This window comes from Trematomus bernacchii, unplaced genomic scaffold, assembly GCF_902827165.1.
Source record: "Trematomus bernacchii unplaced genomic scaffold, fTreBer1.1, whole genome shotgun sequence".
NCBI lineage: Eukaryota > Metazoa > Chordata > Actinopteri > Perciformes > Nototheniidae > Trematomus > Trematomus bernacchii.
The window spans coordinates 6,862,852-6,916,905 of NW_022987689.1; the positions used below are offsets into that span (position 1 = coordinate 6,862,852).

A 54,054-nucleotide genomic window follows, 5' to 3' on the forward strand; every position below is an offset into this window, starting at 1 on the left:
TTGTAAATCCATTTTGTTTGGCACTGCATTTCAAGCAAAGTTATTACCTGACAGGAAATGGCCGACTGTGGTAGAGAGAGTTGTGAATAAGGTGCTCTGTCTGAGACCACAGGCCAAGCTACAGGGGATTCAGTTTATTGTATTTCCACACAGATAAAGTGCTTCTATGTGAACCACACTGACAGAGTTTTTCAAGCACCAAAAAACAATAGGTCTGAATTAATACTTTATCCGACATCAATGTAGGTATTCTTGAGAATGACACAGGCATATTGTGGACAATTTCATATTTGAAGTGAGGCAACAGTTTAAATATTTAGTTTGGGACTAATTTGACTTGCTGATAGCTTGAACTGAACTTTGTTATACATGTTGTCCCACATCTCTTACACTGGGACAAAGGAACATTTAAAAAAAGACAGCAACCAATGACTCTTGATAGACTTGAAAGATCTGAACCCTTGGATGTCACATGTATAAATTATTTACAAACAGCTTTATGTTTCGGGGTTTCAGACCCCTCATCCTCAGTATAGAGTGACTTGATGGGAAATAGCTCAGGTCATATGAGAAGCATGTGGTATTTGTGTGAGTGTGACCAGTCCGAGATGTAATTCCCCTTGGCTCGTCCCTGTCTGCTTGAACGGGCTGAAATGCAGAGAAGTTGCCAAATGCAACAGTAATGAACGAGGCTGTGATTAGTTATGACACAGCTGCTGATAGAGAGCATGCAGGCTAGACAAAAAAGGACATCCATAATGTATGCATGTTTCAATCAAATGTCCTGTTTCAATCGCTGAGAAGTTGCTCTTGTTATGGATTTGATTAGCATATCTGTAGGTGCTTAAGCACAAGGTGACAAGGAAAGGAAAGTGTGAGCATTAATCATTTCCAAGTGATGCTAAAGCTTTACTTTGATGAGTATGCAAAAATAGACTTAATAGCTCCATTTATCTCATTCTTTCCTCTCATATACAGGTATGATTTGTGCCACTTAGTCTCGTACTTTATTCCATCCAAGCCATCTGACGCATTCATGTCCGACCCACGTCCCACGTCCCACATACTCTAAAACTCAAATGTCATCCTATTCTATCCTAAATGTCAGCGCAAATGAAAGTCCTCCCAAAAGTAAGGCTTCGAGCAAGGAGACTGTCACTTGGCTGCTGTTTAAGACCCACGCTGGTATTAAATTCTTACATACATTTGCAACCATCATTTTTAACATGCCCTGCACCCATTCTGAAGACATCTTATGCAGTCACTGTGCACCCACCGGGATATCTTTTCCATTTTTCAAGGTGGAGCCATCAAACAAAAAAAAGAATTGTCAACGGAGCAGCAAATTATTTCATGACTTTGACGTACAAGATTTCTGGCTTCCAGTTTCAGCAATTGTGGGTGAAATACACAATATGACATTCATATTTTTCTTTCAACTATCTGGTTAAAGTAATGTCAAAGGCATGGTTTGGGATTTTGGAAGTAGGGTTGTATGAAGTACGAATGTCACAATACCAGAAATGCAGTAGTTGATACCAATACCAGTGACATTCCTCTATTCCTTGGCAGAGATTAAAACACAGTGCAGAACTGAGTCCTGCTGCAGGAGTAGAAGAGGTTTGTTGGAATGAACATTGAGTAACATCACCACAGGAGAGGAATCTTAAGAGGTGGATATCCCAGAACCTGAAAACTATAACATTTAGTGGAGAAGTTAGTGAGAAGGTACATTTTTGTCTGCTTAATGGGCAGGTGCACCAAGGCTTCAGCAGAGGAAAAACATGTGCTGTAGGATGTTTACGTGTGTGTAGGTGGGATTGGATCAGTGGTTGGAGTGGTGGGTGTTTTGCTGGACTTGGCCTCCACCAGTCATCATGACATGCCCGACCCCTGACCTGAGGGTTGCAGGCCAGACTTCTCCTTTCCTGCAATGAGCTGTTAACTGACCCCAGGGGCAATCAGTCAGGCTAGAAGAGTGTGTTTCTCTGTGTGTGTTCCTGTGTGTGAGTGTCTTTGAACCTCACTACCCTTTTGATCTGATTTACCCTGACAAGGCAAGAAGACCGAACAATAAAAATGTCTATTTTCTCTCTCTCTCTCCCTCTTTCGTTTGCTCCCTCTCTCTCTCTGCATGCTTCAGGCTGAATTGGGGAGATGATTAAATATAACAAACCAACTAAAGAGATGACATTCCCAAGAGTAATTTTGGAGCCCAAATCCCCATTTTGGATGCTATACTCATTATACTACATCACATTTTGGTGTTGTTTTGTCTCAGAAAGCCGGAGCAATATTACTCATAAGACACAGTAGATGAAAGGTTAAAATGCAAGCATTTCTAAGTTTGCAGCCTGTACTTGTTAGAGTGAGTTTTACAATCCTAATGACCACCAATGGGATGGTTTTGACCTGCTAACCCCATATGAGCCTGAGGAGACCTTTGCAGTCACGACTCTGGAACAACCTGTTGGAGTAAATCAGGCAAGCCAGTTATTTTTTGTTTGGATTGCTCCTAATAATGTCTATAGTTGCTATTATTTGTCTCTTTAAGTTTTGATTTGTGTCTCTTGATTGTCAATATAATTAAGTCACATAGCTAAATGTCTTTTTCTCTGGAAACTATTGATCTTTATTTAACCTTGATGATTTTAAGTTAACACATTTTACTGATGTTCTTTAAGATAATGGCATCTTTGGAAATGGGGTTTAAAAAAGGTTATAGTGCAAAAGCTAGCCAGCTATGCTAAGTGATCATGGTCAATATTTTATCTGCAAAATATCATCATTGTTATAGCATTATCATTGTGAGCAAATTAGCATACTGATGTTAGCAAAAAGCTCAAAGGCTACTTTTCAAAGCCGCTTTAATAAAAACAGCCTCTCCGTGACTCAAATGTAGTTTTGGTACATTGATGGAACACAAACTAGTGCTCTGTCGCGTTGTGCTTTTATTGGATGTGTTGTTTTAAATTCCTAAATTGTAATTTAATAAATCTAACTTATCTATATTTATTTAACAGTTATCTTTATATATATTTCTTGGTTTTGTCTATTGCAAAGTAACTTCATATTTTCCTCTCTTTCAGGCTCAAAATGCTATCATCTCCTTTCCTGTTTTTCCGCCTCTTCAATCTCTGCTCTGTCTCTTCGTTTTTCTTCCTGCCTGGCTGTTTAGAGAGACTCCCTAAACCGCACGCCCGAGAGCACACTGAATTGTGAATCCAAACAGCCGGAGCAGCAGCAGCAGATAGACAGGGACTGAGAAAGGGGGGAGGGGGGTAGTGGGAGATAAAGAGTGAGAGAGAGAGAGCGATGAAAACCATGCTTAGCGAGAGAGAGGCGCTCACATTGAAGCAGGCAACAGCTACAGCAACAGCCCGCTCCTCACCCATCCTCCCTTTCCTCTCTCATAATCCCACATCCACGCCGGGGGAGATGGAGGGCGCCCTGACCCGCTGAGGAGCACTGTTTGAAGGAGAGGGAAATCTCACCCCCCACCCCCTCCTGCGAGTGCCTGGATCATATCTTTGGACAATAACCAACAAGGAGTGAAAGGAGGTGTGTAAGCAAACAAGGCTGCCGGCGGGAAGGAGGGAGTAGGAGAGAAAGAGGAGGATGAGTGACAGGTCTAGTACAGATGCCAGGCTCTGAGAGTGAGGCGGAGACAGACTGAGGAGCGGAGGACCGGCACGTGTGGAGCAGCGTCTGCAACTTGTGGTGCCAAGAGGAGAGGAAAATAGATTTACCTACGCACACAGCTGGACAGATGAGGAGGCATCAGGGACCACGCTTCAGTCCTGGGTATGTACATTAATACTTCACACAGACTTGTTCATTTTCTCAATGGTTGCTGTGTTTTTAGCAATGGAGCACGCAGACACTTGAAACGCAACAGTGCGTGTTTGTAGATCTTCAGGGTTGACGACTACCCACCCTGACAAGTCTCCCTACTTGCCCTCAGTTACTTGCAGCATAGGAAGAAGGATGAGAGATTGTGTGTGTTTGTGTCCCTGGTCATGCTTTCTTACCATATACATCCCGTTCTAACGGTATTGTAAAGCACTGGAGGCATTTCATAAAGGGGTTTCGTAAGCGGTCAGAGTGATGCATGTAAATAAATCTCCACTGGCGAAATGTTGCCATGATTCATGATGCCGGACAAATTTAGCAATACCCTCATCCCAGCACTTGTTTTTTGTGGCTGTAGCATTGCTCATTACATTAACTTTGTGCCTGAGTTATGTGCAGTCATAAATTGTGAAACTAACTTATGTAGCTGCTGAAAAGAGATTGTAGCTAGGACTTATTAGTGCACTCTGATCTGAGACACATATAGCTCTGTTTACCCACGCTACACTGCAGGGCGCCATGTATATGACATGCGTGGCAATGTGTTATGTCATGTTGTGGTAGAGCGCATATGGCTTATAAAGGACTGTTCTTTCTTTCATTCTACCCGCCCAACTCTCTTTCTTCTCCCTCTTCCACCATCTTTCTCCGTTTCCAATTATAGGCTGTCACCTCTCCCCCTTTCCTCCTGATTCTATCTCCTGTTTCGTTCTCTTGCTAAGCAATTACCTTTACCTGACTCTACCCCTCCGGACAGCATGGCTGGCTAGGTTCCTGTCCACCTTTTTGACAGTCAAAGTGAAGGATGGGTGGTGATTTCATGGCCATTTTCTTAAAGTTGCCCAACCTGAGCAAAGAATAGCGTCAACACGTTAGCCACACATATTTGTGCTGCTCTCATTGGTTCAGAAGGGAAAAAAAGCCTGTGGAGGCTCTATGCCTCTAATCAAGCAATCAGTTCATTATTGCCTGGTCCTCATTAACTTGTTTTGGTTTCTAACTTTATCGCTGTCTGCAGTTTTGTCTTTCTGACAACACAACGTAAAAAAGACATACGCAGATAGAGCTGACGGCACATTGCTCCCAGCTAACTTTTGGTGCATGAAAAATAAATACTACCCATACAGCTCAATACTTTCAATACTTTATTGATACATATAGGTTTTTTCTAGCTCTTTCTGTTTATCCGCACTGGCAACAATCACCTCTTGACTACCATTTTACAACTCCTTCAGAGACGCACATATTTACATGAAAACGGGAACACACAAGTATAAACCTTTTAGCACAGCAGTGTGACGGCTTCCTGAAGGAAAGCATCACTGTCCTTTCTGCTGCTAAGCCTGGTAAATTGTGGGAAAAAACTCAGCTGTGTTTAGAGGCTTGAAATAAGGCATTACTGATGAGAACGACAAGAGGATGAGGACATGATTAACAGAAGGGGGAAGATGGGAATAGTGACCAAATCAAATAGGAGAAGATTGAGGCAATAATGGAAGAAAGTGAAGAATGTTGAGGAAATAAAATAGTCCTGACTAAAATATGAGAGAATGTGGGCAAGACATTTTGGCCTCGGTGTTAAGGGTGCGATGTCTTTTTCTTGTGAATGGACACGGCAGACAAGTGTTGGTTTTCAGCCAACCCTGGGGAAAAAAGGTGAAGAAAGACACAGATTGCCAGTGGAAGCGGAGGATGTTCATTTATTCATAAAAGCATTCTGCCTCTTCTCCTGGAAGGAGAATTGCGGCTCATTAGACGTTGGTTGATTTTGTTTTCATGTGGGGAAAGGAACATGAGTTGTTAGACACGCACTGAGATTGTAAACCAACAAAGGTTAGCCAAATTATCTTCATTTGTTTTCGTTGAATAGGAAAACTATGCACATACAATTTATTTGTATGCGTTATCCATTTTTTTTAAATGCACATTTAACTCTGTCCATATATTCGTGTAACAAATTGGAGCTAGCTGGGCAACGACTGAGAAACACAACATTTGATGAGCATGAACGCCTATCTAAAGCTGCCCTAATCAGATGTCTATTTGCATTGTGAAAGGTGTCATTCGCAGTGATGAACATGCAGAAAATGATTCTCATTAGAGCGTTTTAGTGGCTCTCAGGACATTTTAAGCAGGAAAGATCCAAGAAGTGTCTGTGAGCTGACTCCTCGTCACAGACACAGTTAGCTACTAAGCTTGTGAAGTATCAAACAGCTGAAGAGCACAATATTTACCTCATTAGTTGATGAACACCAACAGAGCTAATATAGTTTGCCCTGCATTTGTAATTTGTCCTGAAACATGATTCCAAATAGTGGATCATATTGTTTTATATCTGCTGGATGTATAAATAAATAACTGTTCACCAACATGATAGTAGAGCAATAGCTTGTACTGTTTGTTGATGGAAGGACCACCACATGTTTAAATGGACTGCTTAGTCTCACAAACGGGACATTTTTTATTTGATAGTTTATGTGTGAGGAACATTGTATTATCACTGCAGGTTGTAATGAATGATGGTCACAGCAATGAATATAAGACACAGGTTGCAGAACTCCTTTTAAGGATTTAATGCCTCAGCGGAGCAGGGACTTTGGGGAACATGGTAGTTACTGAAACACAGAAGGTTAGGACTTCAGGGGGAAAACTGAGTGCGATGAGAGGAGAGAAAGAGCTACGGCGGGCCATTTAGTGAGAGGATTTGATTGGGAAGGTGTGTGGGAGTGTTCAAGGAGCTTTGGATCTCAGTGTGTACACGAGTGTGTGCATGTATGATGGTTGACCTTGAGAAATGCACCAAGGGTCTTAACGGTTGTCCTTTGTGGAGGATTGCTGCTATAAGTATACTGAATGGTGATTGAGGTGTGTGAACAGAGAAGGGCACAACGCCCACCGCTATCTACCGGTACACACTCACACAACCTGCATGCCAATACACGCACAATAAAAACAACGGCCTTAATTAAACTGTTGAATTACAGCACAGAGGCTTTCGGTTGCATCAGAGGTCACTCACAAAACTGAATGTAATGGTCTTGCTTCCAATATCATCTAGTCCAACACCATGAGTGTGTACTGAGCTTATTAGGCTTTTAAGATGTCAGCTGAGTGTTGTCACACATGCTCAGTGTGGAATAAAGGGCATGATCTCAGTCAATAACAAACAAGTGGGCTTCTGTCTCTGGGAAAATAGCCAGCAGGTGGGAACCATGATTCCTCTGCAGTCTCACTGCTCTATTACAACCCCCCCGACCGTCTCCCCAACCTCCTCTTCCTCTCATCGTTGCTCTTTATTTTTTTCACTCCCCTCCCTCGCAATAAATTATATTTTCTTGCACCTTCCCTGATTTCCTCGTTCTGCCCTTTCACTTTCCATTTCGCTTACTTTAATTTACTTTCCCTGCTGTATTTTCTCAGACGTGACCCTTGTGCCTTGAGATTCTGTTTCAAGGCAATATTAAGTCTGTCTTTCTTTCTGTCTCTCTTTCTGTCTTTCTTTCTGTCTTTCTTTCTGTCTTTCTTTCTGTCTCTCTTTCTGTCTTTCTTTCTGTCTCTCTTTCTGTCTCTCTGCCATCCTAAGCTTCCCATATTTCCCATCTCGCTCTCGCTCTCTCTCTCAACTGCTTGGTTCTTATGGGAAAAATGTAAGGTCACCGGGGCATCTCTCGCCTCATAATTAATTTGCAAATAAATGCAAAATAGACTCTCAAATGGAAATTGGTGATCAAATTGTTCCTTTCAAATTATAAAAAACCATTGCTTGTTCAGAGATAAATTGCCCTAGCAGGTTTGTCCATCCCATTTTGTTGAAGGAAAAGGGATGGACACTGTGTCTATAGACGGGTACAAATTACATTTGTAAATATTCTTTCAATGACTGTTTACAGTTACACTATGGCTTGTCTCATTCAGCATAAAGCTTCTTACTTTGACACCTCTCTCTGAGCCTGCATAATAACAATTATTTTTCAACCCTAGAACACAGAATAAAAAACGATTTGAGACGAACAGTCTTTTTTCACAACATCACATAACTGCAGCAGTCATTATCATAAAACTACAAATGTAAGAAAATGTGCCAGCTCAGTGAAAAGTCCAGTTTGGTTCTTAAAATGGAAACTAGACAGAGCAGACAATTTGTTGACCTTCAAGCGAAGCAGACACATGTTGATGCTAGCTGGACTCCTCTATGATTCTCTGTTCAATCAGTACAGGTAAAGTTACTGGTTCTCAAGCTGCAGATGATGCGGAATACTACTTTGTAAAATGTTAATATAATATATCATCATCATTTTGTCTATGTGTTTATTTGACCAACTTTTGAGTTTGAATTTCTTCAGACCTTGTGATTTTGACTTCTTCCCAGTGTATGACCAGTTTTGGTTAGGAATTCAGGCACATTCAGAACAGAAGGTTTTTGTTGCTACAAATATAATAATGTATCTCTAAAAAACTAACTTCTCTCCTAAAACATGTGACCTAAATGAGAACTTTATGAGAGTTTTAAAAAAGACCTTTGGCCTCCTAACAATATCTGCAGTCGTGGGTGTTAGCACAGTAGGCTGGATTAAGAATATCAATTGCAAAGGCAGGAGCCTCGAGAGGAGTTGTGTCCGGCAACTGTGTGTGTGGCAAACCTCTCATTACCTGCCCTTCTTGAATTAAAGACTCGTGTTTCTCAGGCCTCATTAAATGTTGATGTGGTTCAGGATGTTTGTGGCTCATCTCACCTGTGCTTTCCCGTCCCTCTGCAGATGTCAATGAGATTGAGGTGAATGTGCACCTGTGTCCATATCTGCCTTCATTAATTGAATGTTAATCCAGGTTAAATAGTATCACCTTATTTCTTAATAATGCATCTCAATAAGGGCCACCCACAGGATGCAGGAGTTTTACTTTCTTTACTTTTCTTTTACTCTGTTTTCCTTTCTGCTGTGTGTACATGTGTGAGCATGTCTTTTTTTAGTACCTTATATGCTGGTTTGGTTTGAATGATGATGGTGTGTATGGGTTTGTGTGTGTGTTTTAACATCGAATGCCATCTGTAGAACAGACCTTTGGGCCAGGGGGGGACGTTATTCATTAGATTTAGCTGCATGACTTCTAGGCAAGAGCACTATCGAAGTGTGTGTTTGCACTCCTAGTCTCCTAACATACATAAGGTCAATCAGTCTCACTTGTATGCTTCACTTTTCTCCTCCTCTTCCTTGTCTTTTTCTCCATAGCAGTCTTTTCGCTGTTTCATCTGTGTTTCTGAGTGGATGAACAGCTTTCTGATCCGTAAGGACTCTGTTAATGAATGCTGTATTGATATTGATTTCTCCTCTGATCCCTCGGTTTGTTCATTCGTAATACAAACCAGGTTTTCGTGCAATGTGGAAAGGAGGGCTTAGCTGATAGCCATGATGGAGTGTTGTGACCCGGTCCTGCAAATTGGATTTTAATGATTCAAGTATCATTTCTTGAACACTGCTCTCTGCTCGAGGCAGAAATTAAAATGTGCTACCCTCTATGAAAGATCGAAGTAAAAAGGTCAGGAAATAAATGTTTTGCCTTTAAAGCTGAAACAGTGATAAAACACCCCAATGGGCATTTTACAGCATTATTAAATAATTAGGGCTGTCAGTCGATTAAAATATTTAATCGCGATTAATCTCATGACGTCCATAGTTAATCGCGATTAATCGCAAATTACATTTTTTATCTGTTCTAAATGTACCATAGAGGAATATTTTTCAAGTTTTTAATACTCTTATCAACATATGAGTGGACAAATATGCTTTATGCAAATGTTTGTTTATCATTGGAACAACACAACAACCTGGAACCTCTCTCTCTCTCTCTCTTCACTCTCTCCCAACCCTGTGTACTTCTTTGCGCTGAGCCAGTTGCTCAAACAGACAAGCCTGTTTACAGTTGTCGGCGAAATGCCGCTCCTCTGTCTTCATACCAGTCAAAGCATGAGACTGAAGTTCCCACTGTGGGTCAAAATAATGCGCTGTGATGTGCAGTCGCCACGTTGGATGCGATCCGAATTATCTAACGCAGCCCCTCGTCCTCCACAATGTTAAGCTGTAGCCACCCATTTAGCTATCGCTGTTGTTGTCCAGGCGTCTCCCCGGCAAACTTTCAAGCGTGGTCTGCCGCAAGCGAGCGGCAGGAGCGGGGTTATCAGCATGTGTGCTTGGCTTGCTGTTTAAAACACCTTTTTTTGTATCCATATATCTTGCTAGAATCTCCCACCATCCAACTGACTAACAACAACAACAACGTCAAGCCTTTGGGCTCTGAAACGACAGGGCGGGCCGAGGACAAATACACATACGTTAATCGCACGTTAAAATAATGAGCTATTAACGCGTTAACTTGACAGCCCTATAAATAATGTGATCTTTTTCAATTACTACTGGGTAGCACTCCACCCAGAGGAGTGATTTTTTTACTAATATTTCCAGAAATATATGTTATAAGTAAGGGATAATGTGCAGCAAGGCATCCGTATACCGATCACTGTCGGTGTTCATTTTTTATATTAAATACACAATACACTTTACATTTTTAAATAATTGCATTGCCTCTGCTAAGAAAATAAATAGTATGTTTAACGTTTTACCAAGGGCTGGAACTACGGTGACAGCAACGCTACTTAAAGCGATGGCAGCACTGATCAAGGTTTTCTGTAAATATCCAAGTCTTCTGACATTTTATTTTCCATTTACCAGTCTTTAAACACTTCCAGAGCCCAAACCGTGTTCCCGTTGGTGTTTTCTTCGTGACCCTAACCCTAACCCTTTTTCAGGGGTGATTTCTTTGACTTCCAGTGCTCTGTCTTTTGACCTTTTACCATCTGCTGTTTTTTTATTATCTTTACTGGGACAGTTTAGCAATCATAAATCCAAAGTTTTGTGCCCTCCACAAATATAAAAAAGAATATTCAAAAAGTATTCCATATTGTTCTCTGATGGAGGAAACTAAACTTTGTTGTCCACAGCTGACGTTAATTTTACTAGATTTATTTCTGCGGATTGATATAACTGCACATAGTCCCTGGATTATCCTTGCTAACGGTCTGTTCTCCTTAATAGCGATCTGTTAGTAAAAATATCCTGGAATATCCACATTAGCCAATCAGATTTGAGTATTCAACTAAGCCATGTAAATGTTTATTATAATTTGTATTCCCTTACTGGTGGAATTTCTCAAATGCAGTGCATGTAAGGGTTCTATTTCTGTCAATTTAATGTGGTTGTTCATTTTCACCACATTAATCTTCCTTCACCCTGCTGTGGGAATAATTAGTTTGGGTGAATGTGTAGATGCACAGATTTTCTGTTATGTCCTTCAGCACTGACCCCCCACTCTACTCACACACACACAGACTCACACACACATACATTTGGCTCTGAGGGAGCACAGATTCAGACATTATTTCTGCGTCACTGCTACACAAACAGGCTTGGAGAAGCCCGGGGACTGTTCACCAATGGTGTGTGTATGCACACACATAGACACGCACTCATTCAGGCAGGCACACATGTGCGTCAGCCTCCCTTCAGGACTTGAGGCATGTGGAAGTCACTTGGGGATGCCAGCACATATGTGTCGCTTTGTCCTTTATAAGTGTCATGTATAATAAAGAGGCCAGTAGTTGAGTAACTGTGTGAATGTATACAGTATCTGCTAAAGGTTAGTCGCCTCTTTAAACTGAAGTCTCTCCTTGCTTGACTTCTTCTCGTGTATACAGCAAACTTACTAACATCATGTGCTTCACTGCGTGGCGCCTCTGTGTGTTCACTAGTTAAATTGGTCCTTGGCTTGTTGCCTTTCAGCAAAGCAGCATTTGAAAGCAAATTCAAGAGAACTTCCTATTTTGTTTAAAACAAAAAAGAAAACAAGTGGAGAAAAGAGGGCTGAATTATTTTTAGATTTTTGTTTTGTTTACTGAAGTAAAGAGAGTTTGGATGGACTTGCGTGACTGACTGTGTGGAGTCCTGTGTCCCCTGACTCGTGTGTTTCAGCTGCTTGTTAAAGTGACTTGTTTGTTTAGAGAGGACAAAAGCCTGTGGCGAGTTACTTATTTTTCTTCTTTTCTTCTTGGTTCTCCTTCTGGTACCTTAGTTCCTCTAACTAACCGTAATAGTCCGATCATAAGACGACCCGTTTTGTCCAACAGCTGTTTTTGGTAAATAGTTGTTCAAGATAAGAAACAGTTTATTTCAGTCCTGTTTGGAAAGTTTCCCCAGGATAATATAATGCTAGGTGAGAAGATAATCCTAATTCTTATAAACCTTTTACCTGTAAAAGGGAAACTTGCAATACTTCCATCAAAGTATAATTTGTTCCGGCACACTCCCGTCAGACTTTTGAAGCAACACAATAATTGTCTCTGGTGTTGGCATTTTTTAGACTGTTTTGTTTTGAGCTCTTTGTAAAAATGTCTGTAATAGACGGTTTGTTATTAATAGATGTGATTGACTTTGTTGAACTTGTCTGGTATTGATTTTTTTTGAGAGCCGGCCAGTGTCACCATCATATATATAGAATATCTGATTTTGTGAATACTTAAATGTCTAGTATTCAGATATGACTCGAAATACTTTCACGTACAGTATTTATCCCAATAAGGTATTTATAAACTTTTGATTTATTCCTCTCCTGCTTGGTTTTCCTCGTAGCCTGTCAGCTTTATTCTCAGTTGATACACTATGCTGTGTCAGCTGCACCTGTGGGTGAGGGATTTTACTGAGCAGCTACTTGAAGGCATTCATCTCCACCTCCACTTTCTTTTACATTTTTAAGTCTTTATTCCTGGATCTCTTGTTTCCCCTCTCTCCACTCACTCTTGTTTCATCCTTGTTTCACACTTTTCTGACCTGGGCCCTCCACTGAACCCCACCTCACCCCCACCCCCCTGCTATTCCTCCTTCCTTTTAAAAATGGAGTCATGAATTTATTATGTGAATCAAAATAGAGCAATGACTCTTTGTCCCCATCTCTGGATGTCATTGGTCTAGAATGAATAATTCAGCCACCGTGGTTGAAGTTAGGATCGGGGGGGGGGGGAAAGGGAATTATTTTGGAGCCGCACCATTCAGGCTATTTTCGAACGGCGAGCTGTCAGCGTCTTTCCTGCAGTGCTCACTCTTTTCTTCTCGCTCTCTATCATTCCTCCCACCAGTTAGCGCGCTATCACATGAAGATAGAACAGATTCTTCTCTGTCTCCTCTGTCCTTGGGAAGGACTGTGTACTAAGCAGATAGGATGGGATTGGCATTGCACAAGTCAGCCTAGCTCGATGTGTGCTGGTTTGTTTTGTGTCTTGGTGTGTGTTTTGTGTGTGTGTGTACATGTCTTGTGTTTATTCTTGGCTGTCACCATAATGTGTTGCTTGATAGGTTTGTGCATCTTCCAGCACCAATCCCGAAGGATGTTTGTCAGTACGTTAAGTGGTGATTATGGATGCTGTTTTCTCCAGATTTCTGCTGAATAGCTTTGATGGCATAACATGCACCAGACAGTTTATTTCATCAGCCTTTTCCCTCAAAGACAGCCATTGATCTCATTACGGAGCGCTTGCTGCCTCACTCTCTTTGACTCGCATTCGATGTTTGCGGTTAAAGAAGTGGAGTGACACTTATTGAATGCCCCAAAAGGAGTTCCACAAGCCCTCAGTTTGCATGATGCTTGACGAAGAGGAAATCACAGGTGAAAGGCTTAAGTGCTTATTGCCTTACATCAGAGGGTCTGTATGGGAAGCAAAAATGGTGCAGCCAGGGAAAGCATGACCCTGCAAGGCTGGAACAGAGGCCACTGAGCGGTCAACCACCTACACATCCATACATGCTATTCACATGGACAAAAGTACATTGTGCGCACATAAGGTCAATCATGCGCTTGGATACACACACATGGATGCAGATGCACACTTGGATGATTATTCTCGGCCTCCTGGGGCATCATTGAAACTTTTCAGCCGTGACCTCGCTAAGAGGGAGAGAGGGAGCGAGATGAGCATTAGAGGGAGCAAAAATGAGAGACAGAGAGTCCTTGAATTTTAACCGGATGCTCCCTGGGGAGAACTCCAATCATCTCTGTGTGTCTTCAATGCCAGAGTCCCACAGCTTTCTTTTTAGTAGCTCAAGCACCCTGACTGCTCTGATATTCTTTCAGGGGAACTCGTCTGCTATCGCTCACTTTTGAGCTGCTTTTCGGGACAAAAAACCTTTGATGAATCAGTGGGAAAGTGTTTCTCTTATCCGGTTCTAGCACTAGATAATGACATTCCTCCTGCGTTAGCCAATTCTTTCAGAGCAGAGGAGGTACCAGAGGATAAATGTCACTATTGGTTATCAGTAATGCGATCACTGTTTCAACTACATTATCCCTATGGTAGTGTGTGGGTTTTTTAAAGGGATATTTTTGCAATTTGAATTTTATTTGTGTAGTTCTAGCTGTCCTTGGCATAAACAGGGGACTTAATGAGGTCAGAGAAGACAGCAACATTGCTATGTTGAAGAAAGGTTGTAAATAAATCAACAAATTGAGGCTTGAGGCTTCACCAGGTATTACAGGACATGTGTGCTTTAACATATACAGTATCAAGGCGTCCGGTGGGCCTTTTCTGAGCCCCAGTAAGTTAAACTCTTCTCCAGAGGCATTATTTGACAATAGCTGTGTAGTGGGAGCTCCAGTAACTTTAGGGATTGGAGCAAACACTCACTATATTTTGAGTTTTCCAATATTCCCTTATACAAGACCAGTGGCGACTGGTCATTAGGGGCAGGTGGGGCACAGCCCCACCTAGTGTCAGCAGAAAGTATTACAAATAATGATTACAAAAAAAGCAAAAAAAAAAAAATATATATATAAAATATATTTTAAGATCATGTTTAATCATCTGATTCGTCTGTACATTGCTGTTTTAGTCTGTGTTCTTCTAATTAGTGTGTCTACAGTCACAGTGTGTGCCTATTGAGCTGTTTAGAGCCATGTGGGACAAAACCTGATCATGCCCCTTCCTCTCGCTGTGAAGTGAACGGTGACTGTAAAAACTTCACTGCGCATGCTCAGAGTATTTTCCTATTTAATGTGTGTGGCAAAAAAATAATGACCAGAGGGGCACGGAGCTGCCATCCCCACCATACGTCATCTCACATCATTCAGAGCTGATTGGCTGTAAGTACGTGTGCCGCGAAAAGTGTGGTGTGTGTGAAGAGGAGACGAGAGAGCTGCAGTGGCGCGTCCTAAAACCAGGAAGTAAGCACAAAAAAGCAATGAGATTTCTCCAGAGGATTTTAGAAAATAGCTCGAAATAAGATCTGTGGGAAACGTACCTGTTAGATAAATGCACGTTTTGTTCAGCCGGATAACATCCACATGTCTACCCTACTTTTATAATTTTTTATCATAAATGTATCGATTAGATTTATGATAGACTTTTGAAACTACAAGAAGATAAGGAGGACTTTTACAAAAAAGTAATAGAAATGTTTGTCCAGAAGGATAGGCAAATGGACTTCATCTTCAAGTCAAGGTAAGACCGCAATTTTATTGAAAATGGGATCTTACTAAGAGAGAACAATTCAATATTTAAATGATAAAATTACATTTTTTGGGTATCCTTTTGTTGAACTGTCTGTTTAAAATTAATCGAAGCATCAGACAAAAAAAGCTTTTGAAAATAATATTATATTTTGGTTTAGGTCAAAATATAATATTTGTAAACCTGAAGAGTCAGTGCCAGTGCCTCACCAGCCATGAACCTCACTGCACGTCACAGCAGAAGCTTATATATAGACATCTAAGTTTTTTGTGCCCCACCACTTTTGTACATATAAAAACGCCACTGTACAAGACACAGATATTGAGATTGAGAGATAATTATTGACCTTGGAAGCAGCAGTTGACAAAGCAATTTCATTGGTAGCTGTTCACATAATTTCGACTGTATGACAAATTCATTCTTGACATTAAATGTTCCCATAGTGCTGGTTTTTAGCAGCTCTTAAGCTTGGTCTGTTGGTTGGTCTTAAAACCCTCCCCACCCTTAGAAGACCACTGTTTTCCCCTAGTGAAATTTGGCATGGAGGTCAAGGGATTGTGAAGGTCTGTTTGTGGGAATGCATTACTTTGTTGTACATGCGCAATGCTCATAATCAATTGCAGCTATTGTGAATTTGCCTGTTTTCATAATTTCTAGCTTTTTCACACACACTTCTTTTTCAGCTGCCCACAGTATATGACCTTTCTAGAGACGTCCTACCGTGTGATCCCACTCCTCCTCTTCCTCCTCCTCCTCCTCCTTCTCCTCCTCCTCCTCCTCCTCCTCCTCCTCCTCCTCCTCACAATGATCTGTTTCTTATCATCACCTGAGCTCTACAGTGTTTACAGAGCCACATGTATGTGTGTATACATACGTGTATACGTGTGTATGTGTATATGGGGGTTTTTGATCCTCCTCTGGTGAGAAGAGCATCCTGGAAATGTGATGATCGCCTGACAGTATGTCCTGTGAAGCACCATCTTCTTACATACACAGAGCTGACGCACGCACACGCGCACACACACACACACACACACACACACACACACACACACACACACACACACACACACACACACCACACACACACACACACACACACACACACACACACACACACACGTGCTCTGTTGGTGTTGAACATCCACAAGCTGAACGGTTTTATCAGTGCTCAGGGATTGTCACCTTTGTTTAGTTAGTACAAAGGATTCAGCTCTCTCCTGCTTTCTTTTATTCTGCATCTACATCCTTGTCACTCCATTTCCCTCCCCACGTCATACATTCCCATTTTTTCCGCCTTCACCTCTATTTTTCTGTGTTTCACACCCCCCTCTTTCTGCCCCTTCATCCCCACATCTGAAACGGTAGCAACGGCTCCCATTGGTTGCGCTGACGGAATCAGAGAAACGGGCAGCCAATACGCTTTCGGGCTAACAGGGTCACCATTATCCATGAAGCACTGCAATTACTCTGCCGTCTACATCCCTGCCATGTATGCATATGTAATGTATTCGCCGTCCTTGTACCTATACTGCACTTCCCTTTACATGAACATCCTTCTTGGCGATATGGTTTATTAACAACAGCTCGACAGAGAGTCATCTTATATGCTGTGGGAATATTTGTCAATGTATTCCATATTATATTTTGTGCATTTTTAGACCAGATGCAATTTTAGAATTTGAAATGTATGCGATTTATGGTAAATTTGCAATCAGTTCATGCATTCAGGTCAAAGCTATGTTCATATTCATTGTAACTGTTCTCCCCCATGTCATTGCGGCACCATGCTGCTCTTCAAAGACTGGGGATGGAAAGCTGTCACACTCTCCCCCTCCCCCTTTATTCTCCAACTCATTTCTTTTCCCGCTGTTTACTTGCCACATCGACAGTTATATATTTGTACCAGTCAGTCAACCAGAATGCATTCAGCTGTGCAAATTACACAAGATTCCCCTTCTTTCTTCTTTGGACAGATGTGGCCTTTTCACTCAGTAAAATGGCGCTGACATCTTGCATGTTACAGACTGAGAATATTTTAAATGCAGAATTTCTCTCAATATGTTATCAAGCAACATCAGGATTTCTGGGCGTCTCTTCTGGCATCTGACTGAGAGTCGGACCTGATTTGCATCATTAGATTCTCTCAACTGTGGAATAGCTTTGACCTTCCTCCATCATTAGTGACAGTGTCCCTCTTATCCCCCGCTTTCACTCCTCTTTCCATCACTTATTACCTTTTCTCAATGTCCATCATCTCCTCCCCTGATGCCCAAATATATCAGTTGCTCACACTGTGGGAATATTATGCAGCTCTGCGCTTATCTATTTCAATCTCCTCCATTCAATTTCTTTTCATCACACTTCTTGTGGTCTTCTTATACGCGGTGGTATATTTAGGGGCGTCAACTGTCTTTGTTTTAAATTCACTGTTTGGCTTTCACCTACCTAACAGTTCGGAGAATTTAATCAATTTCTCTTCTTCTCCGAACCGAAGGAATATAAAAACACACTTATATATACACACACACACACACACACACACTGAGCTGTACAGGGTGAAAAAGGGGCTGTTGCATTTCAGGTGAGGTGTCTCCAGGGAAATGTTTTTACTTAGCAGCAATCGCCTGCTATCATTACAATCTGCGGATCCTCTGTTGACGCTGAAATGAAGACGTGATTTAACTTCTCAATGACCAGCCCTTGGGATAACCCCACCATATTTGTTATCTGGAAAGTCATTAGCCTTTAGAAAGGAAATGACACTAGAAATGAGCTCCCTTCGTGTTTTGTCTGGAGCCCCGTAATCAGAACTGTGATGGCTGGCTTTTAATGGAGAGGATATTCTTCTTTGGCAACAATATGAGACCTCGTTCATCAGCATGACCCGCACAATTCTGCACTGCCATGGACAAATAAGACGAATAAATATTCTGTGAGTATTTAATAAACTTGAGAAAATAACATCAAATAAAGCTCAAGGCGATGACCAAGCTTTTTGGAATCTTGTTTGAGATAATTAATGAGTCATTTCAATCCACACCAGTATTAAGGCCACAGATCCCCAAAGGGAAGACAAATTCTAGGCTCTCCAGTCACTTGTCAGACTGTGTGTCACTCAAAATGATTGCTGTCTGCATGTGTGAATGTTTTTCCCCTAGAAAAGGGTCAGGTTTAATTAAATGATTTCATCTCCCTGCTATTCTTGTCTTTATCTCTAACTTGCCCTCTTGTTAATACTGTAATAATCTCTGACTTGCTGGTTAATTACACCCCAGGATAAACAATTGGCACACTAAATGCATTTCCTGAACACACTTTTAAGAAAGCCATGTAAACACAGGCTTAAACGTGTGTGTGCACAATTTGTGTAGCTTCAGCAGTGAACGTACACAACATAATGACTTGTAAGGCTTCTATCTGTATACCTGCTGGCTGGGGTCCAACCCTCTGATCTGAAGCAAGCTCTTCATTGTTCATGATAAAACATTATGGTGCTCATATTGTAACGTTTCACACAAACTGGAACATGTGCCATTTTAACACATCACAGCCACTCTGATTGGATCAGAACTGAAAACATATCTTTTTAATTAATACATTGTTCAGCGTAAGGAAATGGGCTCTGTAGTTGCTCCAACCTGCTCACTAATGAGGCAAAGTCCCATGATGGATAACAGGATTTGTATCAACTGCCATGCTGCAACTACTGAATGCAGATGAATGTGGTTAAAATATGTAAAACATTCTTTACTTTACTTTCAAGCCACATCACAGACAAATGTTCATCTATTTGTGATGGACAATTACGTATTCTCTCTAACTTTGACCTGCCCAAAGCTTGTCCATGCTGTGCGTGTGTTTGTTCATACGAGTCATAGCTACCTGTGACATAAGGCAGTATATGTTTGGAGCTTTAACAGACCTAAATGTAGTGATAATGTGTGGGTGACTTGTGTTGAGTTATAAACCAATATGTTCCCCTTTTAGCCCTGGCATTTCACCAATGTCTGCTGACTTAGTTGAAATGGAGATTTATGATAACGCCGTAACCCCTGAACCTCCAGATTACATGACTTAATGAAGAGTTGGAGGGGAAAAAGTGATGTCGGATGGTAGAAATCGTGTTTGCGGGTGCCCTAAGAAGGAAACCAATAGACGTAACACCTGAGCAGACACCATGTGGTTGCAGGCAAGGTTATCCATCTAATAAGCTCGATTCCTGGGCCACCCTCTGTTGTTTGTTTACTACACTATATGAATCTGCCTGAGTGTGTGTGTGTGTGAGTGCGTGTGTGTGTTTGTTTGTGTGTATTTCTGTGTCTGTTTTCCCAGTATGTGTAGCCATGTGCTCAGGTTTGAGCCAGAGAAAAGCAGGTCAAAACCCTGCAGGGTGTCAGAATCATCAAAATAGCTACTGCTAATTAAATGTGCCAGTTCTCGAGTAAAACAAAAGGATCCTTGTTGTGATCCCCTAAATGTGAGGGCTGCCTGGTTTGTTTTCAACATTTTACAACCTAAGATGGCCAGAGAAACTATTTACCCCTTCTCAGATTAATTGCCGACACATTTTTTACAGACCTACATGATCCCCTGAGGAAAAATGCTCATGACTTTGGTGTTCCTCTGACCTTTTTTTAGTGCCACCATGAGGTTCACATTTGTCAAACTTAGTGAAATGTATAAACAGCACAAAATGTTCATCTGCCAACAACTAATATTTCCTTCAGCATCCATTGAACTTCATGTTTAGTGATGAACTAAGATGGTAAACAATTGCATGGTAAACATTATACCTGCTAAACTTCATCTTGTTAATGTGTCACATATGTGAATGTTAGCACTTAGCTCAAAACACCACTGTATAGCCTTACAGAGCCGTTAATACAAAGCTTTTTGAATTGATATTACAGTTTTCAATGCAGATGATCCAGGTTTAAATGTTTTTAAAAAGCATGCTGTTAGGACAGGACTATTGTGTGTGTGTGTGTGTGTGTGTGTGTGTGTGTGTGTGTGTGTATATATATATATATAGTATAGTATTATATCAAATACTATTTGATTATATATCTTCATGCATGTATGAATGACTAGGAAAATTACAATATATAGGTCTAAATATTGAATTTATTACGTGTCAAATAATATACATTTTAATTTATGTAAATGCGTGTTTGTTCCATAACGGTCAGTAATGCAAGGTTGCCATAGAAATGCAACAGATGGTACACACAGGGCTATGGATAAAACCATAGGTGTTTGTTCTAGTTTTGATGAGAGCAAACATCGTTTGAAGTGATTCATTGGATGCTGCAGTGTTCTGTTTTTGTTCTTCCTTTTAATCCCACCATCCCTCTGTGTATATTCATCACAACTGTCAAACACAGGACTCTCTTCAGCTGTCAGATTACACCCAGAAGAAACGCATTGACAAAGAAAGAGAGAGAGAGATTGTGTGAAGCTTTACTTGTAGGGTTACAGTTTCTTCTATTTCGGTTGTCGAGGGGATTCCACATAAAGGTTTAAATACCAATGCTGTGAAATCTGAGACACTGAAAACTATCTAGCGCGTGGTTCGTGATGGGAATACTTTCGACCAATTTACATTTTTCAGTTATTACTGTAATCTGACCCACTAGATGGGATCAACTGTAACAGAATAGATGGTCAGGCGTTCTGCGGGGTGGATGGTTTAGAAAATCGTTCACATAATTTCTCTTTACTGGCTCAGTTGCTGTGAACACGGAGAAAATAATTAAAGCGTGGAAAAATGAATATGAAGATACAATCACTTCAGAGGATTGAAACATGCCTACACACAAAAACACACACGCACACTTCATTAATGTCTGTCATGGATTTGATGCTCTGGACTGCACAGTACTGTTGCTCATTATGGCAGAGAGGAAAATACAACGCCAGTTTTGAGTGAGAGCAAAATCTAGCAAGGAACAAAGTCACACGACATCAAAGAAGTAAAGCAAAAATATTTCTCAATGTAAATGTTCACAGTGACACAATTTATACAACATCCTATCTGCTCAAGTAAGATATATACCGCGAGAAAAAACATGTCTAGTTTAAGAAACAAGAGAGTGAAAGAGTCATCAGCACCGAGACATTCAAAACCAATGAGGAAGTTGTTATACTGTCTTATAGTTGATTCATTGTAAAGGATGTTCTCTCCAAAATATCAACTTTGCATTTGTGAATTTTATCATCCATTGCTGTCAGCTTATTACATTTATTTTATTACATTTCTTAGCACAAAAACCTTCATTTTACAGCAAGATAAGCACTTTGTTTATGTTTACATGTACATAGCAATCTAACTCCGGACAGGCTACTAATGCACGGTTCATATTTACATACATTTACATTCAAGTCATGACCCTTTAATAAGTAAACTGGGATTGATAGATAGATGGATAATTTGATAGATTTCAAAGGTCCTGTCCCCCAATGATACAAATCTGTAAATAGATCCTAATTGCACTAAATCTTACTGGTTCTTCGGTACATGGTCTTCTCTTATAAGTTTTGAACACGGTCGGGGGACCTGGTAAGTAGGTATCTGGATTGGATGAGAAGTATATGAGTACAGAAAGGCATGCTTTATATTAGGGTGTCTGTGGGGTCTTAACAAGTATTAAAAGTTGATAAATCAATTTAGTGAAAATTAAGGCTATTAAAAAGTATTAAACGGCATTTTCCAAGGTATTACATTTTGTAGCTTGTTTTCAATAAGTATATCAATTGTCCAAAGAGGTTGTATTCTACAGTCTGCCTGAATGTAATTATTGCGTAGGTGTGTAGTGTGATTCTGTGTAGTTTATTTATGGCATCCCGTTGGATTTGACGTCATCTGAACAGGACATCGTACGCTCACTGCTTGATAGCGCGTGAAGGTCCGTTTACGCCGGTTGTTAAACAACATCGTTATGGGGAAATGCAAGTTTGCGTCCAAATGGTTGGAAGATAAGGAGGAAGGACAATCAATACTGTATATAGTCAATGTGAGGTAAAGTGTGTCGCCAATGTAACCGGTTAACACTCGAAGTGGCGATGAGGTCTTAAAATGTATGGAAAGGGTCTTAAAAAAGGTCTTAAAAGGTATTAAATTTGACTTGAGGATTCCTGCATATACCCGGTATATGATTTAGTCCATGTGACTAATCACTTTGAGTTTGCTCCTGAAGTGAAACTGATACACACCAAAGCTATCGGAAATCTGATCTAGTCTGATTTACCATTCAGACTCCCTGCTGTGCCAGCCACCCCTCACTGAGGTCTAGGTGTTGGTAAAGTTCAAAATGAAACATGTGACACACACACACACACACACACACACACACACACACACACACACACACACACACACACACACACACACAGGAAATCAACCTTTTGGGCTCATCTCCCTTCTATTCAACTTGGTGTTGTCTAGCTTTAGCCCACACAGACGGCTTCTGTCTGAATGCAATAAACATTTATATTGTGTTTTGTGGTAAATACATTTTTTCACCAGTGACATTTAGCTCTGGAATAAAGGTGATGATGATTCAGAGATGAAGTGGGACACGACTATGGCACGTGATTCCAACACAGGTGCCACTGTGCTGCATGAATGTGTTGTTTGTTTAAAAATCTAATGAAAGAACACGGCAGTTATGGAAAGGTATTTCTGTCTCAGAGAGAAAGATCAGCATCACGCGGTTTCTAAGACCCGTTTCATAGTGGAGACGTAATCACCTCTGTTTTCCAGAACTGTGTGCTGCATGCATCGTGTACGTAATTTGATTGATTCGATTGGTACTCATTCAAATTGAAATGAAAGGCTAAAAAACTTTTATAAGATGAAGTTAACGGTTTATACATAAGTGTAGTTGGTCAATTTGTTTGGTCCCAGTCATGGTATTATTCTTTATTTTTGGAGATGTAAGAAAAAAAAGGTCTTACAAGTTTTTTTTATCTTTGTACAGAAAACATTGAAAACACCCTGGTGGCAAAATTGTTCAACATGAATTGTACTTTTAGCAAGAGGAAAGTAAATAGTTCTGGGAGTGTGTGAGGTTTTTGCAGAAGTTATTTGAGGACTGTGAGAGACTCTTTCCCCTTAATGAACACGCAGCACATAGACTTTTATTTGTTGTCTTGTGGGGTTTTATCTAAGCTTGTTTTAGCTTTTGTTTGTGTTGTTGTTCCTCTGTGGCTGTCAGGCGTTGTTGTTGATGCACTGTGCATCCTCTGCTAATGTTCAGTTTCAGTGCAGTTTTTGGCTGACTTTGAAGTTGGATGGGTCTGGAGTTTGGCTTCCTCAGCAAGTGCTCCTTCTCACTAACTAACTCTTGGCATTGGTGGCGTGTCACTTTTCTGTGCTTCTCAAGAAAAATGCAGACATGCTAACATCAGCTCAGAGAAATCACAGACCTGTGAAGTATTTTGGGACCACCTGGTTGGAGGGGAAACTACAGTAGGATGAGTCAGAAAGCATCTCCGGTTTTGTGAAACATCATCCCCTGTACGAGGAGACAGTCAGCTGCAGAGGGGTGATGCTTCCCTAAAGGATGGTGTGTGTGTGTGTGTGTGTGTGTGTGTGTGTGTGTGTGTGTGTGTGTGTGTGTGTGTGTGTGTGTGTGTGTGTGTGTGTGTGTGTGTGTGTGTGTGTGTGTGTGTGTGTGTGTGTGTGTGTGTGTGTGTGTGTGTGTGTGTGTGTGTGTGTGTGTGTGTGTGTGTGTGTGTGTGTGTGTGTGTGTGTGTGTGTGTGTGTGTGTGTGTGTGTGTGTGTGTGTGTGTGTGTGTGTGTGTGTGTGTGTGGTGTGTGTGTGTGTGTGTGTGTGTGGTGTAAGCCTCTTGTGGCAGACTCATGTTCTCAGTGTATGAGAGGATTGGGACTGACATTGTGGATATGTAACCTAGCATCCTCAGCTCAGCAGCCCGTCTACTCAGTGTACACCAACCCGTTCTCAGATGATTGGTTAGGACCCCTTGGCGTCACTTTTTCAACAGACTGGGAAGCCCTGCCTGTCAAACCACGACTCTTCACTACGGTCGCAGTTTTAAACCCATGTTTAACGTTGTAAGTTCAATTAACTACTTAGTTGGGTCAAAGAAAACATTCTGTTTTAGGTTAGAATAAGTTTGTTATGTAATGCTGCGTTCACACCGGACGCGATGCGACTATTCGCTTCGCTCTAATCGCTCCTATCGCATCGCTCTAAACGCTGGAGGTTCACCGCGGCTGCCAGCTGTGTTTATGCTGCGTTCAAACAAGACGCGCTGGCTCGGGAGCTACAACTACAAAAAATGAACATATTTTACCGTGATTAAATTGTAATACACGTTTCTAAATGATGCCGAAGTAACAACATACTGATACCGGTTAGTAACAACCATGAATTAAGGCTTTGACAAGTCTGCAGACAAGACGGCAGGCAAAACATCTTTTAAAATGCTTGTTTTCTGAATGAAGATCGGATCGACCAGGCTAAGCTAACGTTGTCTATGCTCATTCCACACTCATAACAACGGCCTACAGACATAAATAAAGCAGCGACTGTATTCGCCATGACACAGGCAGTCTGTGGTTTGTACTTGTTTAACTTTTGTCCAGTTTCTGAACAGATATGAGGAGCTGTGAGCTCTGTGTGCTAACTGCTAACAGCTAACGGCTGATGTTGTGTGGTTGAACGTCAGTGACGGCAGCTGAGATCCTCACCGCTGATTGGCTTCCGCGAGAACGAGTCACGTGAATTTGACGCTCGAGTTGAAAAAATTGAACTCTCGCGTTTAACGCGGCACCGTTCAATCGCCTCAATCGTGTGATTCGCGCCGCGTCCACCGCTTCATGTGCGCCGTCGGAGCGAATTCGCGTCTGTCCGCGTCTCTGCATTGACTTTACATGTAATCGCGCCGCCCCCAAACAGCGCATCGCGTCCGGTGTGAACGCAGCATAAGTTATGTTGCGTATGTAGGTTAAGCAGTCAAAAAAAACGAAGTATTTGAATATTTGTTTCAGACTGGACACAAACTGCGATCTTGTGGGTGAAAGTCATGCTTTTGTTTGACCCATCCATCCAACTCATACTCCTACATGCAGTTTGTCGCTCTTTATACTAACTCACTTCCACAAGCAGTTGCTCTGAGCGTCTAATATTGCTGTGAACGGGTAGATATACTTTAGTGTTGGTTGAGAGCCAGAGTTGAGAGTTCAGGAGATTGTTCTATAAATGATTGTTTAAATACTAGATTATCCTGTCCAATGAAACTGCAGCAGTCAAGGCAAGGCTTGTTCCTGTTTTGGCTCTATCAGTTTAAGGTCAAAGTAGACATCATGTCAGTGTCATTTAGTTCACACTTGCTGCCCCAGTGACTCAGAGTTCTTACTGGAAGAAGAAGCTGCTACGGTATGATTGCATGGCACAGAGCGCCATCGTCATCATCGCCCCTCATTGCAAACAAAAAAAGACTATAGCACACTGCAGCCCACTGAACTCAGATTGATGAAAAATGCTCAGTTTTCTTTGCAAACACTGGGAGCTGTGGTTTATTGTCCTTGATGTGTAGATGATGTAAACAAGCGACCAAGACTTTGTGAATGTTGACAGTGTGTTTGTATTCTGTTGATTCTTTTGTGTTCTTTCTGTTCTAGTTTTTTATTCATATTTTATCTTGATGTTCCCACCCCAGGTATTGTACGTTTCGTCAATGAGGGCATCCTGCTCTATGAGCGACTACCAAAGGCTTCTATTTTTCCTGCCTAATTATGTAGTGATAAAACATTTTCTTTGTTTCGGGTCTAAGTTTGGGCGTTGTTGTTTTCTTTCTTTTTTTACTGACTTCATTATAATGCAGGCATTCTGAAAACTTTTGGAGACTACAGGGGACAAACTAACTTGATTTCAATGTGCAGACTAAAAAAGGTTATTTCATTTAACCTGCTCAAGTTAATATTGATTGTTAAATAATATGACCAAACAGAAAATTCCAGACTTTAATGAAAACCTTTGAGCTTTTAAGAAATTAACCACAGTTGTCTTTCCTCATAGTGTTCAAATGTTCCTTCTCTTTCCCATTCAGTGCGACTGTGTTAAGAAGCTGCTATTCACAGCTGACTTGGGCTTATAATGGAGTGACTAAGCACAGATTTAATATTGGATTTATAGCTACTTAGCAACGACGAGCATAAACTGTCAGCTTTTCTCTGAAAAGTGAAATCTTGTCAAGTTTGCACCCTGGTTGGTTTGCGACATTAAAATGTAAAAGCTGTCTCTAATAACCTGCTGACTGCTAGATGACAAATCATAAGAAAAAGAGATACCAGGGTTGAGGAAATCTACGCTCTGCTGACTGAATATAAAGGCTCAGTCAACATGGATGACCTATTTACAGTCAGACACACTGCCACACAAATACACACCAGACAAAGACCACAGCCTTATGTTAATACAAAGTTATTTGGGAAGCATCTCAGGGCTAGACATTATAAATGGCCCGCTGGCCCGGAAGCACTATTTAGACACCCCGGGCCAGCATAACGTACTTTCCACTTGCCCACTCGGGCCATTCAAAATATTGCTTTAAAAAAACAAAAAAACAGTAAGACATACAATCACATTGTCCTGTGGTATTGGTATTTTGACAAGCAATTTTGTTACATTTTTTCGTTTAATAACGCTACAACATAGCGTTTCGTGAGGCGGTTGTCATTGTTGGATCAAAAGCAAACAGCTGTTTGCTGCGATCTGGAGTAGAGCGCAGCGCGACTCGAGCAGGCTCCCGTGTGCGGGAGCGCGACTCGAGCAGGCTCCCGTGTGCGGGAGCGCGCTCCTTCACTACAGACTTTCGCGCCACCTAACCATTCGCCAAAATGTTTTTAATACCAGCGATAACCGGCCAAGCGCCTGGCTCAAATAAAAGAAAGTCACCGGAGGAGTTAAAGGAGAGTGACAGGGAGTATGAGAAGAAGAGGGAGAGAAAGTTTCAGCCACACCGGCTTGATCGATGGAGTTGGCTTCAATATGATGATGTAAACAAGGTCTTTTGTCGGCTCTGTACATCAATGCCGACCTATGCTGACAAGTAAGTGAAGAGTAGAACATATAAAGGTATATTCACTATAGGGAAATGTCCCAGCAGTTTAGGATAATGAAGGTTCAACTCTATTACATAGCCATTACATTTCTAACTCCTGATAATGACAGGAAGGCAGAAAGTGTATTATAAAAATAACAATACTCATAGCAGAAATGTCACCCTCCTTTTTTTCTTTTAACAATGACCACAATATAATAATTTTAATAAACCAAATATGAACAATTGAGGAAAACTAGGAAGAACTGATGATTCAAATGTTGTAGTACAAGTAGTAATGTAGTTTGTGCATAAATTACTATTGCAACAAATGTGTTCATTTTCTTCATTATTAGTCGATGTTTTTGGACGAATGCTCTTGGGCCAGTGGTTACAATGGTGGGGCCAGTGATAATGAAATGCTACTGGCCACATTCTACTGGCAACTTAGTGTTTGAATTATGCTATCCTGTGTGTGAAAAGCACCTATGTTTGAAACATCTGGCTATGGTCTTCAGTGTTGTGCCTGTGAATGTGATAATGCATGTGTGATTGCACGGGGATATTTTTCCCCAACATCTGTTCACTAGGTCAGGTCCCTAAAATTAGTTATTTTTAGGGCCTTTTTTCTTTGCCTTTCTCCCTGGACAGCTGGCCAGTGGCAGACAAATATGTCTGGATACTTATTGGATTTGCCACTGGTGGAGACTTAACATCTGGCAAATGTTAATTTACATTTTGTGGAGTAGATTTGGGGACTATGGTGTGATTTCATGTGTGTTGGATGTCCAGATGCAGGAACAAGATGTAAGACAACTCTGAACACTTCTGAAACCGTATAAAGAGACAGGCTGCAGATAAAACCACCTGCTGCAACAATATAACAACCACCATGCCATGGGAGTGAGAGAAAGGTGTGTATTTATTTGTCTGCTGCACACCAGACTCCTCAGGGTCCGTGTGTTTGATGAAGTGTGTGTGTGTTTTAAAGATTCCTGCCCGTCCTTGAGTCCAGCAGTGTGGACCTTGTGTGTCTCCACAATGTCAGCTCACTGATTCATGCTGCGACTCTGCCACTGATCCGTACGATGACTCTCGGGGGGGCGTTGAGACAGGCTGCATCAATCACACTGCCTAAGAGCTGGGCACATGTGCACTGACACACACACAGAAACGACATACACTCCAAATATAAGACACAGCCACTGTTTGTAATCACATAATGTATTTTTCACATTTAGTATGACGGTAAACTGAGTAGAGAGTGTAAGATGTGGATGATGTTCACACAAGAAATGTTCGGAAATATATTAAATTATACAGTATGAGTTATGAGCTTAAATTAATGGCATCCCTCTTGACTGTCCAATAAAAGAGAGGGCAGATGGTTCAAATAATTAACGGCAATTATACTTTTGCAGCCGTTAATAAACCTGGTTGGTCCTATGTGGGAAACAATTCTGATCCTTGGAATTTAGAAAATACTCCTGAAGAATATTGACCTAAAGATAGTGCTGGATGAAAGGTCAGGGGCTTAATGTAGATCCTCAGAAGGCCCTTGGATGTCTGTAAAGAGATATTTAACTCCCTAATGTCTTAATAAAATGATATACCGTATATATAATTCCTCATGGTTGCACTAGAGAAATGGTCAGGTTGTCTCAAAAGCCAGTATGATTCATCATCTTTGTATCATGAATGTGCATAATATTTTGTGCCAAACTAAACAGTAGACATTGAGATATGATACTGAATTTTCAACAATTTGACCTGGTTATTGGAGCTAGAGGAAGAATCAGGGGCTCACCAAAGACAGAGGATTCATCCTTTGAGGAGTAAAGAAGTAAAAGGTGCAAGAATAGCAAATATCATGTCAGTTACAGGCTAACTCATTTGTTTGATTTGGTCATATAAATAGCTAGTTATTTCGGAACATCTGTCCACTTGCTGTGTTTGTTTTTAGCTTCTCTCCTGGGCTTTTCTCCTCTGAGACGCTGTGGTTAGCCGCTCTGTTGTTGTGGTCATGGTAAGTTGCTGCTGGTTGATAGTGCGAGGCTAAGTTGCTGCTGAGAAGTGGGTCAGCAGCCTCTCTCTGCCTGGGTTTGTCACTCGGAGAATATACAAATTGTGCCAGGTTTTAACCAGATTTTTCAGATATGAGATCTGTAAACAGAGGGTTTTCCAGACCTGTCAAAAACATTTGGGACTTATCCACCCCGAGGCTTAGTAGATGAGACACAATCTCCGGGGGTTTTACTGCAGTTTGTGTGTGTGACCATGTGTGAAAATATGTGAGTGTTGTGCGAAGATTTTACGTCTGCCATCATTTAAATTTAGCTTAAATCCCATTTCATCCTGTTTGATCCTATTGATGCCAAAGCATTGAAACAGTCAGATATGATTAGCCGTTCAAGAGGCTGTTTTCCCAAATCCATCTCACTAGAAAGAGACTCGAGGCAAAGCCCGTAGCAAAGGGAGAGAATGGTGACTTTTGGCTGTTTTTAGCTGAGACTCGCCCTCTGATCACTGCCTATTAAACACAAACCAGCCCATATATAATACATCTTTTTGTCTCTGTTTTCCTCCACCATCAGAGTGCATTTAAACATTATTCTCCCTGGTGGTGCTGATGACATATTCACTCTTTTTCCACTTCATCTGAAAACAAACAACTGTGAAGAGTTCAAATTCTGGGGTTTTTGGTGAGCATTTATAGCATGAGAGCAAAAGACTCTGCTCAAGTTTAGAGTATAAAAGTATTAAAGTAGTAGCACTTACTGCTAGATGGACACTGAGCTGTGTTTCAGATCTAATGCCAGGTGCTCTTTGACTGTCTCTAAGTTGAAAACTGTGTGTGGGAGAGATGACAGGTTGCCTAAAGCAATGTTCAAGCACGAGTGATTCATCTCATCTCGGCGCAAGGAGGACCAAAACGATTTTTAATTCATACCCACCAAAATGCCAAGTCCTACGCATACATACATCAACACATAGCAGATCAAACATATAATATGACTTAAGCACACAGTGATTCAAACACCCATTTTGCCTCACGATTTATAGCAGTAGCGTGTGTGGCTTCCAGGCAGAATGTGATTGCTGAGTAGCTGAGTCTGTATTTATGCGTGGTGATAATAAATTCATTGTGTTTGTCAAAATGGAGCAGACGGTCTCAGAGCTGCAAAGAGAGCCGAGGAGATGCAACATGCATGAATTCAGCTGAAGCAAGAAGTTGCCTTGCTGTAGAAACGGCTCCCAGTGTGCCAGTTTCCTAACTGGAAACTATAAATGAATAAGCAAAAACGAATTATCTTAAATATATTACACAGACCCGTGCTCCTGTAATGGGGTGTCATCAGATGTATTTTAGTGCCCTGTCATGGTATTCCTCAATTCTCTTTTGGTATAATATTACATAAACAACAGGAACAGATCATTTACAGCCATGTGGATGTTTATGAGCCAGGGAGATGATCTTCTTCACATCCCCTTTCTCTAGTATGATGTCTCTAATCAATCTCCTCATATCTTTTTTCTATTTCTCCACTCTCTTTTAGGTGTATGGTGCACTGACCCTGCCTGTGACAGGCGAGGAGTCAGAGGACCAGGGCCATGATTGGCTCCCCTGGCCCTGGTGGGCGTGCCTTAGTGCCATGGCCGAGGGTGTGGGGATGGCTCCTGGCTTCTTCTCTGGTTGCCATAATAACCTTGACACTTCCAGGAAGTAGCCAGGCCTGTCCGCCACGGTGCGAGTGTTCGGCTCAGCTGAGGTCGGTGTCGTGTCAGCGGCGGCGGCTCACCAACATCCCAGAAGGCATCCCCACAGAGACACAACTCCTGGACCTCAGCAAGAACCGGCTCCGCTGGGTGCAAGCAGGCGACCTGGCACCGTACCCACGGCTCGAGGAAGTGGACCTCAGCGAGAACCTCATCGCCACATTAGAGCCCAATGCCTTCGCCAGCCTCCCGAGTCTTAAAGTGCTGAAGTTGAGGGGGAACCAGCTGAAGCTAGTTCCCATGGGGGCTTTCGCCAAACTGGGCAATCTGACCAGCTTGGACCTGAGCGAGAACAAGATGGTGATTTTATTGGACTACACCTTCCAAGATCTGAGGAGTCTGAAACATTTGGAGGTGGGAGACAACGACCTGGTTTATATCTCCCACAAGGTAAGCTCTCCAGCAGCTTGTCTGTATCATGACTGTGTTACTAATGAAGAACGGGATATTTGGATGTTGAACTATTCCTTTAACAAATGAAGATAATGTTTATCATGAAATAAATTAAGCTTGAACTTCAGAAATATATTATTTTGTATACACTTAAAATATATGTTGAGCACTTTTCCCAGTACTTACGACAGCATCAGTGTGTTTTGTTTAACATCATAATCAAACACCCACTGCTAGTCATCATGCATATATGTAAAATAAATAAAAATGTTATGTTATTTAAAGGTGGGGTAGGTAATTTTGGAGAAACCAGCTCGAGTGTGCTAGAATTTGAAAATACAACACACACGAACGCGCACATGACCAATGAGGGCACGAGATAAGTTTGTGCACAGATGGAAGGCTGACAGGCAGGTAGGCCATCCAGTTATTTTAGCCGGGCCGGCTAAAATGATTGGTCGTACTTTTTACAGTACTACGGCTTCCACAGATGAAATTTTTTTATGGATTTTTTGTCAAAGCACTTAAGATATTCATTGCTATCGGGATGTTAAGAGCATTCCATGGAATATAACAAAAAGTGTATCTCGAGCCGGTTTCTCAAACTTACCTACCCCACCTTTAACCTTTTATTTTCCTGATTCCTAGGCATTCTCAGGGCTGCTGGGTCTGGAAGATCTCATAATAGAGCGCTGCAACCTGACATCCATATCTGGCCAGACGCTGTCGTACCTGCGCAGCCTGGTTACTCTTCGCCTCCGTCACCTCAGCATCATTGCCCTGGAGGACCAGAACTTCCGCAAGCTGTCCAACCTGCGGGGCCTGGACATCGATCACTGGCCGTACCTGGAGTACATTTCCCCTTTTAGTTTCCAGGGCCTGGACCTCCGCTGGCTCTCCATCACCAATACCAACATCACCTCCGTCCCCTCCGCTTCCTTCAAGAACCAGGTGCACCTCACCCACCTCAACCTGTCCTACAATCCCATCACCACACTGGAGCCCTGGGCCTTCAAGGACCTGCTGAGGCTGAAGGACCTCATCATGGTAAGCACAGGGTTGGTGACAGTGGAGCTCCATGCCTTTGGAGGCCTTCGACAGATCCGGGTCCTCAACTTCTCCTCCAACGACCTGCAGACTTTGGAAGAGGGCTCCTTCCACTCTGTGAACAGTCTGGAGACCCTCAGAGTGGACGGGAACCCCCTGATGTGTGACTGCCGTCTGTTGTGGATCCTGCAAAGACGCAAGACCCTCAACTTTGACGGCAGAGTGCCGGTGTGTGCGGGGCCGGTGGAGGTGCAAGGGGTCAGCCTGAACACCTTCACCGATTCTGCACTCTTCGATCACTTTACATGCCAGAAACCTAAGATTCGCAACCGTAAGATGCAGCAGGTAAAGAAGATGATACACTCGCAAAAATGTATAAATGCCGATGTATTGATAACTAGGGTAACTGTAATTTATTCTACAAGCACAACACGTTTTTTCTGTTATACTGACAGATTTATTGTCGATCTATTCTTCTGTATTTTCATTGGTCTGTACATTCCTTTCCTCCCACTCCCCCAGGTCGTTGCTCGTGAAGGCCAACCTGTGAGCTTTCTGTGTCGAGCTGAAGGAGAACCTGCACCTGCTATTATCTGGATTTCCCCACAGCGCCGGCGGATCACAGCTAAGAATTCAGGGCGCATTACTGTCCTCCCGAGTGGCACCTTAGAGATCCGCTACGCCCAGCTCACTGACAGCGGTACATACATCTGCATCGCCAGTAACGCCGGAGGCAATGACACCTACTTTGCCACACTCACAGTGCGCAGCCACCCGCTAGATGCTGCCTCAGCCTTCTTTCTCAACCGCTCACTGTACGGCGGCGAGTTCTTCAACGACACAAATCTGAACAGCACGCGTGTTTTCCTCAAGTTCACGTTGGACCTGACGACCATCTTGGTCTCCACGGCCATGGGCTGCATCACCTTCCTGGGGGTGGTGCTCTTCTGTTTCCTGCTGTTGTTCGTGTGGAGCCGGGGACGCGGCCAACGCAAGAACAACTTCACAGTGGAGTACTCCTTCCGGAAATCTGAACCTGTCACTGGTAGCTCCTCAGGAGGGACCAGGAAGTTCAACATGAAAATGATATGAAACAACGCAGCCAGGGTTCCCTTGGGGGAGGCATGAGCACGTCCCAAAAACGTGTTTGACACACGCAAACACACACAGCTACTGACTCGCAAAGAAGGTTGAAAGCACAATACGTTTCTGTCTATGGCTCTATTACAAATTAAGCGCCCACTTCAAAACTGAAGCTATTACTCAATTTAGTTTGTGAATGAAAATAAAATGACCCTGATCTCACTGTCAGTGGTTTTATTCAGCTTGTTGTGAAAATCATGTCTGAATAATACTGTACAATTTTTTTTAAAGCTATTTATGCTTGATAAGAATAAATAGAGTTAAGACTAAAAGAGATATGTTTTGTGAATTGGCATATAAACTGAGCTGTGGGACACCGGTAGCCCTGTCTGTCTCTCTCTCTCTCTCTCATACAATTATGAGATAATGAAAAAGAATTCCTCTTTAATTAAAATGTCCCTTTACTGTATTTTGTGCAGTCAGGGATTTTAAAATACATTTGATGAAGAGAGACCTGGCTACCATCCATTTATAGAACCTCTATTTATGCTCTTCTAAAGTCTGCCTGGATAAGAATCACGCATGTTCAAATGCAATTAGAAGTTAAGTTGTAAATTCACAGAATAAAACAAATTGTTTTAAATTGAATATGTTTTTCTATAAAGACAGATTCCTTTATTCTTAACAAACTCTAGATTTGGACCATTCACATAAATTACAAAAACACTTGGCCTTCTCTTCTTTGTGAGATTTTGCAACAACATAAGCTGTGTGAGTTTGGGACGAGCGCTCTGACCAAGGGTTGCCGTGGCTGCCCGCGGCCCGGAGGGTTTGGTTAGGAAGTCAAAACCATCGGACGCGGGCAGCCACGGTAACCACAGCAACCAACACGGTAGAGAGCAATGGGGACTGGGGCTGATGGCTGCAGGAGGCTAGCTGGGTAAATCACAAGCCCCGATCATGCTCTTTCATCAACAGGAGAGGGTCAACCTGCTGGCCTCCGCCCTTTGTCCCGCCCTCTGCTGCGTTGGTGGACGCCTGACCTTCCCAGCGCTGCCAGGGGGGAGCAGCCCGGAGCGTCAGGTCAAACTCAGAGGCAAACAGAGGACACACAGGAACACTGTTGTGGTCTTCACATCGGAAACATACATAGCAACACTATCATAGCACCTTTTCTCAGGAAAAGTGAAATAACTATCCTACAGAGTGACACACATGCTCTTTTTAAATATTACATTCCAGCAATACTGTAAGTAGAGCCATAAAGCCAACATTAATGTAAATGTTTGAGTGAAGAAACAAAGCCATAGTATGTATAGGTGGTTTTTTATACGGTAGCTTGTGCATGATTCTGTTAAATGATAATAATTATTGCTACTACCATTTTACAAGTTGGTGTGATGATCACAAGACCATCTGCTGTTGCTGGGCTTGCAAAAAGTTGCACCCTGCAAGCCCATAACACACACACACACACAGACATCACACCACACACAGGAGTGCTAAAACCTCATCAAGGTTCCTTGGATTGATAGGAAGAACAATCACAGTTACACATGCATAAACATACAGATTGATGAAGTGCCACAGCAAAGTGTGACGCGTCTGCTCTCTGTTTGCCTCTGAGACGGTCAGTGTGCGAATGTCTCTGCCCCCCTAGCCCAGTGCATCCCCCCTACTCACCCCTAACACCCCCACACACCCCCACTGGGTCCTCCTTTGGGAGGGGTCCCTGGCTGGAGACCGAGGATTATAAAATGTAAATGAAGTCGTGTTAACCCTACCCACGCCATGTGCGTCGTATAGTGGAGAGTAGTACTGTGGTTTTAAAAACAAAAAACAACAAAAAACTTAATTTGAAGTGTTCTTTTTGTCCTCCATTTTTATTTTACTCAGTTGTTGTTCTCCGTGACCTTTTGGCTGTTTACCGTTTTAATGTTCCCCATCCTCCATGTGGGACTGTTCTGTTCTCAACACCTAATGAAGTCTCCACACACTGGACAGTGCTTGTGTCTGTTTGCATCTCAGAGTGCATAACAGGAAGCAGACATCAAGATGAGACAGGATCTAAAGCGTCGTACACTAACCAAGAGTCACAGGGTAAATTGGTGAGTCACCAGATGGTCGACAAAAAAAGAAAAGAAAAATCAAGATGGTCTATTTTTCTGATTATCTGGGAATAATTGAAATAGTTAAAATACTAAGTTTTACATCTTCTGGTTTTCTTTTTAACTTAGCCTCTTTATAACCTAACCTATAGTTAAAGGTATGTATTACTACAGATGAACATGTCACTGTTTATAGAACACTAATGCTAGCTCGCTTATATATGACTTACTCACAGTGAAGAGTAAAAGAGGTGACTGAAATACTCGAAGCTGAGACATAACACTAGCATTACAAGATATTACGCATCATTTTAAACTTCATAAATGTTACTTACCTAATGTAAATTAACTAAAAATCTATTTACACCTTACTCACATGAAATGGCAACCTTGTTTCCCAAATCACTCTTTTGAAACTAGCTGGTAGTGAATAAGAGTTTATGAAGGACACTGCACACAAACGTAGGGACTGATTTATGAAAAGCTGTTGCTATCAAATGATTGACGTGTGTGAGAACAAATGTCTTCAGTTTCAGGAGTCCTTTTGTTATAGTTACTGGAATAACTAATCCTAACTATACCTACAGCAAATGTAGAACCTATTTAGACAAATGTGTAGTTTGCCCAGAGAGAACCATAAACTCTTCAAACTTTTGCAAAATAAATTCTGAAACTCAATCTTTGTCCCTTGTGAGCGGTGATGAAACCACAGTTTCTGTGTCAGGATGAATAACTCAACAGCTGTTAAAGATTCATGAGCCCAACGAGAATAGAAGAAACAAATTGGCTCAGCCTGTTTTATTTTTTATTTTACGGTCACAGCCCATTTGAGTGTTGAGAACAGGACGTCTCATCATGGACCTTTCCTCTCCCCCAGCCAACCCTTTTGTGTTTCCATGTCCCGGTATTTCTTAGTAGAACATAGGGTTTAGAAGACAGTGAGAATGTCTGTATAGTGATCGTTGATGGTGTTATTGTGCAATCATCAATCACAACTGTAAGCGTAGATGAGGGTGTGTTTCGTTTTATTATCTTCCTACCCTTTACTGTGCTCCTCCCCTCTTCCTGTTCCCTGTCTTCTTAACATGTCCACCCCTCGTTGTCCCTGTTCACAGTATTAGGCTGGATTATGGTTGTGTGGTAGTAGACACGTACATGTGGTCGGTGACTCAGTGTTGTCGTGTTATGATTAGTTGCTCCTCATGATACCATCAAGCACGGAGCATTGATTGGATCAGTGGAGACAAAAGATGAAAGGGGTGACCCAGGTTCCCTAAAAATAAGAAAAATAACCATTGGTTCTCATTTCACGCCCTACTCATTCCTGAAAAAACACTTCTGGAACTTTCCCGTTCTGGGATCTTTGTCCGGATATGAACCAAACGGACTGTACTGTATGTATTTTCTCTGATGATATCTCGCCACACTTACAAATGTTGAAAGGGGGTATGTGTTGTTTTAATACCGTGACTCTCGGCCTACACTCACTTTCTGCCAACTGTGGTTCACTTTTTGTCAAGGACACAGCTCATTCACTGAAAATAGACATGTTCATGTTGGTCAGGGTTGAAAATACAGTAAGTGCTTGTAACTATTCAAGCCCCACAAGTCCTTGAAAACTAGCTTCAATTAGATCTAGTACCACAGGCTTCAGAAACACATTAAACATTTTAATTGATGGACCCTTAGCCAAACATTTTTTCAGCAGCTCTTTATTTATTTTTTTAGGGTGCCAGTGCACACGGCTTTGCAGCCAAGTCATCGCCTCTCTCTGGTTGACAGACTCTCAGTGTTTGTAGTGAAGCTTGAGCTTGATTCATCTCCTCTGCCGTGATACTTGAGAAAGTAGGCTGAGCAATCCCCCGTTTCCTCCCCCGCCTCACCCTTGCCTGGGGTGTACTTTAGTCTAGACACCCCATTTAAAGCAGCAGCAACCTCACTTTTAGGATACCTTTCACAGGGGAACTTGTCAAAGACGCAGACTAAAATAATCTAACGTCAAAAGTCATGCCGTCATTACCAGATTAGTTATTCAGTTTTTTATTTATGTAACAGTTTCCAATGCAATATTTCCAATATTCCATTTTTGACAATCTAATGAAGAAATTCCTATATTTCTCAACTGAAAGAGCAGTCTTAGTTTTGCTATCACTATTATCCGAGGAGACTGCATTCCTACATGCATTCCTTTGGTTCTCCTGTTACTTCTTACTCCATATTAGCTCTAAATAAATCCATCTCCTCCTCCAGATCTTACAGCTGCTGTTTTGATTGGATTAGACTTGAGTTGAATTATCGGAGCTGAGAGGAGCAGTAATGGGATGACGAAGAAGTGAGCTCAGCTGATTGGGTCATTACTTGGCTTATTAGTCCCATTTCCATAACAGACCTCTCAGAGCAGTGTGCCACTTAAAGCCTGGAGGCTCAATTCATGGTGTAATTGCATCTTCTTCTTTTTTTTACAAATTTGTGAGATAGAAATATTAAAATGGTACTTTCCTTTAATTGGACAAAAAATATGGTTTTGGAGAGCAGTCATCGTAAACAGATTCAGGTTTAATTAGACGTGTGGTAGAGCATTACTGAAGGATTGTCTAAAGCACCTTGAACAGCACAACTGCTTCATCATAACCTTGACCAAACAATTGCAACTGCCCCCTCCCCCATTTTCTATGTGGCAATACTGACCCCACGTGGTCAATGTGAGTAACAGCACCTAATGGGACCATTATCCTGCTGATGTACCAGCATCATTGTATGTGGTGGGGAAAACAAAAAACAGCTATGCGTCTCATGCAGTGAAAGACTAACGAGAGCAAATTGACTGTTAGATTCAAAAGTCAGTACTAAACTGATTTTTTTTATTATAGCCATAGTGTGACCCCCTTCGCGGGCGATGTTTGCTTGGAGTTATGAGGAGAGGCCTCCACCTGAAATCAGAAACAATTGTTCTGACCTGGTTAGCTGGCACTCAGTCTGTAGATTAGAAGAGTACTTTCAGACCCCGCCAGTCTCACCCCCTTCACAGAGATCAGTAACAAACAAAGATAAGACATCACCAATCTTTCTCTGTATATGACCAATCAGAAAAATGGTCGATTCCTCTCTAGAGAAAAAAAAAAGCGTTCTTTCTTGTGGTCTTAGCAGGTTTAATCTATGCATGCCTTTTGTATACAGTGATTGCTCTTGCCAAACTCTCCCCTACACCTGTACGGAGAGCTATGGGTGCCATGTTGCTGGCCATGGGACTGGTTGAAACCGACTTACTGCAAGAGCAGCTGGGACCATTACAGTGTTTTTAATCTGGTACAACAAAGCAAAGGGGCTAATGATAACCTGCATTCAGAGACACATTAAAGAAGTGTGCGTCTTACAGAATAAGCATTTGTTTACTCGGGATGATTGTACTTTTACACATATCTATCCACACAGGGGATGTGTAAGCTGTAGATAAAACGATTGATATTCCAAGCAGGATGGTGGGACTGATCAATGCTGTATGGGGATAGGATTATTAATGGCATACTTTCATTGATCTATCTTGAACCTTGCCACTCTCCCAGAATCCCTCTGGAGAAGGAAGAGGCGTTCACAGCTCTTACAGACCTGGTTGGCACCCATTCCTAGGTTTCCTCATTACCTTTTAAGATGATTTCCCTCTTTAAAGAACGAGATGGTGCCAGATTTCAACTTTTCCCCCCAGGTCTTAGCTGATGTAACGCTGTCTTACCTCTTCCACTCTTCAGAGGAATCTGTCACTAACGTATATAGCTCTGCATTTGTCGGAACCCTCTAATAAAATATATAGTCTCTTTCTCAATTTGGCACGGTAAAAACGTTTTCTCTTCCCTCTCTCTTTTCTCTCTTCTGTCTCACTCTGTCTTTTCTCTCTCTATCAACTTACTTGGCACCGACCTCGTTAAACATTTCAGAACACTTTTCATCGATCACTCCTAGTTTTTAAGCTAATGCATATTTGTTCCCTGTTGACACGGTCGTTACTGACTCCTGAAACCTAGGAATGGGTGCTGAGCGCTCCAATTAAATGCAGAGCTAACATAAGTACAAGTTGTTCAGCTTGTCACATTGAACGGTGTCAACTGATCAATCATTAAAGCATATGACGGCCTCATAATAGAAGCTGTAACTCAAATTTGGACTCTAGTTGCAAGAACGTGTGACAGTACTGATTCATAACATTTCGATTTTGCCCTGCGATGAGTGGATCCTTGGATGGGAAGAACAGAAACTGTACATATTAGATCTTTTAGCCATATCATGTCATCAAATCTGTAGACCTCTTTGCCATGTCTGACAGAGGACAATGACTGTTGAACTGTAAATAGTGTAGGAATAGTAATATAAGATTTAATTGCTGCTTCTTTTCTCCAGGGATCCTCCATGTTTTGCTCAGTCCCATGGCTGCTTGGTCTCAAAGGGAAGGATGAGACAATAATGTACTCGTCTATAAAAAAAACAACAACATATAAGTCCTTTTTTTATTTTAATGTTTGTTTTATATACTGTCCGTCTTGTAAATGAACTCCTTTTCGTCATAAAAGCATGATGTGACTCTGTCAAAATTGTCCTGTGTCTCTTCTTGTTTCCTGCTTTTGTTTCCTAGCATTTGTGTCATAAAAAACATAGAAACTCTCACGCAAGCTACACTACATGAGAAATATGATGGTTTACCATATCGTAGAAATTGGAAAACAGTCCAAAAACATCTTGGGAAAACTAAAATGTAAGAATAGTACCATGACGTTGATATCATCATTCCATCTGTGCTTTTACTGCTACATTTAAAGCACACTATTGTCTCGTATATACTGAACATGGCCTTCCACTGAGGTCATTTCGTTTTATTTATTTCTGAGAGGTTTAAGAAACCCTTGGGGTGTTAAAAATTAAGAAATATAAGTGAGAAAAACCCTGGGTCTTTGCAGTGTTGTATTTTACTTATTTTAGGTCAACACACAAACATTAAAGGCATACAGGAATTAGTATTCCTCACCAGAACATGGCTTTGAATTAAGCTTTCAGAAATGAAATGAAAACCACTATAACCTTGTTTTCATTTAGGTATTTTTCTATATTAAATAAGGAAACATTTATAATCCTGGGGGAGTTATTCTAGCATTTAAGCGAACAGTTTTTTCGTAACCGTGGCTATGGCGATGCTGTGTTTTCTTCACTGGGGTTACCACACATTTTTCATCTACACCAGCAGATGGCAACAATGCACCACAGTAAGAAACCATCACACAGAAAATGAAGTCAGTCAGCCAATTGCTTGTTTCTTTATTCATTTTAGTCAAAACACACAATTTAACCATACTGGTTTTCACTTAGTGTATTATTTGTTTCATTTATTACTCGACTCTTCCCCTGAAGGCAGATCAACGTGACGAACAGAGTCACTTTGGTATTGGGAGATGAGGATCAGAAGAAAAGGCTCTGTGACGACCGTGTTGTGTGTGTGTGTGTGTGTGTGTGTGTGTGTGTGTGTGTGTGTGTGTGTGTGTGTGTGTGTGTGTGTGTGTGTGTGTGTGTGTGCAGGCGCAGGCGCAGGCATTTGATCAACATCTTCGATTAGGTGTCCACTTAACAAGTCAGACCCCCTCACCACCACCTCCATTGTGGCCTGGGGAGGGTCCAGGGTGCCTCAGCCCCCACCATAAAGGTCACTGCAGAGGTTAAAGGTGACCACACACACACTGATTTCTCTGAGCCATCCTTCCTCCTCCCATCTCTCCTGTCCAGTCATTTTCTCTGCCCTCATCCATCGCTCTCTTTCCCTTGCCCTCCTTTTTTTTTGTCTCTGCTCTATTTGAAATTGATTGTCTTCTACCATCACAAAGACACTTGGTTCTGATTGATTGATTGGTTGGTAAGGGAAGAGGGAGAGAACATCGACACTGGGCTTACAGAGCTCTGAGCTCTGTCAAAGGAAAAAAATTACGAAATGACGCCATTTTGATGCACTGGAATTAACCCGTATTTCAGCTGCCAGGCTGTCTGTTTGTTTATGATTCAGCCGGCTCCTACAGCAGACAAACACCAGGCCGGTCGAATTCAGATTGAAACAGGACGAGCTGAAATACAGGAACAAAACAAGAGAAAATCACACCTGTGTGATGAGACAAAGGGTAGATACAGACATGAACGTGTGGACACTACGTCCACACAAAGGAAAGGGTTACATACAACAGGAGGACAGACACACAGCGATGAAGCTGAAACACGTACAAATACACACATTTTATACAAATACACAAACAGCACATAAAACACAGGGTTAAAAAAAGAATGTATTTGTGAACCAAAAACCCAGTTGTTTTTCCTTGTTTCTCCCCCTCTCCTCCACCTGTAGAGGTACAGTTTATCCTGCAGTTTATATACACTTATATAGTATCCATGCATAAAAGAATTGTCCCAACCCTAATGACAGAGGTGCTTCGGTTGGTTCTCTTTTTTTAATATGGGAATCACTTTAACACACAAAGAAGACAATCTTCAAACACAAAATAAGCCAAAAACTGATGCAAAACAGGAATTAGTGAGTCCTTGATGAGTCATTTTACCCTTCAATTTAACAATATGCTTCTTAAATTGTACTCAATCTTTTGTCACTGATTACGTCCTCCCATAATACTACATCATCATATATTGTCCTTTCCTGCCTGTTTAGTTATTCCAAATCCTCCTTTTGATTCTTTCTCTTTACTCCAAAAAGGACAACGTGCAAACCTATACAAACAATAATTTAATGTTAATCAGAAGTTGTCAAAGCATAAGACGGCTTACTCCACACATTCCTTTAAAGAAATTAAAAAAAACGAACAATCATTTTGCTGTGACCTTAATGTCACTCTCATTGCTAAACATTGTCATTATTGTTTCACTACATTAACCTTTACAATAAAGATTTGAGGTATATCAAGATGAATTGTCTACACATGCCTGCCTCGATGTGATGCTACTGGACGGAGGGACCAGCGAAGAGGGTCTGGATGGGCGGAGGGCATCTAGTATCTGTTTGGAGCTGAAAGGTCTCATCACTTCTGCACTTATTGATCATGGGTAGGTTGTTACAAAGGTTTAAGTTTTAGATGTGAGCCAATGAGAGAGCGGGATCTTTGTAAACATTCAGATACACACACACACCTACACCCGGTTACAAATTACACAAAAATATCTCTGGTGGGAGTGTGTGTGGGTGTGTGTATCCTGAAGATGTGAGAGGACATTGTCTCACAAGCATGTTAACAACATTTAAAAACAAAAGGGTGGCGGTAAACAATCGTATCCCCTCATTGGGTTAAAAAAAAGTGCGTTTTACATTCAAATCAAAGTTGCTTGTTTGATGTAATGAGGACCTCCTCCTGTGGTGCTCCCCCTTCACCCAGTGTGTGCCCCCCTTCACTTGGAACACTGTGTGTGTTCATGTGTGGGTGTGTGCAGAGCAGTCCATCCCTTTGTTGAAGGAAAAAGGCACTCAACACTTCCCACATAACAAACACCTCAATGTGTTCGCCATGCAGCACGACTGCTCTGTGGATGTATGTGCAATAAGAAGCGTGCGTGTGTGTGTGTGTGTGTGTGTGTGTGTGTGTGTGTGTGTGTGTGTGTGTGTGTGTGTGTGTGTGTGTGTGTGTGTGTGTGTGTGTGTGTGTGTGTGTGTGTGTGTGTGTGTGTGTGTGTGTGTGTGTGCACGTCCCAGGTCCAGTTTGAACACGGCAGGCTAAAAGTATCTTTGGTATCGATGGCTGTGTCACAGTCCACTCTATTCTGTGAGGTAGCCACACACACAATTGTTTCCATCACTAACGCTCTGGGTCTGAGCTTCTAATATCTGCACTGAAAGCTACAGTTTTTCCCTCTGGACTCTAGAGGACGTCTTTAAAGTGACACCTCCACCAGGGAATCTGTTATAGTGCACGGCAGAACCCAAACTGTGGAAGAAAGTCAGTAAAATGCTTCCTTCCAGTCCGAAGATGGCGGGCCTCTGATGTTCCTGCGTCACCCTTCCTCCTCCTGTCTGCGCCATCTCTAATATGATTATCTCCCGCTAGAAGATGCTACACAACAAGTGGCTTTGCCCACAAAGATAAAATTAAAAAAGACACAAAGTAATGTGGTGGTTCTCATGGTAACCAAAAAACATCCATCAGCAGAGGAATGCAGTGACAGTCAAAGGGCTTCAGAGATCAGGTCCTTCCATCACATAAATTCACAAATATGCACAGTTTGTCATTTGTGGAAATCCTTCTCCGCCTGTGCATAGGATCAGTCTGTTGATTCTTCTGTTTTTTCATCTTTACATTTTTCATTTTATCAACAAGGTGCTTCTTTACATATTCAGCACAACATAGCACAATAGTCACAAGAGAGAAACCATGTGACTATGGTACTATTATTACCCCGCATCAATAGTTAAGGAAAGGAGAAAGAAAAGACACAACGGGGGGAGTAGCAAGAGAGTAGATAAATAGAGAATAGATAGAGAGACAGAGAGAGAAAGAGAGATGAAATTAAATACTATTTACATTCATTTTCATTGTGTTTCATGTCGATCACATCAATGTGTTTCTGAGGTATGGAATAGGCAGCGTGCCCGAGTGGTGCTCGCAGTTTGACGGTTGTAACAACACAGGCCTGACACGGGCGGCCTGCACCTGTTCTCTGATTATCATAAAGAGGCAAACATCATTGGCACTCAGAATCCTATATTGTGACATTTGACCTCTGCGTTTGGCCACTAGAACAGAGCAGACCCCCCCCCCCCCCCCCCCTCACTCCCTACCTTTGGGCATAAGAATTTGTTTAAACACTGGGAGTATCGTCCCTGTTTGATTGTTCTCCTTTTGTAACCTGAAAATAACCTCTCACGTGGCCACACAGCAAGTCGCCTTACGAGTCTTAAGAAACAAACATTCAAATGTGTATCAAAGGGTTTGTGGGTAATCTTTTTTGTCTGAGTTTGTTGGGTGATTGCAGGGCTACACTTCTGCTTGTCTTTATCCTAAGAGAAATCTACGCTGCAGGCTACTCTGTTGCTGAATGTTCAGATGTGGGTTGAATGGACAGCAGGGGGCACTGTTACACTGAGGTGCAGCAGGTTGAATGACTGCAGAGGAATTAGACCCCAGCAGCGACCCAGCATGTGAACATTACGCACATGCACACGCACGCCTGCAGTGATGCAGAGGTGGTGTGTGGTTAGCGGGTCAAAGGACCTGTCGAGAGCATTTCACAGACACTTGACACACAAACGCACCTCTCAATCAGCCTCAGTGTCTGCTACTGAAATGAGGAGTGGTTCATTACTGCCCAGCAGACACCTGATTTCTGCCTGATTTGTAAAGATCAACGTGTGTCTGCTCATTGTTCCCTCTTAAAGCTATCTGTCATGAGTGATTCTTTGGTATGTTTACATCTTGACAATCAGCAGTTGTCTAAATCAGGCTTTAGCTATAGGCTACCACACGGTGGTTTTAGTGTAGATGGATTATCTTTGGTGTTGAAGTGGAGAGTTTACGGAGAGCCACATGTGGTTGACTCTTTTAAAGCTATTGGATCTTTGGTTTGTAGAGCCACAATTTAAAAAATGCATGGTAACCCCTCAGAGTAGCATTCTGATTAAAAATAAAACACTTAGAAAGGTTCTGATTCATCGGCACAAGTCATCAGCACTGTGAGCAGATGAATCAGATGAGTGGTCTGAAGCTACACACCCTGTAGCTCTGCAGGATTAGAGTGCTTAAAAACATCCCCCCCTCCATCCTCCATGCATCTGTCCAACCACACGTCCCGCCACCGTCAGTCCTTGGAGAAAGTCCCCGCAGAGGAGGTGCCGGGTTGGATCGGTGAGGAGTTGTTGTTGTTGTTGTTGTTTCCATGAGGAGTGTGGACGTGGCCGCGCACCCCGTGACCGAGCTCCTCCGAGTCCCAGCGGTCCGTGGAGCGGCGGCGGGCATTCATGAAGAAGTTGGAGACGGTGGTGAGCTCCAGGCCGAGCTGCTGTGAGATGGTGATCTGCATCTCTTTGGAGGGGCGGCGGTTCTCTCTGAAGATGGCTACCAAGGTGCGACGCTGCAGGTCTGTGAAGACCAGTCGCTGCTTCTTTGGCACCTGGTTGCGCTCTCGTCCTCGGTCCTCCTCCTTACGTTTACATGCTGGAGAGAGGAAGGGGTGGAGAGAACACATGAAGGACTTTTAGTATTAAAAAGAGTCTATGGTCCTTTAATGTTATACAAAATTTAGACTTGAATGCAAAATATTTCAAAAATGTGCAACAAGATTGGAATTCATGAGACAAGAAGTGAGGACATAAAGGGAAATGCAAAATGGTTTAAGACATGTCAAATAAAATGGCCTATGGAAAAAGTAGATGGTGAAAAAGGGTTATAAATGGTAAAATGCAATTGTTTTGTGCATGCATGTTTCAGTGGGGCCTGTGTGTTGTAATGTGATCTTTGAATGTGTTGTCTCCCTAAAATGTACTCGTGAATATGGTCGGCCTACAGGTACACAGTATCACATTTTGAGTTAATAACATTGCCCCCTCCCTAAATGACATGCTATGATACAAAGTCAGAAAGTATAATAATGATGAGAAAGTGAGTCGTCCGTGGTCATTAAAACTAAATAAAAAATTCTCTCAGACTTTCAAATTCTCCAAGTAAAAAAGGAGACATCTGCTGCGAGTATACCATACCTCCCCTTGGGATCTTTTAATGGCCATTACCCTGACTTATGTAAGTTCCAGCCTTAACAATTGTGTATGTATTATATTTTTCTTATTTGCCAAAGTACTCTAAACGTTTTCACATTGATTTCTAACCTTATGCTTCCTTTGTTTTCCATTTATTTCATACTTGTATGACAATCAACTTGAGAAGATCTGAAACTTGCTTGAAAGCTTACAGTATCCTTGTGTTTTAGTCAAATTTAATTATCAATTCTTCTTTCTGAAACTCTTCCTGTTGGTGTGTTCAAAAGTTAAGATACAAACGACGATCATGTACTACTTATTTAGGCTATATACACATAGTTTGTTTCCAAAAGCTATCGACACTCAGATGTCCAACTATTCTTTAATATATTTCTGAAACAGTACTTTGCTAAACCCTGTCTCTATAATGTGTTTAGAATAAGATAATTATCTAAAAATTGTGTATGTTACATAACTGTACAATAGCACTTTTCCAGCCATTGCAGGATTTTCTGGCAAATGTACAGTCCCTTGCAAATTATAAATGATATATCTTTTTCTTTATGCGTAAATAAACATAAGAAGAACCAATGGTTTAACGACCCCTGCTTACATCTGCAGTATAGCTAAAACGTGACAATAACAAAACAAAAACATCAATGCGAATAATTGTTTATCGGGATGGATTCCCTGTTTCAAGCAAGTTTCAAATCTCTACAAGTTGATTATCAAAGTGCAGTGAAATGAAGTGAAACCAGTGGCCGCCGGGAGGATAGGAAATCAATCTAAAAACTCACAGAAGCTTTGAAAACGGTCATCAGTAATGCAAAGTGGGCTGAGCAGTGAGTTCGTTGTTAATGGGCTAAAACAGGCATAAAAAAACACTAGGATTGACCTTCAAAGTTAATTTGCTTCATGTTGGTTGATGACGAGTTAGTCTTCTGTGGGAACATGATCATTACTTTATTCTCCTGGTCTAATTGTACAGTTCGGATAACCCTCCTATCAAATCTGACCGATGTACTTTCATCAATCATAAATATTGTGTTTTAAATTTGAACATGTCAAACTGCTAATCACCACTTTAATTACATTTTGAGAGTTGTTAAGTCAACTTTGTAAAATCTATTGTGTTCCTGGTTCAAAATGACTACCATAGAAAATGAATGGGTAGATTATGTTCATCCATCAAATAGCTACACACTCACAAATCGTCCAATCTTAATGTCTATTCATTGTATTTTCTACTATTCCTGTAGACATTGTTTACTGTTTAAAATGGTGATAAATAAAATGTGGCGATGATTCATGTTTTTTTTGTTAATGTAAGACATTCTGAACTGGAACACCAACGATAAGGAGGGAAGAAACGAACACGACAGGAGGGTTAATAAAAAGAAAAAAGATTATGGAGGATAAATAGTTTTCATTGTGTGTGATGTTGAAACTGGAGGAGCGGGATGTGAAATGCTGACAAAGAAGCGGTGCTCCGTGCCTGCTGTAGCTGTGGAGACTGAAGGGAGTCTGTTCTGTTCTGCTGCCCTAAAAAGCTGCAATGATCGATTTTCCGCGGTTTTCTCCTGAACACGTGGTCCAGTAATCAGGGCTCCCTTCCCCACCCGATCGATCCCCATCGATCCGCGAGACCGAGGTGTGTGTGTGCGTGTGTGTGGTGCGTGCACTGCCTCGCATTGGGGAGTATACCCGGGAGCGCGCTTAGTGACAGACAGATGGAGAATAAATTGTTTATCTGTGGAAGAACAAAGGAGATGTGGCAGAAAAAGGGTGGCAGTCATCCAGTGTGAGAGCTGAGGACAAAGGAATGTCTCCCATCATAATACGTCATTATTATTATTTTATACATAGTGTGAGGCGTGCATGAGATGTGGTGTGCATGGTGTAAGTGAAGCAAATAAACAAAAGTGAGGATGATATCCCTTCTAGTTTTGTGCAAATGGGAGAGGATGGGGAGAAAAGAAAAGAGGGTGAGGGGGAGGAAAGGAGGGAGAGCTGGCTGCAGTGTGGAGGTGTATGCAAATGATTGATGACTTTACAGCAGGTTTAGACAACAGCAGTAAACTGATTTGACTGTGGGGGGGGGGGGGGGGGGGGGGGGGGATCAATATGAATGTGCACATGTGTATGCATGGCTGTGTGTGAGCGTGCATGTGTTTGAATTGCCATTGTTCTTGCTTTTACTGCAAGCAAAGCATAATTAAGATATTTCCCTGAGCAGAGGAGGTTATATGTTTGTCCCTGCACCACAGAACCCTCCTGGACTTCTTCAACTGTTTCCCTCTTGTTGTTTTTTCTCAATTGTTTTAATTTGCCCTCAGATTGATAGCCCCCATATTGATTGATCCTCACTTCAGAACCATTTCACGGAACGTTTATTCAATTGGTTCAGGCCCAGCCATGCCAGAATCTCCTCGCGGCTCTCTAAGTGCTGTCTCAAACCAAACTCAATACTCCCTAATGTAATGACTGAATGCTAGTGCTAATATAGTGATAATTTAATATGTAATGCCTGTTTTCCAACAACTTGTGCTACCGCCCATTTTACAATGCCAACACCACTCTGGTTCTCCTCCATCAGCTCCTCTCTGCAGCTCCGAGGCCTGCAGAGCAAACAAGTGGAGCCGAGGAGTTAGCACCAGGCCTGCTCAATACATATTTCAGATAATCAATAGATCCATCTCAAATGAGACCCCTGAACATCCTTTCCAAAGCAATGAATAGGACCACAGGGAAAGTAGAGAGGGAGCTGCTCATTAAAACGGCCTCTCTTGAGACCAGAACCTCAGTGTTAGGCTATCTTCAGTTGCCTCTTTACCAAATGGGCTTTTCTGAAGAGACAAGGCTCAGCAGTCTCAAGTGGCGCCTTGCTTGTGTCGTCTATTTCATTTGTCCTGGTGTCAATGATGCTATAAGGTAATTTGCTTAATGCCAAACTCTTCCTGATCCCAATATCAAAATGCTGGATGTGCAGCATGTTAAGCTGTCCTCGTGCCTCCTTTACAGTAAGAGCTGCTCTCACTTAAGTGGTTGCTGTTTGCCATAAGACTGCACTTATACATGAAGATGGGAAGAGCAGTTTGGATGATGGTTGACTTTTGTTTGTTATATTGCAGGATGTGACAGCCATGAAGCTACAGTACAGCTAAGAGGGAGCTGGCTGACAACAACTACTGTATTGGACAACAATCTGTGATATTCAGTCAATTTCTTTAAACGTTCCCTTCTTGATAACACATGCACAAATACAAAGTGTCAGATGTGTTTTTCCATCAAATAAGTACCACTTCCCATTTAAAACTCTGGAAATGTCATAGTTCTCCTTCACACACAATATTTGAATTGGCACAAGACACAAGCTTTCTCCCATACATCACTGAAAATCTATTTAACTTTAGGTGGACAGGAGGCTTTAAAAGTCAAGACCACAATGGAATAAATTGCATTTTGACCAGCAATTGGCTCAGGTGAACACAGACAAACCTGTGTTAAACGCTGTGCATGCATCATTCTGCACAGTGACGCTCAAACAGCCAAGAGAAGTGATCATGCATCCAGGCTAACAATAGCATTTGGACTAAAGACACTGCCTGAAATGTTAAATATGCAGGAGTGACATGATATTCTCAGATGACAGCTTTGTTGTTGCAAGCCAATAAGTGAATGTGAGTCATATTTAAAAGGCCATATATCCATCTATCTATCTAAATCCTGTGCTGTGATGAGATGAAAAAGGCATGTTTGTGACTAAGTGTAACAGAGTGTGTGTGTGTGTGTGCGTGTGTGTGTGTGTGTGTGTGTATATATATATATGTGTGTGTGTATATATGTGTGTAAGTCTGTGCGTGTGTGTGCGTGTGTATGTGTGTATATGTGTGTGTGTAGATGGGGCATGAGGGGGCAGACGGTGAACTAACCGCACCGTGCTGCTGCTACTCGGCGCCTGGACGGACGGATGAGACCGGGCTTTGTGTCCGGAGAGACGGGCCCTCTCCCGCCCTGGACGGACTACTGCAAGCGAGAAACAGTTTGGCGTCAATCACTCTCTGTCACACCTCTCAGATGTACGCTTATTGATTATATTGATCATATTATAGGCCTATTCATTGCTGGGAAAAGGAAAACGCCATTACCCCCACCCGCATTAACACATGCAGCAGCGGTGAAACAAAACCAAACCGTCTTTAAAAAAAGACTCCCAATTGATTAGGATTGGATTATTTGAAAGCTTTCGTTTATTTGTCAATGTAAAGCCTGTGTTGTCCTGTTGAGACGAGTGATCGGCAGCTTTAAAGCCTATCAGCTATCGGCTTTTAGTCTATAAACCGTGTTTAATGCCTCTCCTCTTCCCCTACAACTAAACGGTCACTTTATTTACTCCAAAACAGCTCAGAATAAATGGGCCAATTGAATCAAGAGAGCACAGCTTTAAACATTTGCTGCTTAATACAAAACGAGTTCTCGGTGAAACTAAAAACGAACTCCCGAGAAGGAAGAGAAAATAAATATCTTCAGCATTCCGAAAAACTTAGACACCTTTATTATTATTATTATTATCTTAGAAACTTATAATATTTCCAAAAAAAGACATAAGGCAAATAACAATTTGACCGATTCAAATTCAATTATTATTTTAGGGGAGAATGTGTTTGATTGAAGCCTCAAACACGCTTTGAATTGCCCGGATGTAGTTTATTTTCCCTTTTATTATCGCAAGCGTTTCAACAGTTCATTTTTTTATTTGATAAGAAGGAGTGCTTTGCTCTAAAATACTAAAACGTGTGCGGCCTGCTATATCGATATATTGATTTAAATTATGATTAATAGTGTAATATTGTAGAATATAAAGCTAACACTTTTTGAGATACACCGGTTATCAGTTAGCTGGAAATGTATTGAGAATTAACTTAATATAAGAAAGCCTGTGTACGTTTCTCCTGCCGGGCAAATCAAAACAATTACATTCGCTAAATGGGAATTTAAGTAACTGATAAAGTCTCTGCTCAGATTTAACCCTCATTATAAACACTCATCCACACACTTTCCCTCTCACTCTCTCTCCCTCTTTCTTTCTCAAACACACACACACACACACACACACACACACACACACACACACACACACACACACACACACACACACACACACACACACACACACACACACACACACACACACACACACACACACACACACACACACACTCACACACAAATCAGAAAGAGCTGTAGGGAGACTAATGTTGAAACAGGTTTTTTTTTAAATATTGTATTCCTTAGGGATATTAAAGTTGAATTTGTAAAGTTGTAATTTAACCCTGACTTTTCAAAAGTTGCACTTTTAGAACCACTCAATAAAGTAAGACTGTGCCTCAAATGACTAAATAACTACAAATTAGATTCTAGATTAAGAGTTGCGTGATCCAAAAAACAGTATTCTCTCCCTGTTGACATATGTGTGTTAAAATGTATCAGAAGAAAATAATGCAAAAGCTACTCAAAAAAAGGTGGAGGGTTGTGTTTATATATTTGTGTCACCTAGTCTCATTATAGACGACCACTATCAAACTTTGTGCTGCTGATCTGCATCATGCCAAAGAAATACAAACATTATATTCTATTCTTCTATTCTAGTTTGATGGGGTTGAAATAATGGGAGGATCGATCATAATAACCACAAACATCTAACCTCATCAGTTCATCAGGTAATTAAAAAAAGGTGGCTTTGGATTTGTGTTGTATAACGTTTTTGTGACTGTGTTATTAATATTGCAGAGTCTTCCTAAGTCTGGACACATTCATTATCATTCATACTGAGTGTCAAAATATTTCACTCCGGTGTTCCAAAATGAGTCCTGTCTCTGACAGAGAGAGATGACCAGAGAGCAGAAATGAAATAAGGGTGAAAGTCAAAGGATCTGCTTTGCTGATGCTGGTACAGAGCCAGAAGAGAGAGAAGGGGGAGGAAGGAGGAAGGCAGGGAGGGAGAGAGAGAGCCGAAGAGAGCAGAGGAGAGGAAATCAATACCGATTCAGAGTGAGTCAGATAAGCCTGAACAATGTATAGTGCAGACACACTCTATAACCCAGTCACACACACATATGTGGAAGCACTCACACAGAAACACACGCTCACAGACGCACACGACGGGTGAAATGTGCTTGCATGCCTCCATAAAGGCGCATTACAAACCCCATAAAGCATTGCAACCTTTAAAATCAAATGACATCACAACCTTGGATTGCTTTGAGGTTTCGCTGACATGAGCAGAAAGCACTCATTACTACGACTCGATAGGCAACTGGACGCTCTGATGCTCTTTGTCTACTGTAAGAGGCTCTTAAGCTCTGATCTTTTATGTTTGTGGTCAAACAGCAGCCTTCCTGATTTCACTGCAAATATTGCAGTTCTTTTGTTATAAATGCTCAGAGAGGCTTCCTTTTCCAGCCTCATAAATATGTGTTTTTTAGCACTAGGAGTCCACACCATCCTTGGTGTCAGATCTGAGCTGTTGATATTCCACACAGGATGTTTTGGGATGTAAACAGCGTTCTTGAAAACCACTAACACACTCCCTGCCGTGGTGTTTAGGTGTGTGGTCCTTAGCTGTTAACCACAGATTTGACTTTGCTTACCTAGAAGATGCTGTTACAAGCGCTTACACCACCGCTCTCTGCCTCTCTCTTTCTTCCCCTCTCCCCTCCGTCTCCCTTATACTTATCAATTATTAAGGTCGGTATTGATCCTTTCACTATACCCTGCCTCTATCTGGCTGTTCACACAAAGCCAAAACCTGCCTGCCCTCACTCAATCAATGGCATCTCCAGGCTCTTTTTCCATATGTCAGATTTGCTTTTCTCGCTTTTGCACTTAACCTGGGCCGAATGAAGTTTTGTACATCCCAAATTAGTCCATTCAGACTCTTCAGAAAATATGAGAAACAGCAGACTGCTATAAATCTTTCATGCCACAGGCAAGTTTGATGGGCATGAAAAGATGGGCGAGCAGGGAGAGTGGAAAATGGCTGTGTGCATTGTTTGACTTTATGAAACAGCTCTCGTTCATCCTCCAGTCCAGTCATGATCTTTTTGTTTTGTTTTGTTCTGTGGCGCAGATCTACTGAAGCCAAACAACCTGCCTGCCTGTTGCCAGGTTAACCAGGGGAAAATAAGCGATATTATTGTCATAAGCTGCAGAGAGGGAGAGACAGAGAAAGAAAAACAGAGAGGGAGAGCACCAGGGAGTGGGAGAGAAGGGGGTTGGGAAGGGGAAACGGCCTTATTGATCTCCTATGTGCAAAGCCAGGCAAACACTGAAAGGACAGAACTACACTATTAATGACACTCACAGCCTCAGCCACTAATCCTCAGCTATTTATCTACCCATCTTTCTATCTATCTATCCATCTACAGTGTGTATCCATCTACCTATCTATCTATCTATCT

General features: G+C 41.8%; 2 protein-coding genes across 2 annotated transcripts in view; one reads left to right on the forward strand and one right to left on the reverse strand.

Moving 5' to 3' along the window:
- The first annotated feature begins 3,351 nt into the window (after window positions 1–3,351).
- Window positions 3,352–40,460, forward strand: LOC117488649 (leucine-rich repeat and immunoglobulin-like domain-containing nogo receptor-interacting protein 3). Its single transcript, XM_034137664.1, has 4 exons — window positions 3,352–3,804; window positions 31,027–31,636; window positions 32,288–33,031; window positions 33,209–40,460. The coding sequence occupies exons 2-4, from the start codon at window positions 31,082–31,084 to the stop codon at window positions 33,776–33,778; spliced, it is 1,869 nt and encodes a 622-aa protein (XP_033993555.1). The 5' UTR covers window positions 3,352–3,804; window positions 31,027–31,081; the 3' UTR covers window positions 33,779–40,460.
- A 5,239-nt stretch (window positions 40,461–45,699) lies between these two features.
- Window positions 45,700–54,054, reverse strand: part of onecut3b (one cut homeobox 3b) — a 12,259-nt gene continuing 3,904 nt past the window's right edge. Inside the window, exon 2 of the mRNA XM_034137579.1 lies at window positions 45,700–46,055. Within this exon, the coding sequence (XP_033993470.1) occupies window positions 45,700–46,055 (356 nt within the window). The remainder of the gene's footprint in view (window positions 46,056–54,054) is intronic.

Excerpts from the sequence above, each read along its gene's own strand:
- LOC117488649 (XM_034137664.1), top strand. The coding sequence starts at position 31,082 with ATGATTGGCTCCCCTGGCCCTGGTGGGCGTGCCTTAGTGCCATGGCCG. Across the intron at positions 31,637-32,287 it reads TGGTTTATATCTCCCACAAG|GCATTCTCAGGGCTGCTGGG; the intron begins GTAAGCTCTCCA and ends CCTGATTCCTAG. Across the intron at positions 33,032-33,208 it reads GCAACCGTAAGATGCAGCAG|GTCGTTGCTCGTGAAGGCCA; the intron begins GTAAAGAAGATG and ends CCACTCCCCCAG.